Source organism: Cervus elaphus, chromosome 11, assembly GCF_910594005.1.
Source record: "Cervus elaphus chromosome 11, mCerEla1.1, whole genome shotgun sequence".
NCBI classification, from domain to species: domain Eukaryota; kingdom Metazoa; phylum Chordata; class Mammalia; order Artiodactyla; family Cervidae; genus Cervus; species Cervus elaphus.
In genome coordinates, this window is record NC_057825.1 from 82,758,748 (window position 1) to 82,830,836 (window position 72,089).

The window sequence follows — 72,089 nt, forward strand, 5'->3', positions numbered from 1 at the left end:
CCCATCGAATACCTGAACTTTTTTTCAGCTCCCATGATATCTTTTCCCACTCCATTTCCAACTGGTCCTAAGTAGGACTAGTCCTCAGTCACATTGTCTGCCTGTATCCATACTGCCTCCCAAATCTAAATTTTTGACAATTATCACTCCTAACCTTTCAACTCATTTACTCCTGTATTTCCTTTCAAGCAATCCTCTGATCTCATCAAAACCTTATTCTCTGGCCTTACCACTTATTCATACATCTCACACTCATCTCACTTCCTTCCTTACTCAGCTTAGATGCAGTGGTCCAGCACGGCAACCCATTCTTCTCTTTTCTTTAAAAATTTGGCCATGCCAGGTGACATGTGGGATCTTAGTTTCCCCACCAGGGATGGAACCCGTGGCCCTGGCATTGGAAGTGCAGAGTCTTAACCACTGGACCTCCAGGGAAGTCCCAGTTATTCTTATATGTACATTTGTAGTCTCTTTGTGGTGTGTATGTGTGTTAGTCACTCAGTCGTGCCTGACTCTTTGTGACCCCATGGACTGTAGCCCACCAGGCTCCTCTGTCCATGGGGTTTTCCAGGCAAGAATACTGGAATGGGTTCCCATTTCTTTCTCCAGGGGATCTTCCTGACCCAGGGATCAAACCTGCATCTCTTGTGTCTTCTGCATTTGCTACTTAAGTGTTGGGGTCCTTTAATGGACCAGAACCTGGTGGTACGGAGTCGACGATAAGAACGTAAAAGAGAGAAAGAGGCTGATATTCCCTGGTTTACGCAGAGGACCAATAAAGCCCTTGACACAGGACTTCCATCGCTCACGAAGGCACCAGGCGCCCTCTCGAGGGGCTGAAGGCACAAAATGCCTTCTCGAGAGGGTCTTGGAAGCTCGGGCAGGAAAGTGAGCACGAGTCTCCACACTCCAGAGAATCAGCCAGAAAAAGAGAGAGAGAGAGAGAGAAACAAAAAAGGCACGGGGACCTAAGCTCTGATGGAGCAAAGGTGCTTTAGTGATTTTTCTATGAGTATATATGACTGTGGTACAAGAAACATCTTTCGGGAATGATAGAGATCAGAAAACCAAACGTACAGCAACTGTTACCAAGGGAACAAGGGGTAATGTTAGTTCCAAGGTCAGGAGACAATCCATATCTCAAGGAAGGGGAGCAAGACTAAGCAATTTTGTCAAAAAGAGAATGTTTACTAAAGGATACCCAAGCCTGCCTCACACCATGACCTCAGTCCCTGGGAGCAGCATGCTGTTCCCCTTGAAGAGGGACAAAGGACTCATGAGAGACAGCTCGTAGAAATCCTGTCAAACATCCCCTGACACTTAAGTCACCTGAGAAGCCCCAAGCATGTGGTAAGTGCTAGAAAAAAAAAAGATAAAAAGGATCAGGATGAGGAGTGCTGGGGACGGGGAGGTTTAATTAATTAATTAAAACATTGTGGCATAAAATACATAAGATGCACACATCTTGTACAGCTCAGTTTTCACAAATGTACACACCTACATAACCACCACCTAGGTCAAAATATAGACGCTTCCCACTGTCCCAGAAAGTTCCCATGTGCCCCCTTTCCATAGATAGTTACATGTCAATCCTCCTGTTATGGGGGGGGGAGCACTGACCCATTTTCTGTTACTTTGTTTTGCCGGATTTTGAACATTATCTGCATGAATTCACGCATATGTATGCTTGGGTCTGGTTTCCTTCAGCTTCAGCCAACACTGAACGTTTGTACTGCTGAGTTGTTGCCAGGATTCATGCTTTAGTAGGCTCTATTGCATCCCACGGGTAGATATGTATGTATATGTCCAGGGGTGACATTGGAACTGATTCCAGTTTGGGTAGCTGTGACATCCCCATGCGTGTCTCTTGGGTGGGTTGTAGGAGAGGAACTGCCTAGTTGAAGGGTCAACCAAGGAGGGTCCTGTTCACCTCTTTGCCTAGGGGCCTGAGGCATAACCTAGAATACTTTCCTTTTTTCTCTCACTCTATCTTCTCTCTCGCTCTCTCTCTTTTTTTAAAGATTTGCTGTAAATTATGAAAGTACAATAACACATTTACAGGAGACTTGGAAAATACAGAACAAGGTTACCTGTAGTCCCACTGTATATTCAGATTTTTCACTGGAGGACTTCCCTGGTGGCTCAGCAGTAAGGACCATGCCCGCCAATGCACGTGGGCTCTTCAGTAAGCCTGGGCGCCACAGCTACTGAACCTGTGCTCTGGAGCCCATGCACTGCAACAAGAGAAGCCACTGTGATCAGCAGCCTGAGCACCACAACTAGAGAAAAAGCCCACACAGCAGCAAAGACCCAGCACCGCCAATAAATAAATAACTAATTACAAAAAGATTTTTAGTTGGAGAGTTCAATACCAAACTCTCAAAAACTAATAGAATGAATGTACAGAGAAGTAGAAGGATATAGTAGACCTGAAAAGCACTGTGAACCAATTCAACATAATTAATATTTATAAAATTTTCACACAACAGGAGGATACAAATTCTATTCAAGTTCCCATAGACTGTAAATTAGGAGACACTGGAACATATCCAGGGACATAAAACAAGGTGCAAAATTTTCATGGTCTAAAGGTATTAAAATAATATAAAGTCTGTTCTCTTATTACTGTGGAATTATACTAGAAATCAATATCTAAAGATATTCGAAAATAACCCACATATTTTCAAGTGTGGTGTGACATTCACCAAGAGAGATCTTCAACTTAGCCATCGAAAGCCTCAAAGTTAGACTGAAAAAAACACATTGAATGACCGCGCAGAAGAAAGCATTTTAACAAGAAATTAGTATCAAGATGATAAATTAATATTAATGATACTTTAAACAAAATACCATGTATTTGGAAATTAAATGTCTGCTTTTAAATGATGGTTGCATCTAAGAAGCCATAACAAGGAAAATTAGAAAATGTTTGTAATAGAATAAAAATGGAAAGAGAATTTACCAGAATTTGCTGTGTGCAGCTGAAGTTGCTCAATGCCGTTAAATACAATGGGGATCTTGAATAAGGAATGAAAACAAATAATGGACACTAGCATAAAATTTTGTGAAATTTGAACAAAATCTGTACTTTAATGATGCTATAGAGGTTTACTCTTTTAAGTGGGATGATGGGGGTGTGCTTCATCGTGAAGGTGACATTTGAGCGAAGACTTGGAAGAGGTGAGGCAATAAACCATGCAGATATTTCAGGGAATCGTATTCCAGAAAAAAGGAAGTACTGAAGCCTGAGGAATGAGGGTGCATATCCTGTGAAAGGGATCAGTCAAGCTGTTAGGGGTCAGGTCACGTAGGGCTTCTACACAGTTAAAAGAAATTTTTAGTAGAAGGCAAACTGGAAACTATTAAGGCATTTTGAGCAGAAATGACTGGGTCATTTTCGTTGTTGGAATGAGACTAGATTGTACTGGGGTGGGCAGGGCAGAAAAAGAAAAAGAAAGATCAATTAGGAAGTGATGGAAATAGTTCAGGTGAGAGATGATGATTGTGGATCAGATGGTAAGAAATAGATTTGGGATATACTTTGAAAAATGTCAAAAGACCGACAAAGGTTTGTCTAGTCAAAGCTATGGTTTTTCCTGTAGTCATGTATGGATGTGAGAGTTGGACCATAAAGAAAGCTGAGTGAAGAATTGATCCTTATGAACTGTGGCATTGGAGAAGACTCTGGACTGCAACGAGATCCAACCAGTCTATCCTAAAGGAAATCAGTCCTGAATATTCATTGGAAGGACTGATGCTGAAGCTGAAATTCCAATACTTTGGCCATGTGATGCAAAGAGCTGACTCATTGGAAAAGACCCTGATGCTGGGAAAGATTGACGGCAGGAGGAGAAGGGGATGACAGAAGATAAGATGTTTGGATGGCATCACCGACACAATGGACATGGGTTTATCCGGAGCAAGCTCCAGGAGTTGGTGATGGACAGGGAAGCCTGGCATGCTGCAGTCCACGGGGTCACAAAGAGTCAGACATGACCGAACAACTCAACTGAACTGATAGTTTGATGAAATAATAAGCCATAATATAACATTAAAAAAAATAAGACATTTGGTATTATTTCAAATCTTTACAACAGTGCTTGAAAGTTTTCAAGGATGATAAAACTGAGTCTGAGAGAGGCAAAGCAAATTGCTTTAGGCATGTAGCTACTAAGTTTTTCTATACTAATCAGACGTCTTATTTTTCATAACAAAATCCTTTCTAGCTAGTTTACATGGGAAGGGATTCACAAAGGCTCTTCAAAATTTGCAGAATTTTTGGAAAAGCTAGGCTGAGCTGCTAGGAACAACTTCCAGAACCACAGATCAGATTCAACCATGTAATAGAGCTGAAGGCAAAACACAGGGACTCTGCTGTGGACAGAGGAGACAGTTCCATCACCACTGACTTCAGAACCAGCTACCTTTGCTTCCCTGGATGTTTTTTGTTTGTTTGTTTTTTCAGAAAACTTGCTTTCAAAACAAAGTCTTGCATGTGTATTTCTGATTGGTAGACTTTAATACACTTATATTAATTTCAAAATTTCAAATGTATCTTTGGAATGAATTCAAAATGTATTTTGAAATGGATTCAAAATTTCACTGCATTTAAAAAATCTATTTCAAATGAGGGAGGTAGGATTTATATTGGAGGCATTATCCAAGTGAGAGGAAGCTGTTTGAGAGATTCCAGGAAGGGATAAATGTTCACTGCAGTCACTCTGGATGCCCTACATCAGTGTACACCCTTCTCCCATCCTTAAGCCTCCAGGCTGCAGAACACAATGCAGCTGTCTGTTATATGAAATATGCTACTCACTCCCCAAAAGGGGAAGCCCCTAGTTCCAGTTGCTTGCATTCAGCTCTATATTCAGGATTTTGGTTTGCTGTTCATTCTTCTAATTTAAACACATGCTTTTCTTAATGCCTTGCAAAGTGAAAGTGAAGTCTCTTAGTTGTGTCCGACTCTTTGCGACCCCATGACTATAGCCTGCTAGGCTCCTCCATCCATGGGATTTTCCAGGTAAGAATACTGGAGTGGGTTGCCATTTCCTTCTCCAGGGGATCTTCCTGACCCAGCGAACAAATCCGGGTCTCCCACATTGCAGGCAGATTCTTTATGTCTGAGCCACCAGGGAATCGCTACCCTGGATAAATTATAAAATATATCAACAGAGACTGTATACAATATATATTGGGGAAGGGAGAGGAGAAAGATTTAGCACATATATTTATAAAACATAACTCACCACCAAGGGGAAATACAAGAATACAGTTAATATTTATTTATTCCATGTTGCCTTGCCCTCAGCCATAACTTGATTTGCCTTTACCTAGTTCACTTTAGTTCAGTTCAGTCACTTAGTCATATCTGACTCTTTGCAACCCCATGGACTGCAGCATGCCAGGCTTCCCTGTCCATCACCAACTCCTGGAGTTTGCTCAAACTCATGTCCACTGAGTCGCTGATGCCATCTGACCATCTCATCCTCTGTTGGCCCCTTCTCCTCCCGCCTTCAATCTTTCCCCGCATCAGGTTCTTTTCAAAGGAGTCAGCTCTTTGCATCAGGTGTCCAAAGTATTGGAGTTTCAGCTTCAGCATCAGTCCTTCCAATGAATATTCAGAACTGATTTCCTTTAGGACTGACTGGTTGGATCTCCTTGAAGTCCAAGGGACTCTCAAGAGTCTTCTCCAACACCACAGTTCAAAAGCATCAATTCTCTGGTGCTCAGTTTTCTTTATGGGCCAACTCTCATATCCATACATGATTACTAGAAAAACCATAACTTTGATTAGATGGATCTTGGTCAGTAATGTCTTTGCTTTTTAATATGCTGTCTAGGTTGGTCATGACTTCTTCCAAGGAGCAAGGGTCTTTTAAATTTCATGGCTGCAGTCACCATCTGCAATGATTTTGGAGCCCAGGAAAATAAAGTCTCTCACTGTTTCTATTGTTTCTCCATTTATTTGCTATGAAGTTATGGGTCTGAATGCCACAATCTTAGTTTTTTGAATGTTGAGCTTTAAGCCAACTTTTTCACTCTCCTTTCTCACTTTCATCAAGAGGCTCTTTAGTTCCTCTTCACTTTCTGCCATAAGGGTGGTGTCATCTGCATATCTGAGGTTATGGATATTTCTCCTGGCAATCTTGATTCCAGCTTGTGCTTCATTCAGTTCGGCATTTCACATTATGTACTCTACATATAAGTTAAAAAAGCAGGGTGACAATATACAGCCTTGATGTACTCCTTTCCCAATTTGGAACCAATCTGTACCATGTCCCATTCTAACTGTTGCTTCTTGACATACAGATTTCTGTATGTCATACAGAACCTGCATACAGATTTCTCAGGAGGCAGGTAAGGTGATATTCCCATCTCTTGAAGAATTTTCCACAGTTTGTTGTGATCCACACAGTAAAAGGCTTTAGTGTTGTCAGTGAAGCAGAAGTAGATGTTTTTCTGGAATTCTCTTGCTTTTTCTGTGATCCAACAGATTTTGGCAACTTGATCTCTGGTTCTTCGGTCTTTTTAAATCCAAGTTGAACGTCTGAATGTTCTTGGTTCACGTACTGTTGAAGCCTAGCTTGGAGGATTTTGAGCACTACTTTGCTAGCGTCCTTTACCTGGTGGAGTATCTTTATTCCTGAGGATCTGAGTCCTGGGTGACCTTCTGTTTCTCTGGGGTTGCTTTAGTTGCGTTAACTTTCACCATTTCATGGGGAAGTATAAGGAGGACAGTTTATTTTTTAACATTCCTCCAGCCTGTCTCAGGAAGCAGTCCTATTTCCCTAACACCCAGGATCAATGACCTCAGCTGAAATGGTCAACCCTCCCCCTTTCACCCGCTTTGCTTGTTTAGTGGTATGGTGTAAGGAATCTGAAATGACTGAGTGCCAGTCTCCACTGGTAGATGCCCCTGGTGGAAACATTTCTCTTTTGGGCATTTTCTATATCGTGTGCACTGGCACATATTTATATTCCCTTCAGAATTGTTCTGCATACACTGATTGTTTTGACTCATCAGAGAAACCCAAGCTTCCAGGTGGGTACAGAGGTGTATCAAATGTCAAAATCTTTTTCCTAACGTGACTCTCTTCATATTCAATAAAGTCACCTGCAACTAAAGATAATGCCTATAAGAAAAAGAAAGAAAGAAGAAAGGAGAAGAGTTGCATAGTAATGGAAGAGCTGCCTCAAGATTTGATAAGTGTTCTGGAAGAATATGGTGACTTCCCTTTGGGGACATTGTAGAATTCTTTTATTTTAAACTTTAAAAAATATTTATTATTTTATTAATTTATTTTTTGGCTGTATTGGGTCTCAGTTGCAGCATGTGGGATCTAGTTCCCTGACCAGGAATTGAACCTGGCCTCCCTGCATTGGGAGTCAAGAGTCACTGGAACACTAGGGAATCCCAGGACACTGTAGAATTCTTGAGTTGGATGGGTGGGTCAGGGTAAAGCCCTTCTAATTCAAAGGATCTATTTCCATCCTTGCCTTCATTGGTGCTTGAGAGATGAATGGATTGTGACTGTGACCTTAGGACTAGCAGCAGGGATCTCAGAATGGATGAAAGATAACACTGAGAACTTTATATCTTAACCAGCTCTGCCATCTTGAAAACCATCATATTTTTTTTTTTTAAATCTTGTAGCTTTTAGATCATAAGCTCTCAAAGATTTATTTTTTGGCAGCAAGCAACATTCAGAAAATCTGTCTTTATTGTGAAGTCTGAATATTCCAATTTATTAATTTGTTTAACCCAGTGGAATTATTAGAGGACATCAGGCATGTCTAATTGTCACCAATTTATTTCAAATAGTTATAAACAGAATTACAAAACATTTCTTTCCTTGGGCCTATATACTCTCTGTATTATGCCTTTGCAAACAGTGTATGTGAGACTATTTTCTTTTCTGTGTGTGTATGCATTCAGCACATTAATTGAGTGCCTGCTACATTCCAGCTAATTTCATGCTGGGGACACACCGGTAACCTGCAGGCACAGTCTTTTTGCCTTAGCCTTTCCATTCTAGCGAGGGATGCTAGTACACACCAAAATTGGCTCTTATCTCCTGCTGCGAAGTTAAGGATGGCCTGTCATTTACCTAGAATACAGCAGGGGGCAGATGAAGTCCATCTTTCAAAGTCATTTATGGCAACCCAGCATTTTAGACGACAGCAAATTAGAATTACTCCAGTTTTTGAAGGAAGCTGGAATCTGGTTTTGCGTTTTGCTTAGGGCTTACCTGACTTTAGGTACCTCTGGCATCAAATCTGGGAAAAAGTCAAACTACAGGAACATTTTCTCTTCATATTCAATGAACATCTGCATGCATACTTCAGAGTAAGTATTTTTGGGGAATAGTTGTGAGGGATGCTTGCTAAGTAAAGGGATTTTATTCTCAATGCTTTAAAAAATAACTATTAAGTAGATTTAATATTAACTTATATAATATTGTCTACAAATCTGATTTTTTTATTTAGATGTTTGCTTAAACTGAGTTGTAGCCGCGCTTTGATTTTTGATGAGAGGATGAGTAAAGAGACCATCGTTTTCTTTAGCTAAACTTACTCCCATTTCAGAAATAGTAGCCACTCCCACATCCCTTCGGAGTGAATAAGAGGAAATGTTAGAAATGTAGAGAAAGAAACTTCACATGCGTGTATGTGTATGTTTGTGTGTGTGTCATATTGTTATGGCCATGAGAATGCATCAGAGGAGCAGAAGAGAGGAAAGGCCCAGGGATGTGGGGTGTTGCATTTTGGCCAAAGACCTTGAGAAAATATTCTAATTTTGGACTTTTTAGTGGTACATTAGGTTTGCTGGGTACTCTAAAGTAGTCAATTGAGTATGAAGCTAGGCATTGGGCTTTTCTACACAAAAGAAGATCTGAGCTAGAGAGGAGAATTACCTGAGCAGATGCCTTTTATCAACCAGCACCTTGCCGGGCTTGTTCCTTAATCTACGGCTTCCCTGGCCCTCCTGTTCTGTTACTCTCCATGGGTCAAATAAAGGAAAGTTGCACCAACTCTCTTTGGCAATGACTTCCTAGATAGTAAGTGGGTGAGTGGAAAGGGAGGGAGCTAAATCAATCTCTAGTGAATCTGAGAGTCAGTCACATCTTCTTATTCTGTTGAATTATTTCTCTTCCCCAATAGATAGTAAGTTCTGTGGACCAAGGTCATGTTTATCTTGTTCACCATGACTTTCCTGTGCCTATACATTTTTCACACACCAGTGTTTAGGAGCATAAAAAACAGCCCTCCCACTGATCTCATTAAGAAAAGCCTAAAGAGATTAAAAAATGTGGATAATCCCAGCCATGAGTTATTTGGAATTGTATGTGTGCATGTATGTGACTGATTTCCAATCACCTGTCACTGGTTCACCTATGAGTATGATGAAGTAGAGAGGTAATGAGCAGGAATAGCTAAGGAATTCTGAATTGGCTCAATGTTAAAGAATCCATCTGTAAGGAAGGAGATGAGAGAGACCTGGGTTCAATCCCTGGGTCAGGAAGATCCCTTGAAGAAGGAAGTGGCAACCCAGTCCCATATTCTTGCCTGGAGAATCCCATGGACAGAGGGGCCTGGTGGGCTACAGTCCATGGGGTCACAAAGAGTCAGACATGACTTAGTGACTAAACACACACACACACAATATAAGAGTCCTGAAATATCTTCAAAGTTGACCATCTAGGAGGCTTCCCTGGAGGTCTAGTGGTTAAGAATCCACCTTGCAATGCAAGTTTGACCCCTGGTCAGGGAACTAAGATCCCACATATCACAGAGCAACTAAGCCCACATGCCACAACTAGAAAATCCATGTGCTGCAAGGAAAGATCCTTCATTAGGCAACAAAGATCCAGCAAGCCGCAACTAAGACCTGACACAGCCAAGTACATTTTTGTTGACCATCCAATATTGTGAAATGAAGTGAAGTGAGAGTCGCTCAGTTGTGTCCAACTCTTTGTGACCTCAGGGACTAGACAGTCCATGGAATTCTCCAGGCTAGAATACTGGAGTGGGTAGCCTTTCCCTTTTCCAGGGGATCTCTCCAACCCAGGGATCTAACCCAGGTCTCTTGCATTGTAGGAGGATTCTTTACCAACTGAACTATCAGGGAAGACCTATCCAATATTGTAGACTCTTTGAATTAGAGGGGTCTTACCCTGCCACCCATCCAAGTCAGGAATTCTACAGTGTCTCCAAAGGAAGTCACCATCATCTGCTGAAACACTCACCAAATCTTGAGGCAGTTATTCCAGTACTACAAAGCTTTCCTTCCTTCTTTCTTTCTTTTTGACAGGAGGATGTTTAAAAAATATAGAAAAGGGCATTCATATGCCCACTGCCTAGGATGGACAAGTACTAATGTTATGTTGTTTGACCTCAGTCATCCATCACTGGGAAATAGTTCTCCATGGATCTCTCACCTTTTTGCACATATAGGAGTGAACTACTGGACCATCTTTTCAAGGATGTTTGGATGGTAAACAAGTGTGGAAGGTAGAAATAGTGGTTGCCTTCAGAATAAAGGGCAGATTTCTTAAAATCTTGGAAGACAGAGTGTGTCTTGCACTGGAGCAACAAAATGCTGATTTCTCACTACTGCTAGTGCTGTGAGTAACAATCTGCCTTTTGTTTCTGGCCTAAGAGTTTTGTGCCCGCATCTGGGAAACTGTGGCACATTACTATTTAAACTGTCCTAGGCCAGAGAAAACAGGTGGAAATAGCTCCCAAGTAATATTAATATTAAAACTTGATAAGGATAGAAAAAGAAGAAAACCAGACAATTTTACTTATGAATGTAGAAGCTAAACTACTAAACAAAAATTAGTAAGCACAATCCAGTAGAAAGTTACACAAAGAATGAAAGGAAATTAAGCCCACATTTATTTCAGAATTGTAAAGATAGTCTAAAAGTTGAAAATTCATAAAAAAATTACTGTGTTCAGATGAAAAGAGAAAAAACCTATATTATTACAGCAGTAGAAAGTAAAGCATTGATAACATGTAGTGACAATTACTAATAGAAATTCCACATAAATTAAAGATAAAATAAGACTTTAAACATGCTGATAACTACTGAATTATGAAATAGAGAAGCCATTTTAAAATCGGGAACAAATAGCATTGACCACTTTTATTATTACTAACTGTTGTTTTGGAAGTTTCAAATAATTCAGTGAGACAGTAAAATATGTAAAATGTTAGAGAAAAACCAGTCACAGAGAGTCAGGATGAGCCACAAAAAAATTAGGAACTTGAAATGCACAGACATGGATAGAAATCTTACTTTGTCTCCATTTCATCTATGGAACTTTGGGCAAGCTATTTAATTTTTTTTTACAGTTCAGTTTTCTCTTCAGTGAAATGGATATAATAATAATTTTTGGAGATTTTGCACATATTAAATTCCCTCCACTCTTGTCAAAGGGCCCAGCTCAGTGGCCTGACACACACTCGGTTCCACAACTGTTCATTCTTTCCAACACTTTCAACCTCTGAGAATGTGAAAAACAGTAAGATTCTGGATGTTTGTGAAGGCTATGTATCACTATATGTGAAGTCTATAATGTCACTATACCATTCTCTGTAATTAAGAATGACACCAATATAGAAATGCCTAATTCTTTTCACTCAAGCTTCTTCCAGAAACCTGAGAACTTTCAATACTTGAAACCTAAATTGATGATTCTGCCTCTTCCAGAAGAAAATCAATAAACATTAGTGCCTCTTTGGCAGACAAATTATAGGAACCACAAGTTCCACAATGTTTCATAATCTTATGAAATGTCATAATCTTATGACAAATCCCATCTGAGTTCCTGGGGAAAGAATCTTTTCTTACCAGGATCCCACTGGTCAGGCCCAGAGTCGGTGGTGCCTCCCTCCCTTGGTTTTGCCACTTTGCTCATATGATTTGTCTGCACTTCCACCTTCTGTGAGCTTGGCCATTTCCTGGCTTGGTGGGTTCCCAGCCCTGCAGAGCCAGCCCTTCGCCATGGAGAGTCCTGGGAAGGCTCCTGCTTTGGCCGTGGACTATTGGGCCTCAGCTCCAGCAATAACATGTCAGGCTGAAGGTTTACTTCTCTGGAACTTTTTAAAATAAGATTTATTTATTTATTTTTGGCTGTCCCGAGTCTCTGTGGCTGTGTGGGCTCTCTTTAGTTGTGGCGAGTGGGGGCTGCTCTTGTTGTGGAGCACAGGAGCGTGTGAGCTTCAGTAGTTGCAGCTCACGGGCTTAGTTGCTCCAGGGCCTGTGGGAATCTTCCTGGACCAAGGATCGAAACCATTCCCCCTGCATTGGCAGGTGGGTTCTTATCTACTGGACCATCAGGGAAGTGGTCTCTGGAACATTTTTTAGAGCTTATGGCTCAGCCTTCTCTGCTCATCTGTGTGAAGTAATCTTTGAGTTGCTTCACTTCTGGATCTTCTTCCTCAAAACCCATAATTTTAGTCAATTCGAAGAAAACATCAGACAACTCGGAGGGAGGGACAATGTATGATCAGGAATCTTCACAATGGTCAAAGTCATGATAAACAAGGAAAGACAGAAAAATGGCCACAGATTGGAGGAGACAAAGGAGACAGGATGACTAAACACAATGTAGGATCCTGGAATGTTAATGGAGAAGTGGGTGAAATCTGAATAATATCTGGAGTGTAGCTTATGGCATGATACCAATGTTAATTTCTTATTAATAATTTTGCCAAATGCGGCATGGTCAGAAAAGATGTTACCATTAGCAGACACTGGGCACAGGATATATGGGAATCCTCAGAGCTACATTTGTAACTTTTCTGTAAATATAAATTTATTTCAAAATCAAAAGTTTATTAAAAAGAAAAAGTCCCTTCGAAGCCTGAGATAACCTCTGGTTGTTATGGTTCAGAAAATGAAGCCAGGTTTCCAATGTCACAACAAATGCTGTCCCACTGGTGGTGTTCTCTCTTCCACTCAGTGATGTGTACAGAGTACAGTGTCAAGTTCAACTGTCATTTTCTTTTAGCTCAAACGGGACTAGGGACCCCTCAGATGTGCCTGTGAGTGAGCCCAGAAACATGCAGGGGGGTCAGGCAACTTTACAAAATGGTGCCTCTCTTTCTACTAGAAAGAGAAGCTCTGTTTAATGACCACACACACAGCCGTGTCCCTATTCCAACTGCCCTACAATGACTGGAGTCAGAGTTTGAAACTCATTGCTAGAGTTTCAGATGTGCTCCCAGGACTATATTTGCCTCAGGATACTGTGGTTGGACCTGCCAGCCAGGTTGTGTGGCTGGGTGATTTTCTAAATGGCTTCTGGCATTGTGTAGCAGGATCCATGAAGGACCCCCTTCTCTCTAAAGAAAACAGAACCAGTATCAGAAACACTGGGGAGGCAGAGGGGGCTGACGTGAGCTGTCAGAGTGAGGAAGGGGCCAGCAGGAGAGTTAGAAACCTTGACAAGTTTTTCATCTCTCCAGAGGAGTCAAGCTTCTCCAAATTTGTGGTTCCTCCGACTCCACAGGAATTGTATCATTCTGCAGTGTTCCCAGGCAATTATTTCTCCTCGCAAAGCTGAGCCTCCCCTTTCAGGATCCAATCAAGCGACCACAAATCAAAGATAGCTTGGACTCATTCCACTAATAGCATGGAAAGCCATTAGCTGAAGTTGTTTGAAAAGGGAAGTGGCTCAGATATCTCTGGTCTCACCAGAAAAGCTTCTGTAATGTCAGATTATGGTTACCAAATGGCTTAGGGGCTGAGGCATCATGTTTCTCATAAGGAGAGGTTATTTATTGCACCACTGAACCGACACACTCTCCCTTACTCACTTGCACAAGATAAGATGAAGAGTCCTTTCAAGTTGAATTAAGTTTAAAAGGAAAAGCAACACATATGCTCCCAGCTAATGCTTGGGTTTAGCTCTGGTTGTGTAGGAAGAAAGAGTAGATGGCGCCCTCTGTGGGTGGTCTGGGGGGCTCTGCAAGGTCTCTTTGCCCCAGTGAACTTGTGGGGATCATTCCTTTTGATTAGGGCACTCTTTCCAAGAATGTCGTTGTCAAAATGTTAAAAGTCAGGGCTGTTCATCACCATTAACTTACCAGGGACCCATGTTTCTTTGGGGAATTATTTCTCCCAGTCTCCCTTCCCTGCGGTTCTGAGGGCCTGCCAAGTTCAGAACTTCATGCCCTTGTCCAGGGCTTAGATGGGTATCCTTCCCTCAGATCACAGTCATTGGTTCAGGGATGGGCACGTGACAGATTCTGGGGTGATCAGAGGCCTTTCCTCAGACTGATCTAAGAAGAGCTAGTGGTGAAGTCATCTAAACTTGGGGTGGTTGGAGGGGTGGATGAGAATCTAGATTCCAGAGGCTATGTTTTCAGTCACACAGAATGGAGGGAATAAAGCGAAGTGGGGGTAAGGAAAAAGGAGTTTTCATCGAGACCCAGTTCTAAGCATTGAGAGCACAGACATGTGTTTGGATGCTCCAGGTTCTTTCCAATGAAGCCCCTTTTTAACTGAGCATGTTTCTACTGGTTTCCATCACTCTCAAGAAAGAATATTCTAACACTCTCATCAATGTGCCTAACTTCTAGAGCTTTCCACAAATACCAATCCAGCATGGACAAGAAAAGGCTGCTTGCTGGCCTGACTTTGTTGGGGTTAGAGTCCCTGAGTGTACACCCTAGGTGGGCTCCCAACTATCAGGGGCCTCTTCTGGTCAGGATGGAAGACTGAGAAAAAAACATTTTGACTGGACAGCCATGACAGTGGAGGGCCCAAGTGTGGCCTGCTCTTCCTGGGGTTTTCTCCCTTTTGCTCACTGGATTTTCTGGAAGTTTCTTTTGAAGAAAGGGCTTTGTAGCTAGAACTGTTTTCTGTTTACCAGCTGAGAAGATCTTTACCAGTCTCTCCAAGGCTAATGTTCTTTAAGGTTTCGGTTTCTTAATCATCTGGCCTGGGCATGATTAGAGACCTAAGAGATTGCTGTGTTCACAGGCCGGGCAGCCCCGGGGAAGGGGCGGGAGGCGGTCCCCTGGGTGGAGACAGGCCTGAGCTCCCATCCAGGCCTTCCCCGCGCGGCCTCCATTTCTGCCAGCCTCTGTAGGCCCCCGCTGAGGTAAGCCTGGAGTATGTCAGTCTCGAGGAGTTTCCGCCTCAGCTGGCCTTTCCCATCCTTGGATGCTCCGTCCCAGTCAGAAGGGTACGTGTGGGCGTGTGGGGTGGTCTGCGATTCCTGACTCCTGGGAAGGCGGCCGCCTGCCCAGCCCAGGTGCTTGGAGGCCCGCGGGAGCCCGAGAGCCTGCTGAGAGTGAGGCCGGATGTGAGGCGGAGGGGGAGGCGGAGCACGTGGGGTGGAGAATAATAAACTCCTTCATGGCTCTGAAGGCTCGCCGAGTCTGATTTTCAATTATAAATAATCCCTGGATTTGTTCAAAGCTCAACAACAGCCCCGACTGCCCTGCAGCTGGGCAGAGCAGCCCATGTGACTTTTAAGATCTCAGGGGTGTCCCACCCCCCTTCTGGCCTTTGCAGTGATGGGGGCGGGGGTCTGAGAACGCAGCTGAGACACATGTATCGAACTGAAATCGAAGTTTTCCGCGTATGTTAACCGAGTTTCTGTGCAGCAGAACTCCGGAAACAAAGAAACTTGTGCTTGCAGTGGGGAACCGTTCATTTGTACAGCTAACCTTTACTGAACACCTACTGTGTGCCTATACGTCCATCCTGCGCTAGGGACTGGGGGGAAAGGTGGGACGGGGGCAGAGAAAAATATGACCTTGTTCCTGAGTGGAGGAAGCAGAGACGAGGGGGAGATAACAGGCTGGGATCCTGGTCTTGTTCGGATGCGCTAGGACGGGCCTCGGAGCCCTGAGGAAGGCCTGGAGGGGCTGTTACCCTATAAGGGAAACTGGTCAGGAGGCCTGAGCTCTGAGTCCTGTCAAGGAAGCTCTAGGAAGCGCCTGCAAATCCCGAAGTCCAGCTCACAGGAGCTGGTGCACAGAAAGAACCCGACCCAAGGGAAGGGGCTGATGGGAGGGCTGGGGGTGAGGGGTGCGTGGAGCCTGAAGCTGTGGGCTCAACACAGAGGCTGTGGGCTTGTTTGGAAACCCCGTGGCTGGTGGTGGCTGGATAAGACGTTATGCAGAAAAGCTGTGAGCAGCCTGAAAGCTGGGAGAGGTTGTGGTGGTCCCTGGGTGCGTGGCTTCGGGGGAGTGGGGTGGGGTGGGAGATAGGTCCTTCTTCCTCCTTTTCTGCAACCCCAGCCCCAATCTGCTTTGCCCCTGCACGTAGCCATGGCCTAGGCCAAAATGTTTTGATTCAGTAAATACTTTTTAGGGAAAACCAAGGAATCCCAGAAAACATCACTTGAAGAAAATGTCCTTCTAGGGTTTTAATGAAGGTGGAGGGAAGGGAGGGTGGAGTTCAAATCACATTTTCACCCAAAGGAATGAAATGGTGCATGGTGTCCTTTCAAACGGTGCTGTGTTTCAGGAATGGCTTGGGCTCTAGGGATGGAGGGGAGGGTAAAATTATCTCACTGTAATTTGAGAAAATGTGTCCTTTTTTTTTCTTATTCCCTATAGAAGTGAAAGCAGAATGTGTGTGTGTGTGGTGCTGGCTGGAATATCAGATGACATGACATCTGTTAAACGACTTATGTTATATATGTTACTGAATCAGTTGCCTCTGAAAGAAATTGTTAAATTTTTCAAAATCAGCATTATCAAGCCTCCCAGAAGATTTTATGAGAACAACAGGAAAAGATGTCACATCTTTCCTAATTCAGTCCTCCTAGTACTCTCTTCTTTTCCCTACTGCTTTTTCTTCAAAGAACACATTTCCAAGGGAGGAAGATTCAGGACACTGCATCAGGGCTGCCCATTTCCCCTAAAGGGCATCTTGAACAACTCATTTCCTGAACTTCTTTTAAAGTATCTATTTTATTTATCAAAAGTTTTTATAATATCTAAAGCAATTATCCTTCAATAAATAAATTAACATTATAGCTCCTTAGTAAGTATAAGAAAATCTGAACAGTATCAGAAATAATGTCTGTAATATATATGTTTGATTCTACTTATGATTACATAATTTTTATTCATACCAGTATAATTGTAATTTAAATAAAATGTGTTTAAAGCTTAAAAAAAGTTTTTATTGTAGTATAATTGATTTACAATGTTGTTTTAGTTCCTGTTGTACAGCAAAGTGAATCAGTTATACATGTACATATCTCTACTCTTTTTAAAGATTCTTCTCCTATATAGGTAACTACAGAGTTTTGAGAAGAGTTCCCTGAGCTATACAGCATTTCCCAAACTTTTGAAGGCCTAATGGCCTTCCTAGAAACCGAGCCTTCCCAAGAATAGAACACATGTCTGTTGAAAGTCCGCAGGTGCCCAGAGCTGGCGGGACTTGTTGTTGGTTAAGATCTTGTCTGGCTGTTGAATGTGTGGGAGTGATCCCTAGCTGGGGTGGGTGGGGGGGTGGAATCCAGGATGGTGGGAATGTGGCCAAGATACGCAGAGCTGCAAAGAAACTAACAGCTTGGTTCCTTGCCCTTGAACGGTGGGATCATCATGGGAAGGGGTGGGCGTGAGAGAACCTGGACAAAGGCAGATCCGAGAGTTGTGAGTCCCTCTGGATTTAGAGTGTTTCAGTAAACCCCAGCTCACTCCTCAAGGTCTGAAGATGAATGAAGGTCCTCCCCTCCCACACTTCTCTTTTCATTTCCTGAGCAAGACGTCATTTTACCTCTCTGGACCTCATCTTCCCTGTCTGATGAAGGGACTGAGCTAGATAATCTCCAGGGTCTTTTCAGCTCTAACCTCCTGTGCAGGGCTGAATCAAAGTGGAAATGCAAGACCCTTGTTCAAAAATCAGGGGAAAATCGCCCTTAAATTTCCTAAAATATAAAGCTCTTTTCTTTCTCCTGTGTTATCTCACTTTTGACTTACGATATTTTAAAAATCTAGATTGATGGTCTCTTAAAAATATTTTAATTTCTTTTTGGTTGTGCTGGGTCTTCATTGCTGCACTGGGTTTTTGCTACTTGCAGTGAGTGGTCGTTACTCTCTAGTTGTGGTGTGCAGGCTGCTTATTGCAGTGGCTTCTCTTGTTGTGGAGCACAGGCTGTAGGGTGCGTGGGCTTCAGTAGTTGCAGCAGGTGGTCAGTAGTTGAGCTCACAGGCTCCAGAGCACAGGCTCAGTAGTTGTGGTGTAGAGGCCTAGCTGCTCTGCTGCATGTGGGATCTTCCTGGACCAGAAATTGAACCTGTATCCCTTGCATTGGCACACGCATCTTCATCACTGAGCCACTAGGGAAATCCTAACTTAGGATGTTTTTAATTTACTAATGTTTTTCCAAGAAAAGAAAAATTAAAATTTAGTATTAGCATGAATGTTACCATTCATCCTTAAATCATGCACTGAAATTACCCAGTTCACATTTTATAGCTTGCACATGCAGATGTATTTTGTCTTTAAATATAAAGAACAGCAGAAACACTGCACACAATGAACTTAGTTCTTTTCACTTGTTGATCTGTGCACATTCTGTCTACATTCTCAGCTTCCTGATGGGTAAGGAAGGACTGAAAGGAAAAGAATTATGAAAGTGCCTTATCTCTCCCCTTCCTTCCACGTCATAATTTTCAGCATAAGTGGTGGACTAATACAGGCAAATAACATGAGTAAGAAAGCAAAAAGCTGCTACAGGAAAATATCACCTGCTTCTATAAAAAGAAATAAAAAATGAACCACCGTAGGGTCTTGTACAAAGATATTAGAAGAAGAAAGAAGGAAAGTACAGGAAAAACAAATGTTAAATGAAATACACGCTCCAGAAAACCACCACAGTCCTGCTGATAAAATCATGACATTAAAACAACGTTATACTAGAGTGGCCCAAATTCAGAACACCGTCAGCACAGGATGATGACCAGGATGTGGAGCCGCAGAAACTGTCATTCATTGGTGGTGAGAATGCAAAATGGTACGGCCACTTTTTCTTTCTTAATTGAAGTATGGTTGATTTACAACGTTGTGCTAATTTCTGCTGTATGGCAGTGACTCAGGTCCAGCCACTTTGGAAGACAGTTGGATAGTTTCACACAATTCAGCAATTGTCCTCCTTAGCATTTGCCCAAATGCTTTGAAAATTTATGTCCACACAAAAACCTGCACACTGATGTTTATAGAAGAGTTTTCACAATTGCCGAAACTATTGAGCAACGAAGACATCCTTTGATAGGTGAATGGACAAATAAACTGTGGTACATTCTGACAATGGAATGTTATTCAGTGCTACAAGGAAATGGACTTAAGCTATGAAAAGATTTGGAGGAACCTTAAATGCATATTATTACTAATGAAAGAAGCCAATCTGAAAAGTCTACATACCATTTGATTCCAACTCTGTGACGAATTGTGGTGCTGGAGGACTCTTGAGAATCTCTTGGACTGCAAGGACAACCAACCAGTCAATCCTAAAGGAAGTCAACCCTGAATATTCATTGGAAGGGCTGATGCTGAACCTAAAGCTCCAATATTTTGGCTACCTGATGTGAAGAGCTGACTTATTGGACAAGACCCTGATGCTGGGAAAGATTGAGGGTAGGAGGAGAAGGAGGTGACAGAGGAGGAGATGGTTGGGTAGCATCGCTGGCTGAACAGACATAAGTCTGAGCAAACTCCGGGAGATAGTGAAGGACAGGGAAGCCTGGTGTGCTGCAGTCCATGGGGTCACAAAGAGTTGGACACAACTTAGCGACTGAACAACAACAGCAACAAGTATGACATTCTGGAAAAGGCAGAACTGTGATGACAGTGAAAAAGACCTGTGGTTGCCAGAGGCTTATGTGGGTGCAGGGATGGATAGATGGAGCACAGAGGATTTCAAGGGTTGTGGAACTATTCTATATGATACTATTATGGTGGCTACAAGCCATCATTCATTTGTCAAAACACATAGAATGTACAACACCATCAGGGAACCTTAATGTAAACTAAGGACTTTGAGTGATAATGGTATGTCAGTGTAGATTCATGAACTGTAACCAATGTGCCACACTGTGGGGGATATTGATAGTGGAGGAGGCTAAGCATGTGTCAGGGCAAGGGTGTATGGGAACTCTGTTCTTTTCACTCGATTTTGCTATGGACCTAAAAATTCTCTAAATAGTAAAGTCTATTGGAAAAAATTATGACAAAATGTTTTGGAATTAACTTCAAAAGTAATCAAATCAAGAACCCAAGGTAGAGATACAAAAAGCAGGGGAGATATGTTGCAATGACAAAAGCTGCTGAAATGTAAACAGGTATAACATGAATGGCCAAGTAAGATTCATGGGAAGTTAGAGTTAGAGAGGGAGGCTGGCTGCCCAGGTCGTCACAGACGAGGTCCCTGCCTCAGCCTTCTCGTGATAGGGAGGGTCTGGAAAAACTAGGGGAGGAAGAATAATGATACTTGACTTGGGCTGATTTGCTTTTCGATTCTGGCACCCACAGTGAGAACAAGGCCAAGTCAGTCTACAGAAGATAGGAGACTTCATGGAGGAGATCTGAGGGGCTCCAGTCACCCGCCAGTCAATCATTTGACTTCTTGCCTAATCAACCCAGAACTGACCACCATGTATGACATAACTTAGCCAAGACTGTGAAACCATCCTAAATTGTTTATTTTTTATTTCATTGAAATACAATTGCTTTACAATGTTGTGGTAGTTTCTGCTATGCAGTGAAGTGAATCAGCTCTGTGTACACATATATCCGCGCACTCTTGGACCTCCCTTCCACCCCACCCTCACCCTGCCCCTCTGGGTCATCACAGAGCATTCAAATGAGCTCCGTGTGCTATATAGCAGCTTCCCACCAGCTCTCTGGTTTACACATGGTAGTGTATATATGTGAATCCTAATCTCCCAGTTCGTCCCACGCTCCCCTTTCCCTTCCGTGTCCACAGGTCTGTTCCTTATGTCTGTGACTCTGTGGTTGCTCTGCAGATAGATTCTAAATTGTTGCTGCACAGAATTTTAAGCTTGATGTGTTATTATAGTCTATGTTTCGGGGTGGTCTATTCCATAGCCATAATAACTGATTCAACTCTGCCACCGTGGACTTATCAAAACTCACATGGCTTCACTCTTTTCATCTGTAATTTGAGGATAAGATCAACTTGAAGTTGTCATCATATTAACAAATGAACATTTAAAACATATAGAACATAATAGGGTTCCAACAAAATATTTTAACTGAATGAATAAATGGTTAGTATTCAATAAATCTCCCCCACAGAACAACTCCTATAATGATGATACCTAAGAGACTTTGGGGACTGGGGAAACCCGAGGTTCAGGGAAGCCATCAGCGAAGTAAGATGGAAACTGCTCGCCTTGCCAGGAGCTTACTCACACGACTGGGATCAGCCAGGCTGTTATTGCACATGTAATGGAAGAGAAAGTGCTTCCACTGCTCATTCCACAGCCAAACCACAGACCCTGGCAACTCCTCGCCTCGGAGGCAACAAAGACACATTCACAGGGCTTGGCTCCTTTCTTCTGAATCCTACACCTCAAGCTAAAGAAGTCTGTCACGCGAGGCTGGCCTGCTGGGAGCAGCTGGGAAGTCCGTCCTTGGCTGTGCCCAGCCGCCCTTCCCTCAGTCGCCTTCTCCTGAGGGCCCTCACATGTGAGTTCTGGGAATGCCCGGGAATGGCAGGACTGGTAGCTTCTTCTGTTTTGCTTCCAGGAATCTTGTTTTTTATTTTTATTTTTTGAAGCTCTTGAACCAGGAGAGAGGGTTCCCTTTTATCACTTGAGAGACACCTTGTGGACAGACCATTGAGAATTTCATAATATCCGGTTAACAGATATTTTGAGAGCCAGCATATTGTCAGGCTTTGTACCAGGTTTTGGAGAGGCAGAGACAGAGAAGATTAGAGTTGCCTTTTCTTTTTATTATCCATCAGACATGAGGGCATGGTCTGGAGACAGGGCACAGGGCAGGAAGTGTCAGGAGACTGGGCTTTGGCTCCTGGCTCAGCCAGGGGATCACGGAACAGTCGCCTGGGCTTTCTGAGCCTCAGGTTCCTCCTCTGTAACGTTAGTGATGGGCCTCGATGACCTCGCTGCTCCATCCACCTCTAACATTAGGTGCTGGAGAGCCTGTGGGCACCAGCAAAATCATGGAAGAATCTTGTTTCCATGTGCTCAGAAAAGCCTGGCCACCTAGTTTTTCCTTTTATTATTATTATGTCATATTTGATATTGGAAGCAGAATGTGACTATCACACAGGTAATGAAGCAGAGGAACAGCAGGAGAATCTGTGTGCCTTGGAGGTCATGGTCAATACCATTGCATCAGCTGGTGGGCTTCTTTCCTATACCACACCCTGCCTACCCCAAGAAGTAACCACCATTCTGAATTTTATTGCTATGAACTCTTGGTTTTGAAAAATAAGTTAGCACATATGTATGCAACATCAAATAATATATTTAATTTTGCTTTATAAAAATTTTATTATACTATACTATACCCACTCTTTTCACTTGCTTTTTTCACTCAGTATTATGTTTCTGAGATTTATTCATGTGGCAAGAAGTTCATTATTTTCACTATGATATGTAACATTTTATTGCAGGAATATGAATATATAGTTGTTCTCATTCTCCAGCTACTTTGGGACAAGAGTTGTCCAGTTACTATTACAGTGTTACTGTGAACATTCCTATATATAAATGCTGTGCAAAACTCTATAAACTTCTAGAGTTTATACTGAGAAAGAAGTAGAATCACTTGAATCTTAGACATGCGTGCAAGAGTTTCTTCAAGGTAGAGTAATTAGGCTATAAAATACTTGAACATTCAACTAATTTTTTCCAAAGGAGTTGTACTAATTTAGACTTCTACCAGCAGAATATAAAAATTCCTGTTGACTCACACCCTCTCTAAGACTATGACAGTGTCTGACTTCTTAATTTTTGCCAATCCAGTGGGCGAAAAGTGGTATCTTGCAGCTGTCTTAATTAGTCGCAGAGGTTGAGTGCTCTTTGATGGGTTTATAGATGACTCAAGTTTACTACTCTGTCAATTGACTGTTCCTGTCCTTTGAATATTTTTCTACTGGGCTGTTGGCTTTGTATTTATTCATCTAATCACTGGACTTTGGGAAATCCTCTTTATGTATGTTTTATTGGTTATATATATTGCACATATCTTCTCCTGGTTTGTGGCTTTCTGATCACTTTCATCATGGGATCTATTGTGAAACAGAAGTTTTTAATTTGAAAGTAGTCAAATTTATTATTTTTTTCTTTCATAATTTGTTTTAAGAAGTCTTTACCACTCTGAGGTCCTAAAGATGTTCTCCAACATTTTCTTCAAAAATTTGATTTTTGCCTTTTATATCTTCAACTCTCCAGGATTTGATTTTTCTGTGTAGTGTGATCTGATTATAGTTTTTTTTTTTTTTTCTCCGTATAGGTAACCAGTTGATCTGTACTATTTATTGAAGAATTTTGTTGTTTCCTTAGTGATCTACAGTGTCTTCTTCATCATATCTCAGGCACCTACCCCTTTCTCCTTCTCTTTCTGTTTCTACAGAGTTCTCTAGTCTGTTCCATCGGGCAGTTTATCTATATCTGTGCCAGTAAATACTGTGTTCATTACATCAGCTTTGTAATAAGTCTTGATATTCCTCTTCAGGAGTGCCTTGTTTATTCTGAGATCTTGGCTTCTCCACATAAATTTGAGAATTATTGGTTAAGTTCCTCAGCAATTCTGTTTGTCTTTTTGTCGGAGTTGTATCCAATCTTTAAATCAGTTTGGAGAGAAGCACCTGTGTGTGATTTTCCAAAAGATTATATTATGGTCTTTGAGTAGCTGATGGTGTAGTGGGGAAGACAGACCCAGACACATTGGGGCAATACCATGTGGTAAATATTATATGAAAATGAAACACAGAGGAGGAGTTAGGGAAAGAGTTATAGAGAAGATAACATGTGTGAAGAGTCTCCATGAACAAACATTCTGTATTCTGGCTTCAGATGTAAAAAGTCTGTCTCTACCATTTTGTCAGACCCCTCCTCAGGAGATAACCACCAACTTACCCTCACTGAAGCCCTAGAATTATTGTGATGGTAGCACAGTGGGATCAGTTTGTCCAGGACCTAAACTTAAACCAGTGTGCCCCATGCACTCTTTTCTCTGCATCCAAACGTGGTATCTCTTTCATATTATGTTCACCCCACACCCTACTCATTTTGGTTACCTTCGTAGGTCTGACTCATCTTTCCCAGAGAGACCTACTTAGGGTCTCTGCTGTCTTTTTATGAAGCCAATTCATTTGGTGACTCAGTTTTACAAGTCCAACTTTCGATAGCTTTGCCTCCACGTTTTATTCAATTCAGGACCAAGTTTTCTAGTTGTACTTCAACAATCAATTAGTACAGGACACTGAATATCTATTCTGGGGCTATGAACTTTCAGAGGATGCAGAGTCCAGGGATATAGAGTCAGGTAGACTTGGGTTCAAATCTTGGCTCTTTCCTTATTAGCTGGGCAACACTGGACCAACTACTTAATTTTTCTAATTATATGGGTCTTCATGAATAGTTCTTCACTTAGTCACTCAGTCATGTCTGATTCTTTGTGACCCCATGGACTGTAGCCCTCCAGGCTTCTCTATACATGGGAATTTTCCAGGCAAGAATACTGGAGTGGGTTGCCATGCCCTTCTCCAGGGGATCTTTCCAACCTAGGGACCGAACCCAGGTCCCCCACATTGCAAGCAGATTCTTTACCATCTGAGCCACCAGGGAAGCCCTCATGAATAACAAGCTATGATAATTCTGGGTTCAGATAATATATATAAAGGCATCTTGGACATATAATATTTTAATCAAAAGAAGAACAGAAAATGTTAATTTCAAAAACTAGAACAGAAGATGGTAACTTGCTTCTGAAATATTTTTTCCTTTGAGGAGCATATGAGGTAGTGGGAGGTAAGACCCTCAGAGAGGATGTGTACTAAAGGAAAAGCACAGTCCATAAAGGTTCATAAATCTGTATGCAGGTCAAGAAGCAACAGTTAGAACTGGACATGGAACAACAGACTGAGGTTCCAAATCAGGAAAGGAGTACATCAAGGCTGCACATTGTCACCTTGCTTATTTAACTTCTATGCAGAGTACATCATGCAAAATGCTGGGCTGAATGAAGCACAAGCTGGAATCAAGACTGCCAGGAGAAATATCAATACCCTCAGATATGCAGATGACACCACCCTTATGGCAGAAAGCGAAGAACTGTAGAGCCTCTTGATGAAAGTGAAAGAGGAGAGTGAAAAAGTTGGCTTAAAACTCAACATTCAGAAAACTAAGATGATGGCATCTGGTCCCATCACTTCATGGCAAACAGATGGGGAAACAATGGAAATGGTGAGAGATTATTTTTGGGGGGCTCCAAAATCACTGCAGATGGTGAATGCAAACATGAAATTAAAAGACACTTGCTCCTTGGAAGGAAAGCTATGATCAACCTAGACAGCATATTAAAAAGCAGAGACGTTACTTTGCCAGCAAAGGTCTGTCTAGGTGAAGATATAGTTTTTCCAGTAGTCATGTATGGATGTGAGAGTTGGACTACAAAGAAAACTGAGAGTTGAAGAATTGATGCTTTTGAATTGTGATGTTGGAGAAGACTCTTGAGAGTTCCCTGGACTGCACGGAGATCCAAGCAGTCAGTCCCAAAGGAAATCAGTCCTGAATATTCATTGGAAGGATTGATGTTGAAGCTGAAACTCCAGTACTTGGGCCACCCGATCCGAAGAACTGACTCACTGGAAAAGACCCTGATGCTGGGAAAGATTAAGGCAGGAGGAGAAGGGGCCGACAGAAGATGAGATGGCTGGATGGCATCACCGACTCGATGGACGTGAGTTTGAGTAAACTCCGGGAGTTGGTGATGGACAGGGAGGCCTGGTGTGCTGCAGTCCATGGGGTCACCAAGAGTCAGACACGGCTGAGTGACGGAACTGAACTGAACTGAATAAGGTCCCCAAAATCATGTTGACACTCTGCTTTGATACAGAAAAGATTTAAGATATCACATAAAATAGTTAAATTAGAGCAAGGTAACAACTTAGAAGTGACGAAAAGCAAAGCAATAATCAAGGGTGACCCTCACAGTGAAGGTAGGAAGAAGGAAGTGCAGAAAATGCACACCAAGGAGCCTTTTCCATACACTTGTTTTACGGGGTACTCATATTTGATGCTAAGCTTTCCAGCGCCCCCCACCCCCCAATAGAAACAGTGACAACTTACAGACAACTACAGGGAATGCCAAATATAGGAGAAGGATCAGCACGGAGGGAGTGGGGCTGGATAGGGAAGGTGACTTGACAATAATGAGGTTTGAGCCAGATTTTGATGGACATTGGAGCTATGGATTCCAGAGGGAGGCACTCATGCAAAGTATAGAGGAGGAAAATAAAGAGTTTGTCCTGGAGTGTAGGGATCCTTTTGGCTTGTCTCAAGGTAGGACAGGCAGATGACTGAGGTCCTTAACACTGGTCTTTAGATTTCACACAATAGAGCCCTAGTTCTCCCTGACAGAAAATAACCTGATGGAAGGGGTATTTGGAGGAAATTACCCTGGCACCACACAGCTGCAATTGTCTCCTCTGCGGGTTGTGATTCATCATAGGCATTTAGGAAGACGCTGTCACGCATGTCTCTCCTGATATAGTTCACATCTGGTTCTGCCATTGGCAGTCCAGAGTATTTAGAAAATCTGCACAGCATTGGCGTCTAATAACCTTTGCTTTACACACAGTGAAGCCAACCACAAACTTAGAAATGGCACACATCCCTCTGGACTAATTTAGTCCAGGTTCTCTATGTGACTGAGGAAATCCCTTGAGTAGTCTGGACACTGGCATGAGTGTTGAAAACCAGGGAGGTTGCAACTAATCTTAGAAATAAGAGGAAAGGGAGCGACTTTCGCTTTCAGTTTGCTTGCCTTGCATGTATAAAGTTTTGAGAGTTTGAAATAGCTCTAGACCGAACAGCCTTCTGCACAAAATTGTACAATCACCAGGAATTTTTTTTTTTTTAAAGAAAGTTATATTTTTGTAACACGTGGACATCATGACCCATTTGGGCTTGAATTCTGGCTGAGCACAGTTTTTTTTTTTTCCTTTGTTATACTTTGAGGGGCTCATGAACTCCTTCACCCCCCTAGAAGAAATGAAATTAATAGTTTCTTAGTTGTTCAATGACACAGGTCCATAGAGGGTAGGGACAAGTTCCATAGGGGACAGGAAAACATCTGCGGGAACACACACTTTCTCAGCCCAAGAAGAGCTCTTGGCAAAACTATAGGCGATCTCTTCTTGACCCCAATTAGTTGTAATCCATGTGCAATCTGTCCTCTGGGACAGCTGTTATCAGACTATGTGGGGAAAGCATGTCCTTGCTAAACTTTTGAAGGAGTAGGGCAAAGGGCAAGGCTTTATTGCTCTGACAGTCACGCATTCACTTCCTATCATCCAACTGGTTGTTTGCTTTGGAGGCCATTCTCAACTGACTCTTGGGAAGCAAGCTGAATTTGTTGGAGGGGAAGTGGTAAGATTAACCACCAGCACATCTTCCTTGATTTGTTCCTGACTCTTAGCTGGGAAGAGAATTTCATTTGCAAGTGTCAGAAACCCTTGGGAGAGAGAGTCCTGTTGAAAGGATCTAGATTTTTTAATCCTTCCACACCTACATGGATTGATCAAGTGGGATGGTCTCTGTAAGGAAGTGTAAATAAAATCTGGAAGAGATACACAAGATGTAGAGCTTTGCTAAGTCAGTTTTTCTTAATGAAGTTCATTCACTCAATTAGCAAATATTTGAGAGACTTTTTTATACTAGCTGTTGTGTGTGGTGCTGGAGATACTAGGGGATAAATGAAAAAGATAAATCATGGCCCATGAATCACTGATGTGACATATGGCAGAGTAACACTTCTCAAACTGTGTATCAAATGATGACACCAATTCCATACAACTCTTTTGCTTCCACCCAAACAAAGTAGAGATGGTGATTTTTTTTTTCTCAAATACATTTGGGAAATATTGTATACTCTGTTTTGGGGGTCATGTATTATATCATAGAATAAAAAAGTTTTTGATAGGTTCTGCTATCAATAATTGTGGTATTCTTTCTTTGTTCAATGTAGCATTTATCCAAAGCATCAATAGGAAATCCACCTACCGATACTTAGTTTTCTGTGAAATACATTTGAAACACATTGGTGGAGGAAACTCAGTGGAAATGAACAAGTATTAAAAACTCTCAGGGTCACAAAGCTGGATTTGGTTAGCTGTGGTCAAGAATTGCTGCCATTGAATGAAATCCACCACGGAAGCCCCATTCCTGCCCTCTGGGACCACGAAACCTACTCCTGTGCAGTACCCGGGGCTCTTACTTATCTACTTTCCCTGCCGAAAATGACCTTACCCCACTCATTCTCTCACTCCTGTCCAATTCCTGTACTTTCACAATCCTGGCTCCAAATTCACCTTTGCCTTGGTGTATTCTGTAAAGTAGCATCTTTAGAATAAAAGAAAAAGTACTTTTATTATTTTATTTTCTTATTACAATAAAGTGTGTATATCATAGAAACACTGTGAAATGATATGAACCAGTAAAAGGAAATAAAGCCCATCCAGAGATAACTACTGTTAATGCTTGAGTGACAATCCTCTCAAAGTTTTCCTCCATCCCCGAAACATATACACACATAGGTATCAAAAGTGGGAGTTTTGACTTTGTTCACTTAGTACTGTATTGTGAGGGGACCATCTTGTTTTCTTTTTTTTTTCCATTTATTTTTATTAGTTGGAGGCTAATTACTTTACAATACTGTAGTGGTTTTTGTCATACATTGACATGAATCAGCCATGGATTTACATGTGTTCCCCATCCCGATCCCCCCTCCCACCTCCCTCTCCACCCAATTCCTCTGGGTCTTCCCAGTGCACCAGGCCCGAGCACTTGTCTCATGCATCCAGCCTGGGCTGGTGATCTGTTTCACCATAGATAATATACATGTTTCGATGCTGTTCTCTCAAAACATCCCACCCTCGCCTTCTCCCACAGAGTCCCAAAGTCTGTTCTGTACATCTGTGTCTCTTTTTCTGTTTTGCATATAGGGTTATCGTTACCATCTTTCTAAATTCCATATATATGTGTTAGTATACTGTATTGGTCTTTATCTTTCTGGCTTACTTATCTCTGTATAATGGGCTCCAGTTTAATCCATCTCATTAGAACTGATTCAAATGAATTCTTTTTAATGGCTGAGTAATATTCCATGGTGTATATGTACCACAGCTTCCTTATCCATTCGTCTGCTGATGGGCATCTGGGTTGCTTCCATGTCCTGGCTATTATAAACAGTGCTGTGATGAACATTGGGGTGCACGTGTCTCTTTCAGATCTGGTTTCCCCATCTTGTTTTCATTGTACTTGCCATGTCTCACACAGAGAGTGACACTCTGTAAGTACCCAATAATTATGTAATGAATGAATGACCAATCCTGAGGTCTTTTCTAGCTCTAAACCCATTTGATCTTTATCATGTTTTTATTCCGTGAATCTTCCATGTGTTTCCACTTTACACTGATTTTTTTTTTTTTAATTAGGAGACTTCATTTTTTTAGAGCAGTTTTATATTTACACAAAAATTGAGCAGATCATACAGAGAGTCTCCATAGGCAATCCCTCTCCACCAGCGCAGTTTCCCTGTTATTAACATCTTGCATTAATGTGGAACATTTGGTACTGTGAGTTTTTTTGTTTTGTTTTTTTAACCATTTTAGTAGGTGTGTAGTAGTAGCTCACTGTTTGTTTTAATTCACAATTCCCTAATGATAGATGATGTCATCTTTTCACGTAGTTATTTGAAGTCTGTATTTTCTATTTAGTGAGAGGTGTGTTCAGGTATTTTGCCTATTTTTTAAATTGGGTTGTTTGTTTCTTATTGTTGAGTTTTAAGCATTCTTTGTATATCCAGTGATAATTTCACCAGATACAAAAGTCTAGGTTGATGGCTTTCCCTTTAGTACTTTAAACATTTCACTCCATTCTCTTCTGGCTTGTGTGGATTCTGAAGAGTAGTCCAATGGTAATTTTTATCTTTCATCTTCTACAAATCAGATTTCTTATTTTTTTTAACTTTTTAAATCTTTATCTTTGGCTTTCTATAGTTTGGTATGTCTGGGTATAGATTTTTTGGGTATTTATCCTACTTGGTGTTCTCTGAATTTCTCTGGATCTGTGGTTTGGTGTCTGTCATTAATTTTGAGAATTTCTCAGCCATTATTACCTCAAATATATCTTCTTTTCATTTCTCTATTTCTTTCCATTTTTCTTTGCCTCCTCCTTCTAGTGTTTCTGCTTCACATTTGTTTTGCCTTTTGCAGTTGTTCCACAGTTCCTTGATATTCTGTTTCATTAAAAAAATCATTCTTTCTCTTTGCATTTCTGTTTGAGGATGGCCTATCTTCAAACTGACTAATTCTTTTTAGAGTTTCCATTGCTCTGTTTACATTACCCATCTGTTCTTGCTTGTTTTCTCCTTTTCCTTGAGAGCCCTTAACATATTAATCACAGCTATTTTAAACTCTCTATCTGGTAATTCTGAAAGCTACGTTATGCCCGAGTCTATCTCTTATGCTTACTTTGTCTCTTCAGACTGTGTTTTTCCTTGCTTTCTAGCATATCATTTACTTTTTTGTTGAAATCCAGACATGATATGTTGGGTAAAGAAACTGAGATAATTAGGCTCTTGGTGTGAGCTGTGCTATGTCTAATGTCTTTTGCAGCTGTAGTGCCGGAGGCTTCATGTTCTTCTAGTTTCCTTACTTGTTTTCCTTCTCATGTTGTTTTTATGTCTCCCTAAACTCTTCTTAAGTAGAATCTGTGTCTTATAGCTCTCGGTTGTATGCCACTGTAATTGTGGTGGAACTCTGCTGATGTAGTGGTTGGCTGTGGGTTGGGGGAGGTGATTTATAATCTTATGATTAGAACTTAGTTTTTTAGTGAGCCTGAGTCCCCAGTCTGTGACCTTCAGAAAGGTTCCTTAGCCTTTTCCCTCACCTTATGTAATACAAGAAGACTAGGGGGGATTGGAGTTGATTAATTTCCCTTTTACTAGGTCAGATAAGGCTCTGGTAAAAACAACTTCCCTTAGAGTACAGGCCTTTCTTGTTGGAAAATGCTCTGGGCCATGTCACAAAGGTACTTTTCCCCTGGCATATTTAAAAGTAGTTACTTCCCTCCTCCCTCTGCTAGAAACAGGAGGGGATTGTTCTCCAGCCCTCACTGTGAGAACCTGGTAGGGATTTTTGAGGTAAAATCCACGAAAATGTAGCCTCTTCCTCCTACTCCCAAAACCTGCCTTCTCCCACCAAAGTTTTTAAATCTCAAGGTGTCCACACTCATCCTCCATTAATTCTTCAAAATTACCATTAAAGTGTTCCAAATAGCCACTGCCTCTAGTGGCTTCTGCTTCAGGTAAGCTGATCGAAGCTTTGATTTTCCATATGTACCTGTCTCTCCAGATTTCAAGATGGTGAGTTGCCCTGTGATTTGAATTCTCTGATGTTTCCAAGAAAAGTTGCTGGTTTTCAATTTACTTGGTTTTTTTTTTTTTTTTTTCTTGTGAGTGCAATGCTTAGGGCTGCCAAGCTCTTTAAATGTCAACATTTGAACTAGAAGGTCTTCTATTGATTTTCACTTGATCCATTTAATGGTCATTTATTGAGCATGATCTGTTGCTAGGACCTTATACTTAATCTAGTTGGAACACAGGCATAGCCAGTCCAAGCCTCTGTCCTTAAGGACCATCTGAGGTCATTTTCGTGGTGTATACTTTGTCTCTCAAACTGAGCCAAGGTTCCCCATTCCTGGTCTGTGTGTTTATATTCTGACTTCCTCAGGCAACTTTTTCTCAAACAAGTCCATCGATCCACATTCTCAAGAGTTCAAGAGTTCTCCAAGAACACTTTAAAGTTTTATGTTTGCATTTTAATTATAACATAAAATTTAGGATAGCTTAAGGATATTATAGAACAGGGGTTGGCAAATTATGGCCCATGGACTAAATCCAGCCCACCACCTGTTTATTTGTATAACAAGTTTTATTGAAACACAGCTATGCTCATGTGTTTATGTAGTGTTTATGACTTTTCATGCTACAATGGTGGAGCTGAAAATGGTCGAGAAAGTGTATGGCCCACGATGCCTAAAATACTTACTATCTGGCACATGCCAGAAAGAGTTCACTATCTTTGCTTTAGAAGATCTTTAGATGATTATGATCACATGATTTCAGCATCAGTGTTTGTGTTTATGATCATGAGGCCAAATGAAGATTACAAATTAGGCTTCTTGGGAATTTAAAATTAAGAACATGGAGAGTGAATTGAGTAAATACATGAGAAATTTGAGAACGAATCATGCAATGTGCAGAAGAACTTGCCCTGAAATAGACAGAACCAGATTCATGTTGGGGGCCCACACCATGTGGGGGTATCTTATCTGTATATGTGCTGACTTGCTGCAACTCAATAACAACCGTAGTGACCATGGCAATGACCACATTCAAAACCCTTTTTAATTTCATTTCTAATTTCTGTCCCAGAAATAATAAAGTTAGATATCCATTTCATGCTGCTTCCAGTAAATATCACAATGCTAATCTGTCTTCAGTGGAAGATAATCATTTTTACTTAATTAGCAGGTAACACCTTACTAAAATTAGCATTGGAGAATTTGCCTGCTGGCAGAATTTTCCTTAAGGAAGAAATTTCAATATCCTAAACCAGCAAACAAAGCTCTGCCTTAGTCGTACCATTCTGTATGATATAGTTATGTGTATTCTGGGCAGGAATTTCAGACTCTCTCTCTCAAGAAAGAGTCCCTCTACCTATAGGCCCATGACCCTGGATGTTCCTTTTTTTTTTTTTTTACTTTTTATTTTATTCTGAATAAAAAATAACCAGCTACTGTATAGCTAGTTAACAATGTTGTGATAGTTTCGGTGCACAGCAAAGTGACTCAGCCATATATCACACATATCCATCCTTCTCCAAACTCCCCTCCCGGACTGGATGTTCAGTACTCTTTATCATTCTGCCTGTTCCTGTCTTGGAGCATGAGGGACAACCCCACCCCAACCAAGAGCCTGCTCTTGAGGCAATCTCTCTTCTAGACCAGTCTCTGTTTTAGTCTCCTTCCTTCCTTTTTAGATTCTTTTTGGTGTCCTTTCTTGCCTGAGAACCTCTGTAAGAACTCACAGGATCTAATAACATTGATCTTGAGGGAAAAGGTATAAGTCTTGGTCAATTTCCTCCTCAGAAGTGTTTTGAGCCCCATTAACATTTCCCATCTCCTTCCCCACAGAGTTCTGTACTAAGTGGCGGGTGTTAGGAACAGCAGGCTTTGTTATGCCACAAAAATACACCATTACATTTTTCACCCAGAACAACAGGGACTCCCAGGAAATCCACTGTGTATGACGGATAAACCCTGAGTAGAAGTCTGGGCATTGAAGGCAGAGATAGTGCAAACATTCTGCTCTCCCCTTTGATGGGTACAGGAACCTGGAGAAATCAGTTGTGCACGTCCATCCTGTGGAATGAAGGGTGTCTAATGTACAATTTAGCTAAATGCAATTTGAGGCCATATTTTAAAAAGAGTGTAAAGTGCTCTAAGGCAATGTTCATGTCTCGATTTTTTTGTTACAGTTTTATTGAGATATAATTCACAGACTCAAAGTATACAATTCAATGGTTTTAATATATTCAGACTTGTGCAACTATCACCATAATCAATTTTAGGGCTTTTCATCAACTCAAATGGAAATTCCATACTCACTAGCTGTCATCCTTCACTGTACCCATTCCTCTTGACACTAAGCTCATCTACTTTTGTTTCTCTATGGGTGTGCATGCTAAGCTGCTTCAGCTGTGTCCTACTCTTTTGTGACCCTATGGACTGTAGCCCACCAGGCTCCTCTGTCCATGGGATTCACCAGGCAAGAATACTGGAGTGGGTTGCCATTTCCTTCTCCATTTGCCTCTCTGTATATACTTATTCTGGACAGTTCATATAATGGAATTGTATAATATGTATATTATTATATGTGACTACTCTCTTTTATTTTAACATACTGTTTTCAAGGTTCATCTATGTTACAGTATGTATCAGTCCTCCATTCTTCTGTATGGCCAAATAAAATTCCATTCTATGGATATAACACATTTTTGCTTATCCATTCATCAATTGGTGGACATTTGGATTGCTTCCATCTTTAGGCTATTATAAATAATGCCCTGTAAACATTCATGTACAAGTTTTTGTATAGATACATGGGTTTAGATCTGGATTCTTGATTTTATTTCATTGTTCCATTTAGCTATCCTGCCAGTAACACATTTTATTGATTACTGTAGATCATGAATTTTAAAATCAGGATGTACAAGTCCTCCAAATTTGTTTTTCACTTTTAAGGTTTTTTTGGCATTCCTGGTTTTCTTGAGTTTCCATGTGAATTTAGTATTCAGCTGGGATTCCAATAGAGATTGCACTGAATCTGTAGATCATTTGGGGAGTTCTGCTGTCTTAACCATATTAAATCTTCCAGCCCATCAACACGGATATTTTCTCATTGATTTAAATTTTATAAATTCTTTCAACAATGTTTTGTCATTTTCAAAATATAAGTTCCCCTGCTGAGTACTTAACATGCATGAGACACATCAATGGTGTAATTCGTCAACCACATCACCTCCCCCCCCAACATGTTGTCTGGAGAACACAGACCATAACTTAATTCCAGTTTTCTTCTCTACTTTGCACAGAGGAGGTGCTCAATATGAATTTGTTGAAAAGATAACCAAGGAACAATTAAATTCCTCACTTTGCTTCCTGTGCCCTGGAAATCAGAGTGGCAGGATCCTTTTCAGTTCATTAACAATCATGTTACACAAGCAGGTGCTGGCTCACAGCAGCTGTGCTGCCAATGCATGTGCTGCGTCTGGAGTCCTTCATTTTGCCAAAAAAATTTAAAAGAGTCCTTATTCACAGCAACAGTCTTTCCCTAGGAAGAGCCACCTCTACGAGAATCTCCAGAGAAGGAAGGGAGTTTGTCCCCTGAGCCCCAGGCTTGTACAATTCCATGCAATTTTGCATGCAGAGTCCTGCCTGCTGAGCAGGGCTGGGACAGCACAGAGAAGGTCCTAGGATGCTACGGCATGCAGACCCACAAGTGTGCAGTTGTCCAGACCACAAAGCCTCTCAGGAAATGGGTGTGGGGTTTGCAGGGTCGGTTTCCTGCCAAACCTTCGCCTCCCTCTAGCCAGTCTACCCCATCTTTCACCCCTGGGCACCCATCCCTGACCCCAGCCCCTTTCTAACCCTACCTGAGCTGTCTTACCTGAGAAAGGGCCCCAGAGAGGATTTGCTCCATCTCCTTCTAAACATTCAAAATCAGTTAAACGAATGGAATAGATTTTAGTAAGTAACTGAGTGTTTTTGTAATAAAGGGTAAGGGGGAAAATGTGGTCTTTGAGCCTATAACGTGGTTCCTGTTTCCAGTAGTAACTGAAATGAGCTCTGTGGATCACTGGGAATTAGATCTTAAAGAAGACAGGGAGAATCTCTGTGGGGATAGTGCAGGGAGCACTATCAGGATGCCAATCCCAGCCTGGTACCCGTGGGACCTTAGGCAAGTTAAGGGGAGTTAATTAAGTTAATTAACCTCCCATGCCAACAGTTCCTCATCCTTAGAGCAAGGAATACCTGCCCCACATAGTCTTCTGTTGGGCATTATATGAACTGACATATGGACAGTACTGGCCCAGGGTGAACTCAATCAATATTGGCTTCTTTTCCTCCCGTGGAGATATTGAGGATGGTGAAGAGACCATAACTCAGATTCAGATGCAGGCAGGAATTGAACAAATATTTATGAAGTTCCCACTGAGAGCAGGAGCCCAGGGTCTGGTGGAGGATGCACACAAGCACACAGGCAATTGGAGGCAGGGTAACAGTGACCATAATAAGAGTAAGATTGGGTGCTTGTGAGGTCCTGGCAGGGGCACCCACTCTTGGGGGTACAGTGAAGGGAATGTTCCTGGAGGCAACTTCCTATAAACCTAGATCAGAGGAATTAATAAGAATTACTTGGACAAAGCATATGGGGCAGTATATTGGACAGAAGAAATAGTAAGTACCTGGAAGCGAAATTCCTTATGCATTAATGGACTGTTGGTAATAAAAATAACAACAATAACAACATTGTTGTGGACCTACTATGTCCTAAGCATGCTGCAAAATGCTGTAAATACATTGTTTTATTGATTCTCACAGCTCTTTGAGCAATGTATTATTAGTTGTACAGATAAGGAAACTGAGACTTGGAGTGATGAAGGAATCTGTAAGATCACAGAGCTGGTGGGTGGTGGGAGATACTTTCCTTAGGACTTGGGTACCAGAGCCAGCACTGGCTCCTGACCCCTGTACAGGGCTGCCTTTAGTAACAGACTGTGACTGAGTAGGACTTCTCAGGCGGCACTAGTGGTAAAGAACCCGCCTGCCAATGCAGCAGACCCAAGAGATGTGGGTTTGATCCCTAGGACAGGAAGATCCCCTGGAGGAGGGCATGGCAGCCCACTCCAGTATTCCTGCCTGCAGAATCCCATGGACAGAGGAGCCTAGCTGGTTACAGTCCATGGGGTCGCAAAGAGTTGGACATGACTGAAGCGACTGAGCATGCACGCATGTGGCTGAGAAAGAGCTTTCTGAAGATGCTGGGGGTGGGGGGCATTGCTTCAGGCAAGGCTGTTAAATCAACAGTTAGATGAACAGAAGAGATCTTCATGGCCACGCTCACACTGCCCTTCCCCTGACTTGGCCATCTTGCAGATGCAGAGCCTTGAGGTCAGTGCAGATCTCTCCAGGCTGACTAAACAGCAACTCTCTGGGATGCTTCCTGTTAGAAGTGTGCCGGGAAGGACTGCCTCACAAAGTAAGCTCTGCCCAGCTTCCGGGGGCTCCAGACACGTAGCTGACATTGTGAAGAGCACCTCTAGGACTCTGCAGAGTGGCAGCCTTGTCAAATTCAGATGCTCTGGCATGCTAGGATTTATTGGGAAAGTGAATTATTGGCAAGGTTTTGGCGCTCATCTGTTTTTCAGAGTTTTGTAGAAATAATCTGTCTCATAGTAGAGTTTGGCTCAATTCAGGGTAGAGTAATGGAGTTAGGTGAATTTGGTGGAGGAGGAGGTCCTGGGGGAGAGAGAGAATTCCCATAACTTAAGTAAAAATGTTTTCAAGTCTTGAAATGAGAAGCACACTTAGACATAGAAAACAATGGATGCTTACAGAGTTTTGTCTATCTTGACATCTTTCACTATTAAATTTCCTGCCAGTATCTTACTAATAAAGACCCGTTGAGAGCATGTGAAAAGTTACTCACAGCACTAGCCATCAGGAAAATGCAAGTCACAATCACAATGAGGTAGTACTTTGTATCACTAGGACTGCTGTGATGAGAAAGACAAACAATAGCAAGTGTTGGCAAAGGTGGGGAGAGGTTGGCACTACTGGTGGGAATGTGAAATGGTGTAGCTGTTTTGGAAATCTGGCAGCTCCCCAAAAGGTTAAATATAGAGTTACCATAGGTTAAACATAGAACTAATCCCAGGTCTATATCCAGGAGAAATGGAAATACATGTCCATAAAAAAAATTGTATGTTTTTAATGTTCAGTTATGTTCATAGCAGTACTATTCAAAATAGCTGAAACATGGAAACAGTCCAAGTGTCCTTCAACTGAAACATGGATAAACAAAACAGATACATCTATCTATGCAATAGAATATTATTCTGAAGTGTGATGAACCTTGAAAACATGCTGAGTGGAAAAACTAGTTGCAAAGAATTCTATATTATATGATTCTGTTTTTATGAAATGTCCAGAATAGGTAAATCTATACAGGCAGAAAGTAGATTTGTGGTTGCGTAAGGCTGCATGTGGGGTGGGGAGAGACGGGGATTGACTGCTAATAAGAACAGGGTTTCTTTTGGGGGTGATGAAAATGTTCTAATATTGACTCTATGGACATATTAAAGTCATTGGGTTGTATTCTTTCAGTGAGTGACGTCTATGGTATGTAAATTATATCTCAATAGAGTTATGTTTAGGAGAAGGAAATGGCAACCCACTCCAGTTTTCTTGCCTGGAGACTCCCAGGGACGGAGGAGCCTGGTGGGCTGCTGTCTATGGGGTCACAGAGAGTCGGACATGACTGAAGTGACTTAGCAGTAGCAGCAGAGTTATGTTTAAGAAACAACCATTAGGGGAAATTCTTGTTTGGCCTGGTAGTTAGAATGCTATGCTTCCACTGTAAGCAGCACATGTTTGAGCCCTGTGGCGAAAAAAAAGAAACAACCATTATGGGCAGTGGTGGGGTGCCGTGAGCTTATGGGCAGATTTTCCTCTCTGTTCCAAATTGATTCCAGGCCCATTGGGCCCATGGAATGAGGGGTTCATATTTACCTGATGAGAAAGCCAGACTCAGGGAGACCATGGGGCTTCCCTGGGCTCACTCACGTTTACAGGTCTATTCAGCAGAAAGTTCTCCTAGCAACCAGTCCAGGCACATTTGACAGACCTGTGGTTTTCAAGCTCTGCTGTACTGAGTCTCTTTGGGGACACCCATGGGTATGGGCGGTGGGTCGGGATACACATGAGAAGTAGGGCTGCTGATCAGGCGAGCTCTAGTCTCCTACTTCAGTTCAGTCCAGTCGCTCAGTTGTGTCTGCCTCTTTGTGACCCCAGGGACTGCAGCATGCCAGGCCTCCCTGTCCATCACCAACTCCCAGAGTTTACTCAAACTCATGTCCTTTGAGTCTGTGATGCCATCCAACCATCTCATCCTCTATCGGCCCCTTCTCCCGCCTTCAATCTTTCCAGGCATCAGGGTCTTTTCCAATGAGTTGGTTCTTTGCATCAGGTGACCAAAGTATTGGGAGCTTCAGCATCAGTCCTTCCAATGCATATTCAGGACTGATTTCCTTTAGGATTGACTGGTTGGATCTCCTTGCAGCCCAAGGGACTCTCGAGTATTTTCCAGTACCACAGTTCAAAAGCATCAATTCTTTGGCGCTCAGCTTTCTTTATAGTCCAACTCTCACATCCATACATGACTACTAGAAAAACCATAGCTTTGACAAGATGGACTTTTGTTGGTAAAGTAATGTCTCTGCTTTTTAATATGCTGTCTAGGTTGGTCATAGCTTTCCTTCCAAAGAGCAAGTGTCTTTTAATTTCATGGCTGCAATCACCATCTGCAGTGATTTTGGAGCTCAGAAAAATAAAGTCTCTCACCATTTCCATTATTTCCCCATCTATTTGCCATGAAGTGATGGGACCAGATGCCATGATCTTAGTTTTCTGAATGTTGAGCTTTAAGCCAACTTTTTCACTCTTCTCTTTCACTTTCATCAAGAGGTTCTTTAGCTCCTCTTCACATTCTGCCATAAGGGTGGTGTCATCTGCATATCTGAGGTTATTGATATTTCTCCCAGCAATCTTAATTCCAGCTTGTGCTTCATCCAGCCCAGCATTTCTCTTGATGTACTCTGCATATAAATTAAATAAGCAGGGGGATAATATACAGCCTTGACATACTCCTTTCCAGATTTGGAACCAGTCTCTTGTTCCACGTCTAGTTCTAACTGTTGCTTCTTGACCCGCACACAGATTTCTCAGGAGGCATGTCAGGTGGTCTGGTATTCCCATCTCTTTCAGAATTTCCCACAGTTTGTTGTTATCCACACTGTCAAAGACTTTGGCGTAGTCAATAAAGCAAAAGTAGATGTTTTTCTGGAACTCTCTTGCTTTTTCAATGATCCAGCAGATGTTGGCAATTTGATCTCTGCCTTTTCTAAATCCAGTTTGGACATCTGGAAGTTCATGGTTCACATACTGTTGAAGCCTGGCTTGGAAAATTTTGAACATTACTTTGCTAGTGTGTGAGATGAGTGCAATTGTGTGGTAGTTTGAACATTCTTTGGCATTGCCTTTCTTAGGGATTGGAATGAAAACTGACCTTTTCCAGTCCTGTGGCCACTGCTGAGTTTTCCAGATTTGCTGGCATATTGAGTGAGCACTTTCACAGCATCATCTTTTAGGATTTGAAATAGCTCAGCTGGAATTCCATCACCTCCATTAGCTTTGTTCGTAGTGATGCTTCCTAAGGCCCACTTGACTTCACATTCCAGAATGTCTGGCTTTAGATGAATGATCACACCATCGTGGTTTTCTGGGTCATTAAGGTCTTTTTTGTATAGTTCTTCTGTTTATTCTTGCCACCTCTTCTTAATATCTTCTGCTTCTGTTAGGTCCATACCATTTCTGTCCTTTATTGAGCCCATCTTTGCATGAAATGTTCCCTTGGTATCTCTAATTTTCTTGAAGAGATCTCTAGTCTTTCCCATTCTATAGTTTTCCTCTATTTCTTTGCACTGATCCCTAAGGAAGGCTTTCTTATCTCTCCTTGCTAGTCTTTGGAACCCTGCATTCAAATGCATATATCTTTCCTTTTCTCCTTTGCCTTTAGCCTCTCTTCTTTTCTCAGCTATTTGTAAGGCCTCCTCAGACCTTTTTGCCTTTTTCAACCATTTTGCCTTTTTCCATTTCTTTTTCTTGGGGATGGTCTTGATCACTGCCTCCTGTACAATGTCATGAATGTCCGTCTATAGTTCTTCAGGCACTCTGTCTATCAGATCTCCTACGTAGTTTGAATCAAAGCACTTAAGTTGATATACTGGGCTCACAGTAATGCCTTCTTTGAAAAAAATTTTTTTTCTCTGCTAAAATCCATTGCCCTTAATCCCAGGTTTCTCCGATTGCAAAGACAGTGTACCAAGACTTCCCTCAATCTCAGCACCCAGCGTGCTAATGTAGCTATAGAAAGATGCTCACAATTCAAGATGCTCACAATTCAAACCAAAAGCAGTAACTCAGGCTGCCAAGCTCTTGCTGCTTTGTTGTTGGCCCTCTGCTGAGGAATGCACCCGCAAGGTATCTGTTTACAATAGGAATTGCCAACGAACGAGGGAGAAATATTGCCCTTGGCCAAAAATATAGCCTGTTGCTAGAAAACAATACAGCTAAACCATTTATAAAATTATCAGAAAATATTGTCACTTAATAATAATATTGCACAAGTTGTCCTTGTCCCCAGAAATCCTCCCATCCTCATCCAAGACTGTCTTTAGAGGCAAAAGCTGCTTCCCAACAAAATCTAGGTTTGTCTCAATTTGTCTTAACAAGGAATGACATAAGTTTACCGGACAAAAGAGCCCCATTTTTTATTGCCTGTGTTTAATCTGCACGGACAGAAAGCTGTAAATATCCTAAGTGGTTGTTGCCGGCTGGCCTTGGAGGGGCCGTTCGTTAAAGACCATGGTTCGCTGGTTTCTTGTGTGCCTTCCAGGGACCCAGGGATTCCTTGCCCATCATCACCATGAGGTCTGGCAAACAAAAGCCGGAGGCCCAGGAGCCTGTGTGGAAGGATAATGTGACCTTTGACCCCCACCAGCAAGGCCCGGAGGGAAAGAGGCAAAGTCAGGCTCCAGCAACGTTTAATGACAGATCTTGTTAAGGTTAAAAAAACAGCTCTGGCGTCCAGCTGGGACTTCATCTGGGGAGGCACTCAGAGGGCCTTTAGCAACAGCCGCGGGGCCCCTTGCGCAGCTGCGCCGGGGCCGCCAAGCTGTCTTTCTGAGCCGCCACTGCCCAGACCCCCGCCCCTCAGGAGGACCCCCGCCGCTGTCGAGGACCCTCGACCCGAGTCAGTCTGAGTCAGGAGGGAGAGTCATTCATTTTTTCCCTATTGCCACCAGCAAGCCTCACCCCTCAGAGGCTATGATGAGCTTCTGACAGCAGCGATCCTGGTTTTTCTCTTAGAAAAAAATAATCAAGAAAAGCACTGAGATTAGTGCCCTTATAAATGAGATCCCGCATAGTGTCTAGCCCCTTCTGCATGTGCCGGGATGGTGAGGAGACAGCTATTTATAAGCCAGAACTCTCACCGGAATCAAACCATGCTCACACAGGGATCTCCGAATTCCAGTCTCTAGGACTGTAGAAGGAAATTTCTCTTGTGGCTAAGCCGCCTCGTCTATGTATTTTTGTTCTAGCAGCCAGAGGTGACTAAGGCAACATCTTGGAGCACGTCCATTTCCTGAAATTTGGGGATTCCTGAAGGTTTGGATGGGCTTCCCAGGTGGCACTAGTGGTAAAGAAGCCACCTGCCAATGCAGGAGATGTAAGAGATGTGGGTTCGATCTCTGGGTCAGAAAGATCCCCTAGAGGAGGGCATGGCAACTCACTCCAGTATTCTCGCATGGAGAATTCCATGGACAGGCCAGGCTGTGGCCTGGCCAGCTACAGTCCTTGGGGTGGCAAAGAGTAGGCACGACCAAAGCGACTTAGCACAAAGCACAAAGGTTTGGATACGTTATTCTCAATATCAAAGGGTTTGTTACAAAGAAAGAGTGTGACATAGGAGACATTATTTTATTTGAAGACAATGATTGATTCATATGCACTTGTAGGAAATAATACTGGAACTTTGCTGGTGGTTCAGTGGTTAACAATCCCCCTTCTAATGCAGGGGACACAGGTTTGATCCCCAGTTGGGGAACTAAGATCCCACAGGCTGCAGGGACAACTAAGCCCCTACATTGCAACTACTGAGCCTGCCTGCCATAACTAGAGAGGAGCCCATGCTCCACAACAAAGGTGCTGAGTGCCGAAGCCAAGACCCGACACAGCCGAATAAATAAATATTAAAAAGGAAAGAAAAGAAACTTGAGACGGAACTGTTGAGTTAGCCTATTTGCGGATAGTTGTCTAGGATTCCTTTTCCTGGATGGGTTTTGTTCGAGAGGCTTCTTAATGTTAGTTATGGCTGCTTTCAGACTTCTCAGACAACTGAGAAAACCAGTGGTTCTTTCAGAGCCACATGCCGGGAGGTCTCTGCCTGCTGGAGGCTCTGGCCAACCTGTGGCCTCCACCCTCCTGGCTGGAGCGTGAGTGAATAAATACTTGGAAACTGAAGAAGTTGACAGTGGTGTCACGCTAGAAAGCTGGAGGATCCACTTGTAGCATTTTGGACACTGTTTGCGCAACATTGATTCACTCTTTTTAAAATCTATTTTCTCACCATACATTGCAGTCTGGCTTTTGTCTCTCTTCCCATTACTCTCCTAACTACTAAATCTAGCAGTCTTTCCTCACACTTTTCTCATCCTCCTGGAGCTGTTTAGATTACCGCTGTTAGCCACTGTTCAGATAAATTAACATAATAAGGTGATGTCCATTTGTCACCCAATTTACAGACAAGGAAATGGAGGATTTGAATCCAGAAACTCTGACTCCAAAGCCCATGCATTTATCCACTGCACTGCGTTTGTAGTTGCTGATCACCTGCTCTTCTCCTCTCTGTGAAACATTCTTCTGGGTTGGCTTATGTGCATGCATTTTTTGATCATTTTCTCCTCTATTTTTCTTCTTCCAACACCTATGGGTAAATGTTCCCCAAGGTTCTTTCTTTAGCTTTTTCTCTTCTTTCTCTTTATCACTATCTTTGACTGTTGTAGTGAATGACAAATGTATTATCTCCAGTAACATCCTGTCATCTCCTAACATAGACTCACACATTTCTTGCTTAACATCTGTATTTCTATAAAAATCATCATTTCTAATTCTGACTGCATCATCTAACCCCCAAACTTGCTTTTTAAAGAAATACAATTTTTTATTAATGTATAACAGAAATTTATAATGTATAACACCTGATGTGAAGAACTGACTCCTTGGAAAAGACCCTGATGCTGGGAAAGATTGAAGGCAGGAGGAGAAAGGGATGGCAGAGGACGAGATGGTTGGATGGCATCACCAACTCGATGGACATGAGTTTGAGCAAGCTCTGGGAGTTGGTGATGGACAGGGAGGCCTGGTGTGCTGCAGTCCATGGGGTTGCAAACAGTTGGACATGTATGAGTGACTGAACTGAACTGAACAGAAATTTATTCATGTTCAAGAGATTTTCACAAAGGGAACACACCCTTGTAACCAAAACCAAGATCAAGAAACAGAACATTATGAGCACCCCATTTATCCCACTTTTGCTCCCTTCTGGTCATTACTGCCAAGTAACCACCCCGAAATAACCAATATTCTGATTTTAATGCAATAGTTTAGTTTTTCTGTTTTGAAATTAGATGGAATCATATTTATGTTTTGTGACTGTCTTTTTTCATTCAGCATCATGTTTATAGTATCATTCCAAGTTGTTACATGTAGAGATAGTTTATTCATTCTCATTAATATATAACAGTCCATTTTGCAAATATACCATATTTCTTAAAATTCTTTCTGTTTTTCATAGACATCTGGGTAGTTTCCAGTTTTAGGTTGTTATGAATAATGCTGCTTTAAACATTCTCATCAGTTTTTCTTGGTGGACATATGCTTTTCTCTCATGTTCATGCTTAAAAATGGAATTGCTAGGTCTCTAGATGCAAGTTCATTTTTAATAGATATTGCTGAATGCCTTTCCAAAGTGGCTCTTCCAATATCAACTAAGTTTTCTACCAGAAATATATGAAAATCCATTTGGTCCATACTTTTGCCAACGTTTAGTATTGCCTATTTTTTAAAAAAAATTTTATTTATTTCTTGTATATATGCAATGTTATCTCATTATGGTTTATAATTTACATCGCCCCAGTGACTATGAAGGTAGGCAACTTTTCATGTGTATTGTGCATTTGCAAAGCATCCTGTTAAGTACCTGTTCTTATCTTTCTGTCCAGTTTTCTTTTGAGTTATTTTCTTCATATTGATTTATACTAGTACTTTGTATATTCCAGAGGTGATTCCTTTGTTAGGTATTTCAACCACTCTGTGGTTTGCTTTCCATTCCCTTAATGGTGTTTTTTGTGTGAAAAAGAGCTGTTAATTTTAATGTAATCCAAATATTCATTTTTTCCCCTTTCTTGTTAGCACTCCTTTAATCCTGTTCAAATATCTTTTTATTCTTGACTTCTGTACTTCTAATGATGGTCTTCCCATCTTTCCAGTCAAGCAAGTTTGCCATTTTAGAGTCCCTTTGATTTGTTTCTCTCCTCTGGTCCAATTTATTTAGTCACTATATCAATTTGATGCTACTTTAGAATCAATTCTTACATACCTATCATTCTTTCAGCCACCATATCCCTGTTCAGGCTCCACTTAGCTCATCACAAACACTTCTAAGTCTCTCTTCCCACCTCTCATCTCTCCTTTGGCCATATCCCTGCTGTAGTCATCCTGCTAAAACACAACATGATATCACTTCTTGACTCCAAACACCCAAAAGTACCCGATGTATTCAGAATGAAGCCTACTCCTTGCCAACTCTCCCAGACCTTCCAGGATCTGGCCCTCCTTGCTCACACATGCTTCCACACAACCTGTGCTCCACTAAGGCTGCATTGTTTGCTGTTTTTCTCAATGTTCCTGCTTGCTTTCTCCATGCTACGATATCCAAAGTTTCTTCATCCCTAGCAGCTTTTCCTAGTGAGATGCCGCCTTCCTTCTAGGCTCAGTTTAAACACCGTATTTCTCTATGAGATTTTTCCATGACCCTCTCTCATAATACAGTGTTTGTCTCTATTTAATGCTATCATGTGGTATAGTTTATGTGTATATGTTTTGTTTCCAAGTCTAGGTTGTAAGATTCTGGAGGATGGGATTGTAAGATTCTGTCTCATTCATCTTTCTGTCTCTCTACAGGACATTCCACTAGGTCTTTCTCTTAACTAAGTCTCAACATATATTGATTCGTTTATTTGTTGGCTTCCCTGATATCTTAGTTGGTAAAGAATCCGCCTGTAATGCAGGAGACGCTGGTTTGATTCCTGGGTCGGGAAGATCCGCTGGAGAAGGGATAGGCTACCCACTCCAGTATTCTTGGGCTTCCCTCGTGGCTCAGCTGGTAAAGAATCTGCCTGCATTGTGGGAGACCTGGGTTTGATCCCTGGGTCGGGAAGATCCCCTGGAGAAGGGAAAAGCTACCCACTCCAGTATTCTGGCCTAGAGAATTATGTGGACTACAGTCCATGGGGTCACAAAGAGTCAGACATGACTGAGCAACTTTCACTTTCACTTTTCACTAAGAAATTAGTAAGAAAGTAATAACAATAACTACAATTTATTGAGCATAATGGTAAGTGCTAAACATATATTATATCAAATATAATGGGGTTTTGAGGATTACATGGGACATTGAAAGTAAAGACCTTGAAACATAGTAAAGACTCAATAAGTGGCAGCAATATTATTATTCCTATTTAACAGGTGAGACGACTAAAGCAGGTGCATAATAAGTCACTTGCTTGATGTTGCATAGCCAGGTGGAGGTGATTCTTGAGCTCACATGTCTATTTTTGCCTAGTTTCTTTCATTTAGCTCAGTGATTTTGAGATTCAGTCATGTCATTGTGTTTACTGATAATTCATGGTTTTAATTGATGAATAAATAGTACATACAGTATCCACTGCATGGATAGATGATAATTTATTAATCCATTCACCAATTGATAGATATTTGGATTGTTTCCAACTTTTGGCTTTTACAAATAAAGTTGCCAAGAGCATTCATGCACAATCTTTGTGTGAATATATAATTTCGTTTCTTTTGGTTAAATACGTAGGGGTGAAATGACTTTGTTGCATTAAGAAACTGCCAAATTGTTTGGCAGTGTTTGTACCATTTTATATTCTTATCATCAGGGTATGAGTTTCAATTCTTCCACATATTCACAAATATTTGGTGATACATTAGTCTTTTTAATCTTAGTCAAGCTAATGGGTGTGTAGTGGTATCTCATTGTGGTTTAATTTGCATTGTTATACCTATGTCACAACTGATGACTAATGATGTTGAATATGTTTTCATGTATTTGTTGGCTATTTATATATAGTCTTTAGTGAGGAGTCTGTTCATATCATTTCAAGTTTCTAAGAGCCCTTTATATTTTGGATGCAAATCTTTATCAGATAAATGTGTTGTGTGAATATTTTGTACTAGTATTTTATTTACCATTTTGTTTCCTTATTGGCACATTTCAAAGAGCAAAAGTTTTGAATTTTGATAAAGTTTAATTATTAATATCTTTTCTTTTATCGTTAGTGTTTTTGGTGTCATATCTTAGAAATCCTTGCCTGCCCTAAGGTCTCAATTTTTTTCCTTCCCTTTCCTACAAGTTTCATAGTTTCAGGTTTCACATTAAGCTGTGGGATACACTTTGAGTTGATTTTTTGTATGATAGGGAGTAAGGATTGATGTTTATTTTTTTTAACATGGATAATTAGTGCATGTATTGAAAAGACTTTCCATTCACCATAGAATTGCCTTGGCATCTTTGTCAAAAATTGGAAACAATCCAAATATTAAATGGATCAGTCTATTTCTTGACTCTATTTCGTTCCATTGATCTAAACGTCCATCCCTAAATGATAATCTAGCAGTCTGAATCGGTGTAACTTTATAGTTAGTATTGGAATCAAGTAGAATAAATCTTCCAACTATGCTCTTTGTTAAAATTGCTTTGGTTACTCTCTCTAGGTTCTTTGAATTTCCATATAACTCTTAGAATTGGCTTGTAAATTTCTGCAAAAATTTTTGTAGGAATTTTGATTGAAATTATATTCAGTGGTGGGGAGAATTGGGACAGCATTGTCATTTTAACACTATAGAGTTTTCTAATCTATTAACCTTTCATGGTGACTTGAAAGTCTCATGTCAAAGGGGTGACAGCCCACGAATGGAAGGGGCTTGGATCTCCAAGTCACATTTGAAGAATAGGAAAGCTACTCCACCAGGGGTGTTCACAGTGAACTTTGTGTGATACAAAATTAAATATTAATATGTAAATCACTGAGATTTTGGAGTTGTTTGTCCTAGAATAGTCCTAGTTTCATAAATAACCACTTTTGTTTTTTATGATAAAGCCCTTAGAGCCAAAGAAACAGTAATAGCTTAGGCTTGTTTACTTCATAACCAAAGAGAAATAGACTAAAATTAAATACGTGGCCTATGACCTTGAAGGTGACTTAATCGAGTGAGCCATACAAACTTTCTTGGATTTTATTCCAAAGAGTGGAAAAATACACACTTTGGTATTTAGTAAATCTGGGCTTAGATTCTGGCTCTTGGAAGTTCTTGCTGGGTCCTAATCTCTTTGTGCACTGGCCAGTGACTTTCATTTTAGTTTTTCTACTACCCTCCTTCCCAGTATATGATTATTTTCATGCTCAGCCCATCAACTGAGCTAGTGCTGGGTTCATATTGATACCTTCTCATTGGGCCTCTCTCTCTTTTCATATACAAGTATCTCAAGCCTAAATGACTAATACTAACCTTATTACTTTATGTAAATATGCCTTTTTCTTGACTTCTTGATTTCCATTAATTGTGCTGAGAACATTCTATTACTATTAAAACTACATCACTAATTAGATAATCTTGACTAAATATTTAAATGAAAGGAGAGATCTAATATATATTGATGGTTACTTGGATCTAGATTTTAGCTCTGTATAATATATGTGGATCTATTAAATGAGCAATTTTAATAGTATTTAAATTATTACTTGTAAATAAATAACTCTTTTATTACTTTTATTTAAAAGATATATGTTAGATAGTAGACTCTTGGTGTCTGTGAATTTAACATTTGTGACTTTAATTCTTCACTTGTGATCCTGAAGACACACAACATAGAGTCATTTTCCAGGAATTTGAGTCTTGAATTTGTGGGTGAGACCAGCTGACTACCTACCTATTAAATCTATCTTAGGGTTCTCTACTCATTAGTGTGCATTTAATAACTCTTACAAGGTAATGAAAATTCCATTTTTCTCCTTCTTTAAAAAAAAATTGTTTTACTGAAGTATAGGCTTCACCAATGGCTCAGCAGGTAAAGAATCCACCTGCAGTGTAGGAAACACAGGAGATGCGGGCTTGATCCCTGGGTTGGGAAGATCCCCTGGAGGAGGAAATGGTAACCCACTCCAATATTCTTGCCCCAAAAAATTCTCATGGATAGAGAAGCCTGGAGGGCTACAGTCCAAAGGGTTGCAAAGAGTCAGGCATGACTGAGCGGCTGAGCTCACACCATAGTTGATTTACCATATTGTATTAGTTTCTGATGTACAGCAGAGTGATTCAATTATACATATATATTTATATTCTTTTTCATATTATTTTCCATTATGATTTATTACAGGATTTTGAATATACTTCTCTGTGGTATACAGTAGAACTTTGTTGTATACCCACTCTATATATAATAGTCTGCATTTGCTAATCCCAAACTCTCAATCCATCTCTCTCCCACCCTCCTTCAGCCTTGGCAACCACAAGACTGTTCTCTATGTCTGCAAGTCTGTTTTTGTTTTGTAGGTAAGTTCATTTGTATCTTAGAAAATTCTATTTTTTTTTTTTTGATGAAACATAGCCTAGAAAAGAAAACTAGCTTCTAGTGTTGATGATAGAAGTGAAATGAAACAAAAGCAGTCTGAGAAAATTCTGATTCTTATTCAGAAAATAGGAATTAAATATAAATGAAAGAATGAAATATCTAATTTTGTGATAATACCAAATTAGGTTAAGCTGATTCATTTAAACTGGTTCATCAAGTGTTTAAGAATTTCTTTCATGAAATAAAATATTGATAAATTTTATAACTGAGTTTAGTTCTAATAAATACAGAACATATATGAACTTTGGTCACATTCATACTTACAAGGACTCACTTTTCCTAAATAAGTTTATCAAGTCCATTTCTCTAAAGAGTTGGGTCTGTCCCTAAAATGGATTCTAGAATTAGCCAGTTTAGATTTTCTCTACTACACTACTCCTGAATTCTCTGTACATGACAAATTGGTGAATGATTGTAGACTATTCCGTAGATATATACTGAAAAAAGGCAGCTCTGAAATTTTCTAGATACTTTAGGTCAAAAATCCTGCTCTTAAGATAAAAGTAAGTTGTTTTGCAAAAATCTTAAAAAAAAAAAATCTCCTAAAATCAGCTTCTCTTGAATAATCTCTTAATTCATCTCTTCATTTTGGCTTTACAGGAATAATATATAGACTTATTTAAATTAGTATGAGAAAAAAAATTTTAGTCAAATGGAGTATATTTTCTTCAGAAAATTTGCTGTGGATTTCTTTGTTTTTGTTTCTTTTGTAGAATTCTGGTTGAGTAGATCAACAGCCATATTGTTTATATCTTGTAATCAAACTGGTATACTTTTAATATTCTAAATATCAAGACAAGATATTACCCAAAGATTCTTGCTTCTGATAGTCACACTTGTAAATAATCCCCTCCCACACTGAATTGGACTGACCTGTACAACCACTTGGGTACTGGATATGATGGTGCTTGACTTCTGAGGCTATGTTATGAAAGTTCCCTGTTTCTTTCTCTTGGATTATTGCTCTGAGGGAAGCTACTGCCATGTCCCATGGACACTCAGCCAGCTCTACAGAGAAGCTGGTTGGCAAGGAACTGAGGCTTCTGAGATATACTAGGCACTAATTTGGCAGACACGTGCGTGAGGCAGCTTGGAAGTGAATATTCCAGCCCCAGACAAGCCATCACATGATATCACAGCCCTGGTCATCATCTTGACTACAACTTTGTGAAGTTGCCCACAGAGACTTTGTGAAATAGTAAAAGTGAATTGTTATTTGAGCCACTGTGTTTTGTGATAATTTGTTATGAAGCAATTGATAACTAGTACAACTAGTTAGGAAAACTTGAGAAAAATTTTCCTAAGTATTCTTATAAAAACCCTTGTATCATCTTATTTAATACAGTAATAAGCTATTTTTATGAGGTGATAAAGGAAGGAAATGGTATGGATCTAACAGAAGCAGAAGATATTAAGAAGAGGTGGTAAGAATAAACAGAAGAACTATACAAAAAAAAAAAAAAATCTTCATGACCCAGATAACCACGATGGTGTGATCACTCACCTAGAGCCAGACATCCTGGAATGTGAAGTCAAGTGTGCCTTAGGAAGCATCACTACAAACAAATCTAGTGGAGGTGATGGAGTTCCAGTTGAGCTATTTCAAATCCAAAAAAACGGTGCTGTGAAAGTGCTGCACTCAATATGCCAGCAAATCTGGAAAACTCAGCAGTGGCCACAGGACTGGAAAAGGTCAGTTTTCATTCCAGTCCCTAAGAAAGACAATGCCAGAGAATGTTCAAACTAAAACACAGTTGTACTCATCTCACACACTAGCAAAATAATGCTCAAAATTCTCCAAGCCAGGCTTCAACAGTATGTGAACGTGAAAGTCCACATGTTCAAGCTGGATTTAGAAAAGGCAGAGGAATCAGAGATCAAATTGCCAACATCTGCTGGATCATCAGAAAAGCAAGAGAGTTCCAGAAATACATCTACTTTTGCTTTATTGACTACGCCAAAGCCTTTGACAGTGTGGATCACAACAAACTGTGGAAAATTCTTAAAGAGATGGGAATACCAGACCACCTGACCTGCCTCCTCAGAAATCTGTTTGCAGGTCAAGAAGCAACAGTTAGAATTAGACATGGAACAGCAGACTGGTTCCAAATCTGGAAAGGAGTACGTCAAGGCTGTGTATTGTCACCCTGCTTATTTAACTTATACACAGAGTGCATCATGCGAAATGCCAGGCTGGATGAAGCACAGGCTGGAATCAAGATTGCCAGGAGAAATATCAATAACCTCAGATATGCAGATGACACCACCCTTATGGCAGAAAGTGAAGAGGAACTAAAGAGCCTCTTGAAAGTGAAAGAGGAGAGTGAAAAAGTTGGCTTAAAGCTCAACATTCAGAAAACTAAGATCATGGCATCTGGTTCTGTCACTTCATGGCAAATAGATGGTGAAACAATGGAAATGTTGAGACTTTATTTGGAGGGGCTCCAAAAATCACTGCAGATGGTGATTGCAGCCATGAAATTAAAAGACACTTGCTCCTTGGAAGGAAAGCTATGACCAACCCAGACAGCATATTAAAAAGCAGAGACATTACTTGGTCAACAAAGGTCAGTCTAGTCAAGGCTTTGGTTTTTCTAGTAGTCATGTATGGATGTGAGAGTTGGACTATAAAGAAAGCTGAGTGCAGAAGAATTGATGCTTTTGAACTGTGGTGTTGGAGAAGACTCTTGAGAGTCCCTTGGACAGCAAGGAGATCCAACCAGTCAATCCCAAAGGAAATCAGTCCTGAATATTCATTGGAAGGATTGATGCTGAAGCTGAAACTCCAATACTTTGGCCACCTGATGCGAAGAACTGACTCCTTGGAAAAGACCCTGATGCTGGGAAAGATTGAAGGTGGGAGGAGAAGGGCCCGATAGAGGATGAGATGATTGGATGGCATCACCAACATGATGGACATAAATTTGAATAGGCTCCGGGAGTTGGTGATAGACAGGGAAGCCTGGCATGTTGCAGTCCATGGGGTCGCAAAGAGTCAGACAAAACTGAGCGACTGAACTGAACTGAACTGATGAGGCGATATTACTATATTTGCAAGACATGGGTGATTCTTGTAATTTTAAATGAGGTGGCAAATGGACAGGTATTACTTCAGTTTTGCTGGAGAAGGAGTTGAGGTTGACTGTAAGAGTTTTGATCTTATCTTCATTTCTAGTACAAGATAGCAGGGCAGGGCATCCATAAAGGTGGTCTTTTTTCAAAGGTGGGTCTTTTCCCCAGACATTAAATGAAGACTTAGAGAACTTCAGGGTTTCTTCTGTGAAATGTCTCTGTCTCAGTAAATGTTGGACACAGCAAACAAAAATCTGGTTCCATTTCTCCATTGTTTCATGGATGCATTCTGATGTGGCAAAAATCCTTCCTTTGTGCCATGTATCAGCACTGAGAATGATTAAGGTGTAGACCCTTGTGAGGCTTTCATTTAATTGCTCATGAAGCCCCATATAATTTTGCCCACAGAACAGTAGGGTTGTTTTGTCAAGTGTTCAAGACCTAAATTTGCCGTTGGCTCACCCCCAGCGCAGTCATGCGATTAGTCACGCAAGGAGTCACAAACCCCCTTGCCATGAAGAAATCCTAGCTGACGGCCCCACCAGTGCTTTTTTCCCAAAACATGTCTCTGGAAACTAAACTCAAACATGCATGTCAGTTTGGACTTATTTTTCGTGTTTGTTTTGCCCAAAGCATGGACCATGTCAGAGAAGATGGAGACACCTTCACGGCCTGTTAGTCACATCTCACCAAAGCTTCTCAATGGGCTGTCAGACAAAAAAGGAGCCTCATGTAGCTACCTTAATCAGCATCCCCCATCTGTGAGGTCATTGGGATGTTTCAAACAATTTTCAGCTCTCATTAGTTGAGCGCGTTCCACGGGCAAGTCCTTATCTTTTGTAACTTTTGCTGCCACATCCTGAGAAAGCCTCTGCTGAATGACACTTTCCCCATGGGTCAGCCCCCAGTAATGAGTCACCAATTGATGTGGCCTTTGCACTCACTAGCAGTATATGTTGATATTAACCTTTCGTGTTGTGAGATGTCGCTTTTACCCTTGGCTTCTGCCATGTAAGTCTCATTATTTCTAATAGGCTGTGGCAATTAGGGTCTTGGGGCTGTTGGTCACAGCCATTCGGAGCGGGGAAAGGGCGCTCGGGGAGAACAGTCGCTTTTTCTTTACATGAACAATGTGATGCATAACTCAGCCCGAAGCTGCACACAGCGAGGCCGTGGTGGACCTCCGGCCATGGGTGGGAAACTCCTCAGTCAGTCCTTTCACATGTTCTTCCCTCAAACCAGCTCTTGGCTATTTTCAGCCCCCTTTTGTGCAGCATGACGTGCTTGGCAGATATTTCAGGGCATTGGATTTGGCCTAATAGGGAATTCATTAAATAGAATTATTTGGGAAAGAAATGGGTGCGTTCAAAGAGGCCCTTTTTGTTATTGTTGTTCAAAGATAGTTGGCTGGAAAAGGAGGAGGATGACACTGATGACCACCCATCTTGGGTAGTTTGTGGTGGAAGAAGAGGCAGCCATGAGCCCAAAGCACCGGAAGGCCCCTTGGACTTGTAACTGGGAAATCTTGACTTCTGTTGCAAACTATTTACTTATTTATTTTTGGCTGTGCTGTGTGTCCGTTGCCGCGCACGGGCTTTCTCTAGTTCTGGCGAGCGGAGGCTACTCTCTAGTTCTGGTGCAAGGCCTTCTCATCACGGTGGCTTCTCTTGTTGAGGATCACGTGGGCTTAGCCTAGCATGCGTGGGCTTAAGCGGTTGTGGCACAAGGCTTCGTTGCCCCCTGGCATGTGGAATCTTAGTTCCCGGACCAGGGATCAAACTCGTGTCTCCAGCATTGGCAGGCAGAGTCTTAACCACTGGACCACCAGGGAAATCCAGAAATCTTGACTCCTGATGGAACTCTATGGCTGTGAGAATCTGGTGGGCCACTCATGACTATAGGTAAGTTATAAGCTATTTCTTCAAGGTCAGAACAACATTTGAAAGTAAAGGGATGAAGGGTGCGGTGAGTCCACAAGAAAGTAAGAACAGAAGGAAACCAAAAGTGACTCAAAGTGTAATACAGTCAGCATTCACATCCTCTCTAGTTCTTTGACCTGAAGTGCTTTCTATATTTTAAGGAAAGCAAAACAAAATTAGGCCTGCTTTTTGTGCTTCAGACAAGAGGAGATTGAAGTCTTGGGAGTAACAACTCAGAAGAAAGATTTTTGCTTCTTTGTGGGCAGTGGAGCTTGAATGTACTACATCAGGACAAGATTTTTCCAAATGAATGCAAGAAAAAGCCCCTATATTAATCTGACTGTTTATGAAAATAACACTTGGGAAAGCCCCTCTGATAAATCAAGGACATGCAGTGTCCAGAGACCCTAGTGTCTGCTGCTGAAGTAATCGCTCTTGGTGGTGTAGCAGTATGGTCTGTTTCTGGGAGCCTATTGCTGATTTATTCTTTGCTCTGAAAAATGACACAGTTAACATGTAAGTTCATTTCAGTCGGATTGGTTCACAGTATAAATGTATGGCCGTTGTGAGGTGGAGAGTTCAAAATGTATGACCAATAATCACTGAAATTTAATTCTTCCTGGAATAAGTAAGAAGTCTCCAGAAGAAAGCCATATGAAGCTCTTTTCCTCTTTTTTCCTTCCCTCTTTCCTTCCATAAATGTTTAACTGGCTTGTTCTATGAGTAGGTGTTGGGCTGGGAGCTGTTGACCATCCGCTTAGCTAATGTAGCACAGTCTTATTCCCAGAGGACTTCAAATGGGAAAGAAGGAGAGGACGCTAATCCAAGGCAACACAAAAAGAATGATTAAAAGAGTGAATAGTAAGATATCAGAAGTTAAGAGAAAGTATTATTGCCAGGCTCTGAGGTCTTATACTTTATTATTATACTCCTTATCAGAGCTAGAACGTAAGAAGGAGTACCTAGAATAGTGGTGGCCCAGAGAAGCTCTCAGTATTTATTAATGAAAAAGCACTGACATCCTGGTACTGAAGCCTATGACTTTTTAAAATAAGTATTTTATTTTATTTATTAAAATTTATTATTATTTATTTGTTTATTTTTGGCTGTGCTGCACGAGGTACTGTCTCTAGTTGCAGTGAGCATGGACTATTCCTTAATTGCAGTGCTTGAGCTTCCATTGAAGTGGCTTTTCTTGTTGCAGAGCATAGGCTGTAGGGTGAGTGGGCTTCATTTGTTGTGGCGCATGGGCTTCATTGCCTCATGGCATGTGGGATCTTCACAGACCAGGATCAAACCAGTGTCCCCTGCATTGGCAGGTAGATTTCCAACCACTGGACCACCAGGGAAGCCTGCCTATGACTTCTTATTTGCATTCATAAAGTGCTTTTCCCAGGTTACTTTCTCTGTTCCCCATTCCCCCACCACAACTCCATTGCTAGGAAAGTGGAGTGTGACCCATATCCAGGGACAGGGTACTATTAGGGGAGTTTAAAGGCGCTTACATATTTATAATGTTGACTCTTTGGTTTTTCTTTCTTGCATTGTTTTCCTCCCATTTGGAATCCTACTTTCCAGGCTCTGGAGCAGGACAAAGGGCACGGAGCTGCCTCCCATTTGGGAGTGTCTGATTCTGGGAAGGCCAGACAAGAACAGGACAGGGCACATGGGGTGATGCTTTGGAGCAGTTGCTGTCAGCCTCCCGGAGAAGAGCTCTTGTTCCTGGGTTCACCCGTCCTGTTTTTTCAAGTTGTTAAGACCTTAGCACCACCTTCCCCCACCCCCCGCCCGGTGACAGTGGGGGCCATAGGGAAGAGGCCAAGGTAGCAACTGTGCTGCTCTTGGTCTGAGCCGTTAAAGCCGCCTGGGCCACTGAAGTCCTCCCTGTTTACATGTCTGGTCCACATCAGCTAGGGCTCAGGCCCCGGATCCAGTGGCAACAAGGCATTTACATCATTTTGGAGTTTCCTGTTTTCATAATTCCCTTGTGAGCCTTTGGAAACAGATGATGGACTGAAAAAAATAGGGATTTGGAGTCCTCGTGTGACTCTCCAGCTCTTTACATTTTGAAAATGCAACCCAAGCCTTTGTAATATTTAACACAGTCACATAGAGACTATGGACTCTGCCAGGACAGCATTACCAAAAGGGATGCTCCTTACCTGGGTTTGCTCACTTTGAGCACCAGCATCTTTAAAAAAAAGCAGGTCTATCTGGGCCAGGTTATCCATCTATCTATCTGTCTATCTATTTATCTATCTATCGTCAATCATCATCTATCATCTATCCTAGTTTGCTAGGGCTTCCATAGCAAATTACTGTAGACTGAGTGGCTTAAATAATAGAAATTTATCTTCTCACATTTCTGGAGGCCAGAAACCTGAGATTGAAGTTGGTTTTGTCTTAGGACTCTCTTCTTGCCTTGTGAACATCCACTTTCTCTCTGTGTGTATCTGTGTACCAACCTCTTATTCTTATAAAGACACTAGTCATGTTAGATCAGGGCCCACCAAATGACCTCCTTGTAACCTAATTAGCCAAATGCAGGCGTATTCAAAGGTACTGGGGGTTAAGATTCCAACATATGTATTTGGGCGGGGGAACACCACTCAGTTTATCATGCTTTCTCTCCCCCCATCTACCTTCCCGTCTCTTTCATCCGTTGTCTGTCTGTCTGTCTATCTATCATCTGTCTGTCTATTATCTACTCACTCAATCTATCACAATACCTAAAGGGAACTTGAATAGATGATAAAAATGATTGTGAATGACTGGACACATTGAACAATTCACAGATGAGAAAACTAAAGCTCAATGAAAGCAAACAACTTTCCAAGAGACACAAACCCAGTATCTGGTGGAAGCTGTATTCAGTCCTAAATTTTTAGTCTTTAAATCTAGCATTTGTTACCCATAATGTTGTAAGTCCTGGAATAGCTATTAAAATTTCCCCTCTTTATCTCCAATTAGGATCCCATAAGTGACACTTATTAAGAAAAGTTTTCTAAGTTCAAGAAGAGAGGACACGTGGGTGGTGGTGAATTATGGAGCTGGATCTGGAAAGAATTCAGTGGCGTGACTGTGCTGCTTATACTATTGTCAGCTATAATTTAACAACAGTTCTTACAGAGAAGTTTCTTAAATTATGAGACAGAGAATTTAAAGTTCTCTCCCAGGTACTGTGTCCATAAATGGCTGGATTATATGGGACCTTTTCTTTGGTATGTTAATAGTTAGCTTATGTCAATATGTGAAGTTGGAGTATTTTCTTTTTTTCCAGAAAATTAAGTTATGCATGTTTTGGTAAATTACTATTTGCTGCTATAGCAAATTATTATAGACTGAGTGACTTAAATAACAGACATTTATTTCCTCACAGAGCGATGGTGAATGAGCTTTTCCAGCCACAAGGGTACTACAGATGGCAGCAGGAAGGTCACCAACCCTCTGACCTTGGAAGAACTCTGAGGAAGAATGCTGGAACTTTATAGGAGGATGTCATTTTATCTGTAGCTCTTCCCACAATTAACATCTGTTCTTTAGAGACCATAAGACGTTTTTCAGTTTAATTTCAAGCTTCTGACAACTGTGAGAAAATTTCACCGTTTTACAACCTAATCAGTGGTCTGAGCTTTTGATTATTTGATGACTAGAATGTTTCATGAAGAAGGATTTTAGATAGAAGGTTCACATTCACTTGTATTTCAACTGAGTGGTTGGAAATTCAGCAAAATTCAGTGCTGTCACATCTCACAATGAATAGATTCAATTTGACAGTTGGTAAACATTTGTTCCCTGGATTTCAAGTCTTAAACTTTCAAAGTGAAAAATAAGCCTTGTGTTGAAATGACTGACTGTTATTTCATGGAATCTAAAGGACCCATGAAAATGCAGAGGTGAGAGAAAGGAGGGTGTTTGGTGTGAGGAGGGAGGGTGTTCTGGGATAAAGAAGGTAACTTCTAAGAGGCAGGCAGAGGAAGGCAGGATGCTAAGGGGTCCAGGTCAGATTTCATCCTGAGTCAGTGCTTGTTGGCCTGGTCTGAGTCCTGGGGCATAGGTGCACTCAGGGTTTCGTGGAAGTTTGTTGATTCCAGTCTTGGGACAGGAAAAGCAGTCAGGCTGACTTGAAACATTTTGTTGCTGTGGCCGAAAAACAAGGATCTTTCAAGAATGTCAAAGCAATGCTTAAAGGAGTTTCTATTAGCAAAGATGTGAACATCAAACAATAAAACCAGTTATGGAGAATTGGTATGGGGTGAGTCTGTGAAGGCTATGAGTTCATAATAATACTCTAAAGCAATCTATGTATAAAATGTAGTTATAAAAGAAAAGTGAATATATTTTTGCTGTTCAGTTGCTAAGTCATGTCCAACTCTTTGAGACCGCATAGACTGCAGCATACGAGGCTTCCCTATCTTCACTATCTCCCTGAGTTTGCTCAAACTCATGTTCACTGAGTTGGTGATGCCATCCAACCTCCTCATCCTCTGTTGCCCCCTTTCTCTCCTACTCTCAATCTTTCCCAGCATCAGGGTCTTTTCCAAGGAGTCAGCTCTTCATATCAGGTGGCCAAAGTATTGGGAGTTTCAGCTTCAGCATCAGTCCTTCCAATGAATATTTAGGACTGATTTCCTTTAGGATTGACTGGTTTGATCCCCTTGTAGTCCAAGGGACTCTCTAGAGTCTTCTCCAGCACCACAGTTTGAAAGCATCAATTCTTTGGTGCTCTGCCTTCCTTATGAAAGAAAGGTGAATATAGTAGAAGAGTATATTAGAATATGTAGGTGTTATTTTAAAAAATATTAAGCATATATTTGTTTTAAAGTATTGACTTGTATTTCTTCCTCTCTGCCCAAGCGGGAGAGAATAAACAGGGTCCTGGGAGACAGCAAGGTGTCTCTGACAAAGTAGAATTTGTTCCGAGAACAGAAAGACTCACCAGCATCTGTGATCACGTTTAATGATGAAGGAGGAAGGGGTTAGTGAACAGAAGGAGGGCTCCAGGACGTGATACACACTGATGAATTATCTAATATCCTAGAGGGGAGGCAATCTTTCATTTCTTCAGAGATGGAGTCTCAAGGTGACCCCATCAGTGAGAATAAACTACTAATAAAGAAGACATTCATTTTTTAATGAAGCTAACAGACCAGGGTGGTATACCACAATCATAGAGCAACACACTAATACAGCCAGTCATGCAAATTTAATGACCACTTTACTTCCGAAAAACAAGTCACACAAAAAATGAAGATCTATCTCAAAATCAGGGACATAACAGTGCCATGTTGTGATAAGGGAAGTATATTAGTTATCCACAGGCATACACCTTATCTGCCTCCTGAGAAGCCTGTATGCAGGTCAAGAAGCAACAGTTAGAACCAGACATGGGACAATGGACTGGTTCAAAATTGGGAAAGGAGTACATCAAGGCTGTATATTGTCACCCTGTTTATTTAACTTATGTGTGGAGTACGTCATGTGAAATGCTGAACTGAATGAAGCACAAGCTGGAATCGAGTTTGCCGGGTGAAACATCAGTAACCTCAGGTATGCAGATGATACCACCCTTATGGCAGAAAGTGAAGAGGAACTAAAGAGCTTCTTGATGAAGGTGAAAGAGGAGAGTGAAAAAGCTGGCTTAAAACTCAACATTCAAAATACTAAAATCGTGGCATCTGGTCTCATCACTTTATGGCAAATAGACGGGGAAACAATGGAAACAGTGAGAGACTTTATTTTCTTGGGCTCCAAAATCACTTCTGATGGTGACTGTGCTGTGAAATTAAAAGATGCTTCATCCTTGGAAGAAAAGCTATGACAAACCTCAACAGTATATTAAAAAACAGAGACATTACATTACCAACAAAGGTCCGTCTAGTCAAAGCTATGGTTTTCCCAGTAATCATATATGGATGTGAGAGTTGGGCCATAAAGAAGGTTGAGTGCTGAAGAATGAATGCTTTTGAACTGTGGTGCTGGAGAAGACTCTTGAGAGTCCCATGGACTGCAAGGAAATCCAACTAGTCAATCCTAAAGGAAATCAATTCTGAATATTCACTGGAAGGACTAATGCTGAAGTTGAAACTCCAATACTTTGGCTCCTTGCTGTGAAGAGTTTACTCATTAGAAAAGACCCTGATACTGGGCAAGATTGAAGGCAGGAGAAGAAGGGGATGACAGAGGAGGAGATGGTTGGATGAGCAAGCTTCAGGAGGTGGTGAAGGACAGGGAAGCCTGGTGTGCTGTAGTCCATGATGTTGCAAACAGTCAACATCTGAGCAACAACAACAGACACACATTGCTTTATTGCACTTTGCATTTCAAAGATATTGCATTTTTTAACACATCAAAAGTTTGTGGCAAGCTGGTGTCGAGCAAGTCTATGGGTGCCGTTTTCCCAACAGCATTTGTTCACGCCATGATCTCTGTGTCACATTTTGGCAATTCCCATATTATTTCAAACCCTTCACCAGCAAAACCAGTATGACTCATTGAAGGCTCAGACGGTGGTTAGCATTTTTTAGCAATAAATTAAGGCATGTCCATTGTTGTCTTAGACATAATGCTATTGTATACTTAATAGACTATAATATAGAGTAAGCAGAACTTTTCCACACACTGAGAAACCAAAACCCTCGTGAGACTCATTTTATTGTGATTGTCTGGAACCAAACCCACTGTATCTCCAAGGCATATGTCTCCTGCTGTGTAACAAATTTCCTGAAAACTTAGTGAAAAAAGAAGAATGAGAGGAGCCAGAGGGAGAAAATCACATGCTTGGTCTGGAGACAGGAATATTACTTAAGATCAAGATAAAAAATAAGGTCAACTACTTTGGATATTTAAAACTGGGAAAGGATTAGTGGTGGCCCTCAGACATGAGTACTTTTAGTTTTTTTTTTAAAACTTTTAATTTTGTGTTGGATTGTAGCCTATTAACGATGTTGTGAGTTTCAGCTGAACAGCGAAGGGACTCAGCCATACCCAAACATATCCATTCTCACCCAAACTCCCCTCCCATCCAGGCTGCCATATAACATTGAGCAGAGTTCCCTGTGCTATACACTAGGTCCTTGCTGATTATGTATTTTAATATAGCAGTGCAGACATGACTACTTTTAAACTCCCCAGGTGATGGGATTGTGCACCAGGGGTTGGGAAGCACTGTTGTGGTGTATGACTTGGCACTCTGAATCTACTTGCGTTGCAGTAAACGTGGTTAGTGGTGCTGGTAGCAGGCATTGTTAACATTTATTGAGTCCCAGTTATGAATCAGTTTCCAAGTGAGGAATTTCACATCTAATTTATCTTATCCTCACGGCAGCTCCAGGGAGCAGACAGTGAGTCATTTTTATCGCTATTTCACAGAGGAGGAAATAGAGAAAGATTGGGTAAATCAGACTGTCATAAACAAGGTTTGTCTCTTATGCCATATTGTTACCGAAAGTGGTAAAGTAGTGAGTCCAGATGCTTGGCAAAGGGGCCGGGTTGGTGGAAAGGAAAGTTTGCTTTATTTTGGATGCCGTCTACCAGCAGGGAGGGTGGATGCCTGTCCAAAGCCTGGCTCACCTCCGCTGATAATGGGTAGGCAAAAACTTTAATAGACGGAGGGACCTCCACACAGAAACAGCATAGTCAGCTCTGACAGTTATCTTGAAATTGGTCATTGGTGATCTGACCAGCATCATCTTGATTGTTTTAAATACAGTTAATGTTCAGTTCCAGAGTTGGTTTGTTTCCTTTTCTTTGAGGCCAATTCTCGGAACTGTGGCAGCTCATGTCATGGCTACAGTCTATTCATCATGTAGTTAATTGGCGGGGGTTTCCCTGTCTATAAAACAGCTCACAGGTTATGGCTCAGAATATTATCGATAGCCCTTGGGAAGGAACTAAAGGTCCCTGACTATGCTTAACGACTACATTATCTTTATGTGGTCTCTTTCAACTGTTTGCCTTTGTTTCTGCATGTTCTCATTTCTCTGATTAAACTTATTCATTGGCTAAACTTTTTTCACAGTCAAAAGGTAGGCTGAGGACATGGGGTGGGGGGGCAAGGACCATAGAGTCCTGCTGCATTTCAATACCAAACTGTATTAGCAAAGGCCCCAGTGAGAAAAGGATCCTAATGACAAAGCAGATAGAAGATAAAAGAGTTGGCTTGGTAAATTTAAACCTGAGCTTGAAGGGGGTTGAGGGCTTCTCAGGTGATGCAGTTAGTAAAGAATCCATCTGCCAATGCAGGAGATACAAGAGATGTGGGTTCAATCCCTGGGTCAGGTAAATCACCTGGAGCAGGACATGGCAACCCACTCCAGTATTCTTGCCTGGGAAATCTCAAGGACAGAGGAGCCTGGCGGGCTACAGTCTATGGGGTTGCTCAAGTCGGATACGACTGACGGACTGAGCATGCACTCGTGGGATTGAAAACATGAAACATTACTGCTGATGTTTCTAAACTGTGTAGAGTCTGTATTTGGCTACGGAAGAAAATGGCACGTGCTGGGCTGCAGAGAGCCAGGTGTGGAGAAGGGGTTCAACCAAGGCCAGCAAGGGCTGGTGCGGGTAGGGGATGGGCAAGGTTTGGCTCCCTTTCCCCTTCTTCACTCCCTGGTGGCAGTGCAGAGGGAGCCAGACAAACAAAGGGAACATGGTGGGAACAACCCCTGCTGGGCACTGAATAGCTTTGTATGACAGAGGCAGAGAGGCTGGAAAAGTCAGGCTGGTAAAGAAGGCTCAGGACATCCAGACTTCAGAGACGGGGGAGGCCAGGCCAGTGAGGGCAGGGATGAGCCCATGGGATACCTCGACCGCTGCTTCGGGGCAAACAGGCCATTTCAAGGTGGGGAGAAACAGGGGGTCTGGTTTCTTAGGATTATCTATTGTCAGCAATTACTAAAAAAGATGTTAATTTAAAAATGATTTTATACCGATTTAAATATTTATACTGATTTAAATATTTATACTGATTTAAATATTTTTAAATATTTCAAAGCAAATGACAAACTTATGGTTAATGAAGAGGAAAGTGAGGAAGGGATAAGTTAGGAGCTTGGGATTAGCAGATATCAACTACTATACACAAAATAGGTAAACAACAGGTCTTACTGTACAGCACAGGGAACTACATTGCATATCCTATAATAAACATTAATGTACATAAATATACATGTTGTTTGTTGTTTTAGTTGCTAAATCATGTGTGCCTCTTTGCAACCCCATGGACTGTAGCCTGCCAGCCTCCTCTGTCCCTGAGATTTCCCAGGCAAGAATACTGGAGTGGGTTGCCATTTCCTTCTCCAGATGATCTTCCTAACCCAGGGATGAACCCGCATCTCCTTTGTTGGCAGGCAGATTCTTTACCACTGAGCCACCAGAGAAGCCATATATGTATATGTGTGTGTGTCTTAGTCACTCAGTCGTGTCTGACCCTTTGCGACCCCACGGACTGTAGCCCGCCAGGCTCCTCCGTCCACGGGATTTTTCCAGGCAAGAATACTGGAGCGGATTGCCATTTCCTTCTCCAGGTGATCTTTCCAACCCAGGGATTGAACCTGGGTCTCCCCCATTTCAGGCAGGCTCTTTACTGTCTGAGCCACCATATATATATGGCAGCTCTCCAGGGCTTGGGGCACAGTTGGTTCCCAAGCTATATATATGGACTTCCCTGTAGTTCAAACAGTAAAGAATGTGCCTGCAACGCAGGAGACCAGGGTTTGATCCCTGGTTCAGGAAGATCCTCTGGAGAAGAGAATGGCAAGCCACTCCAGTATTCTTGCCTAGAGAATCCCATGGACAGAGGAGCCTGTCAGGCTACAGTCTGTGGGACTGCAAAGAGACGGACATGACTGAGTGACTAACACACACATATATATGCATATACGGAATCACTTTGCTGTACACCAGAAACTAACACAGCATTGTAAATAAACTGCACTTCAATAAAAAAAATAAAACAAATATGTGTGTGGCCACACATCCATGCACACATGTTCATCCTAAATACACACTGAACTTTTTTCCTGCAAAGGCAAAATACCTACAGATGGGCCTCTGCACTTTATTCACTCCGAGAATAACATGGGAGGATTCCTTCCTTGAAAGAGCTGCGTGTTTGCCTTGAAATACAAGCAGTTGATCATGCTAGATCCACACTAGCTTTCCCTTTTCTGAGCATATGGCCTCATTCAAGCTTCACTTTCAGACAATCTTGTGGCTGTGTCTCTCCTCATGGGGCTTTAAGACCATGTCCTTTGGGGGCATGTCTTCACTCTGCTAATTCATGAGGCAGTTGGAGCCACACTGGGAAACATGAGAAAGACTTCAGAAACCACTCATGCCCAAAGCATGGTTGGAGTCAGGAACCAAGACAAACATGGAATGATGACCATGGTACCTGGTACCAGATGAAATAAATGAAAGCAAACCAACCGCAGAATCAGACTCCCATCCCTGAACAGTGCCTCAGAGGCCATGGAATAGTGGCTCTGCTTCCAGAATCAGAAACCCTTCACCCCATAAGAACTGCCCATGTCAGGGGCTGCAATATGCCCTTCCCCAAGTGGGATCATTATCAGGAGTCTGAGCCTGGGCCCAGAGCACCTCCTACCTTTGTGATACTGGGCTTGGGAACCAATTGTGCCCCAAGCCCTGGAGAGCTCCACTTGGCCAGATCTTGTGGTCTCTTATTGCCCAAGCTGTTCCCAAGCACCATAGGCCCCTTGGGGAAATTAATGGAGGTTAGAGAGAAACCCAGCTCTGCAGTCAAGCTGGGGATATTCTTGGAGCCAAAGATGAGGAAACAGGGGAGGGTATGAATTAGAGACAGAAGATTGAGAACTTCCTTGGTGGTCCTGTGGTTAAGACACTGCCTGCTGAGGCAGGGGACGTGGGTTTGATCCCTAGTCCAGGCAGATCCCACATGCCATGGAACAACTAAGCCCATGTGTCAACCACTGAGTCCACGCTCTAGAGCCCCCAAGCCACAACAACTGAAGCCTTTGAGCCATAGATACGTGCTCTGCAGCAAAAGAAGCCACTGCATTGAGAAGCTGTTGCAACGCAACTGGAGGGTGGCCCTCGATCACTGCAACTAGAGAAAGCCCAACAAAGCAACGATGACCCGGCACAGTAAAAAATAAATTAAGAAAAGAGAGACTTATTGGGAGTTATTGGGGTTCTGGTGACTGGGGCAGGACTTGGCCAGATCTAAACTCTGTGGAACCATTATCTACTGAATGGAGAACCCTGTCGCAATCTGAAAGCTTTAACAGTTAGTACTGAAGGTAGCTTTGAACCAGCCATCTGGAGGTTCTCGCCTGTGTACATTTTCATAGTATCCATTTAGGAGAGAGCCCAGAGGGGTGGCATACATGTCTATCTCTTAAGATGACCATTAGTGAAAAGCCTTTCCTAAGTGTCTGCCTTTGCCTATGCTGACCTGGGCTGTGCTGTGCTGAGAACACCTACCTGTCCACTGACTTCATCTATCCCAGAATGAGATATTCCCTCCTTCCCTCAGTCCATGGTCTACCCACTGGGGAGCAAATGGCTAATCAAGCAGCAGGTAGGTTGAACCATAGGAAACTTCCATTTTGTAATAAAAAAAAACCATTGAAAATTATTGCTCTTTTGACCATCTTCAGACCTATAAAATGGCTCTTCCATTTGTTCTAATATTTTCTAGTATTGTGTCCAAGGTCTGTGCTTGGCACTGTAGGGGTACCAGAAGTATCAAAACACCTTTTTCTGTGGAGGGGTTTATGTTGCACCAGGAGTCAGCAACTGTGACCCAGGGACCAGATCCAGTCCATTACAAGCTTTTGTATGGATCTATTGGAACACGGCCACAACCATTTGTTTACTTGTTGTCTGAGATGACTTTCCTGCTACCAGAGTTGAGTAATTAAACAAAGACTATACCATCCACAGGGCTGACGCATTTACTGTCTGGCCCTTTACAGTAAAGTGTGCTGACTCCCAGGTCACACGATAGAGAGAGACTGTGATCACGCATTCACACCACCGTTTTTCTTATTGCTGTCCAACACCTCTCCCCGTTCTGCCTTACCTTTCCTATTATTATTTTTTCTTCTCTTTGAATGGCCCAAATCTCTTCTTTCTTCAGACTCCTTCACTATTCTTGCTTGTTCCTGATCTGTTATTTCACATCCCCATTATTCCCTATTTCCTTCTTTTTAAAAATAATTTTATTGATTTATTTTTGGTTGTAACTTGGTCTTGGTGGCTGCATGGGCTTTTCTCTAGTTGTGGTGAGCAGGGGCTACTCTCTGGTTGGTGGTGTGCAGGCTTCTCACTGCAGTGGCTTCTCTTGTTGAGGAGCACAGGCTCTGGGGTGTGTGGGTTTCAGTAGTCGTGGCGCGTGGCTCTAGAACCTGGGCTTAATAATTGTGATACACAGGCTTAGCTGCTCCATGGCATATGGGGTCTTCCCAGGTCAGGGATCGAACCCGTGTCTCCTGCGTTGACAGGCGGATTCTTTACCACTGAGCCATCAGGAAAGCCCCCCTATTTTCTTCTGTTCATTTTTCTTTCTTCCCTTCAGCTGCTTCTGCTCTGCTGTCCCAGTCTACTTCCTCCTACCTCTCACCTGTGCTTCTTCTTTCATGTCTTTCCGTTCTTGGCTTCATCGTGCCTCCTCCTTGGGATTGGTTGTCCCTGTTGACTTAGGATGAGTGGGCTGACTCCCCTTCTCACCATTCAGAGCTGCCTTTCTCTTGCTCCAACACCATCTTGTGTTGGTTTCCCTCTTTATTTTTAAATTTTTATTCACTTATTATTGGAGTGTAATTGCTTTACAGTGTTTTCCTAGTTTCTGCTATACAAAAACGTGAATCAGCTGTATGTGTATAGATGTCCCCTCCCTCTTCAGCCTCCCTCCCACCCTCCCCCTGATTTCCCTCTTTAGATCTCAGTCCACTGGGCTGGTATTTCACTGGTAAGGAAAGGCAGCCTGTAAAGACCCGTGTATACTTGGGTTGGTTGTCCATCTGCCCTAACTGGTCAGTGTCGAATATTTTGAAAATCATTCCTGCCACGAGATCATCTTCCTCATCTTCCAGACATCTCAAAATTTAGAAATGTGATCCAGACACCTATCTTTCTCTTAGGAACTCCATTAGTCCATGTTTGTGGGCTCAGCCTCAGAAGTTTAAATGAGGCTCTTACTATTTTTAATAGCATTGTGAGGCAGTGTCTAGAATTTAGAAATTAAGTCCATTTAACATTAGGATGGGTGTGTGTGCTGGGTGGTGCCTTTCTTCCCACATAGTAATATGTTTTGAATCTAAGACATTTGTGGTCAAATGTTTCTCAGAAGCATGTACCAGTGGTTGCTAAAGACTTCCCCAGGCAATGGTGTAGGAAAAAAAAAATAGATGGGTAGTTTAGAGTCATTCTAAAGTAATTATCAGAGCTATACTAAACCTTGCCACACCACTCACCATTGATGTCAGAGTGACAAGAGTCTTCATAATGTAGGGTCACCAGTCACCAAGCCGGCCCACAGCTGAAGTGAGGGGAAAAGGCCCCAGCACACAGCAACTTCAGACATTACGTGACTTTAGAGAACACTGCCTAAGATGTTTTTCAGGGGCAAAGACTTGGTTTTATTTGCCTACAGTCTGAGTCTACTCATGCTAATTACTTTTCTCCCCCTTTAAAACATGTTTGTTAAACCTGATTCTCTTTTCTCAATATTGTGGTGAGTATGGAGACTCTGATTTCTATATGATGTATCTTTGAAACTTCTGGGCAAACCATTTAATCATTGTACCTAACACAAAGGCTATAAACTTGATATTGAAATAAAGAGATTTAGTCAAATAACGTGTAATAGACATTTTTGGTTGGCCCTGCAGCTTCTGTTGTCTTTTTTCCTAATAGCCCTCATTTCAGTTTGGGGATCCATTTGATTCTAAGAAACCTGATTCTAGGCATGCAGCATGTGACCCAGATCAATATAGTTGACCCCCTGGTCATTGTGATTGCTTCTGGGTGGATGTGTGAGTAATTAGATCCAATTAGTAAATCTTAAGACTTTTATTTGGAATTCTATAACAAAGATTTTCTCTCCTTCCTGCTAAATATGAATGAATAAACATACAGACCAGGGACATGTTCACACTCATCTTGGAAACACTAATGATGTTGAGCAGAAACTAGACAAAAAGAAACTAGGTACTTAGTGACGTTGTTGAGTTGCTGAACCAAGCTTCACTTGAAGTCTCTGGACTTTAAAGATATATGAACCCATTAATTTCTTCATTTGTTCAAGCAAAATTGGATTGGGTTTTCTATCACCTGCAACCAAAAGGTTTCTAGTTTTTGCACAGGACAATTGAACAATGATCACAAGGCAGAAAGAACCAAGGGACCAAAGAGTGGGTAATAGTGTATGCTTCATGTTAACTAGCTGTCAGACCTTCAACCAGTCTTTCAACCAGACCTTCATCTCTAGGTCTCAGTTTTGTCTCTGAAATACATAGAGGAAGTAGAAAGTTGGGTTTTGTGTTTTCTTTAAGACCTGTTCCAGCTTTAAGATTCTCTGGGTTCGACCCTTTACTTGATTCATTGCCACCTGGCTCCTACAACTGGTTTGCTACTTCTGTCAATGGTCTCATTATACTCCCAGATCTCTGGGTAGAAACCTTGCTATCAATCCTGTATCCCATTCACCTCTCTTCTTTATCTATATCTGCTCAATTATCATGGCTTCTCAATTCTTTTTTCTAAGCATCCCTTCTTCCTTAATCTGCTCCCTACAGCTCTCTAGAGTGCCCACTCCCTTGAATCCATCGTCCTACTCTTGCTGGATTAATATCTTCAAGTAGACTTTTAGAACTTTACTGAATACACCATTAATAGAAAAAATAAAGCCTACATTGCAATTTCCCAGGCAGTGCTAGTGGTAAACAACCCACCTGCCAATGCAGGAGACATGAGTCATGGGTTTGATCCCTGGGTCAGGAAGATCCCAGGGAGGAGGAAATGGCAACCCACTCCAATATTCTTGCCTGGAGAATTCCATGGACAGAGGGGTCTGGCGGGCTACAAGTCCATGGGGCCACGAAGAGTTGGACATGACTGAGCAACTGAACATAAAGTCTACATCACTCAGCATGGCATTCTGTGTGGTCTTTTCACTGCAGCCATTCTAGTTCCGTAACATAGATTATCTACAGGTCCAACTGAAACAGAAGAATAGAAAGTCTTTTTTGAGGATGAAAACTTTATGCATGAATAGTATTGATATTCCCTTCCAAGGACTTTTTCAAGAAGGGTTAAAATAAGAGCATGAATCTGTGGCTGGACCCAAGTTATGTGGCATCTATCCTGGTGAATAAAAAACCTATGAGCCTTAGAAATAACAACTCAGGGCCTTTATAGACTCATGCACAACAGTGTGTCCTGGGAAAATGTGAATTGCTTTCAGATGTTAAAATTATTTATTAAAGCAATACACATCTTGCATGCAGTTCACTCTGAAATGGTGACCATTTTAAACACATATGACTTTAGCATAACCCAAACAGGTATTGGTTAATATCTACCAGATCTACTCCTTAAAACATAATATACAATGAACATATATTAATACAAAGTTTTATACTTCATTGGGATACTCTGTAGGAGGAAGCCATGGGAAAAGAGACTGTAGACTTATTGTAACCTTGGAATTAGTTGTGGATTGAGAGGAGAGAGTGGCTCTTTGCCTTTTTTTTTTTTTTTTCTCAAATAACAGAAACCCTGGCCCACAAAGGCCTGGGAATGTGCTGAGGCGGCCTTGTTTTTCTCCTGTTTCCCGTGACAGGGCACTCCTCCTGATGAGTTCTTGCCAAGCCCTTATACATGTTGAGTCAAAACATTTTGAATATGAGCTCATTGCATGTGAGAAGAGTTTAAACAACAGTTCAACATGTAAATGTATTATGGGCTTTCTCAGTCCATGTTTCAGTTCAAATTTCCTGCAGCTTGGAAAACTGCATGTAGTTTATGCAACATCTCAGCATTCCCCCTCTGGACTGAAGTGAGGCAGTTGGCTTTCTGTTATAGACTAAACAAATGAATAAAGATTCATTTGAAGGAGTCATGTTGATAGTGTATATACAGCTCCAGGCATTGTCTATTTAACTGACTGACTTTGGGTGGACTCAGATATACAATATCCCATGGTGCTGATTTGGTGGTCAAAATAAGAAGGAACCATTCCTTAAAACCACCTCATTTGGCCAGTTTTAATTTCAGCTAGAAATCAAGTCAATTTGAACATCTAAAAGAAGAACTAAATATGCTTACAGTCTTATCCTTTATTTTCATGGAGAGAAGGGGGAACTGGAGGTGAATTATGATTCTTCTAGGATGGCTTAGGGTTAAGGGAAAGCAGATGAGAGTGTATGAAGAAGACAAGAATGGCTTGGGAAGGCTCAGTGGGGAGCTGGGTCCTGAGTGGGTGAAAATGGAACTTAACTGCTTTGTTCATGTTGTAGACTGGATATCAACACCTGCTTGGGATTTTCTCTTACTGTTCTCCCTGAAGGGCATTTAGCCTAGAACCTAGTGACCACCCCAGTTAGGTCATCTTGTGGTCATGTAGTTGATTCTCAAATAACTGAATTTGATTTTCTTCTTTTTTATTATTTATTTTGGCTGTACTGGGTCTTTGTTGCAGCACACGGGCTTCTCTAGTTGTGGCACAAGAGCTCTAGGGCATGTGGGCTGGGTAGTTGTGGTGTATGGGCTTAACTGCCCCATGGCATGTAGGATCTTAGTTCCCCGGCCAGGGATCGAACCTGGACCCCCTGTATTGGGAGCTCAGTCTTATCCACTGGACCACCAGGGAAGTCCTTGAATTTGATTTCCTTTTGAGCGGCTCTAACTGAAATTGTGGTGATGTTGATGGTGGGATTGTGGAGTAGTATCCTTGGGGGTGGGGGCTTCCCCAGTGGCTTGGTGGTAAAGAATCTGCCTGCAATTCGGGACACCTTGGTTCCATCCTGGGTCAGGAAGATCCCCTGGAGGAGGGCTTGGCAATCCACTCCAGTATTCTTGCCTGGAGAATCCAATGGACAGAGGAGTCTGGCAAGTTATAGTTCATAGGGTTGAAAAGAGTCAGGCACAACTGAAGCTACTTAGCATGCATGCACACTTCCTTGAAAGTGACCCTTACTCCCAAGAGTCGTGAAAAGGAAAGGAAGAGGATGGCTAAGGTGATTCAATGACCAAGGACTTATAAACTGTATTAATTTTTCTCAACTAAATTCAATTTAATTTGATGACTATTTATTCAATATATGCTCTGTGATAAGGCATGTAACTGAGTACATTTACCAGCACATAGTATATATGCAAGAAATAATTGTTATTGTTAGTTTCCCAGTGCAGAAAATTAAGAGAGAGGAATAGAGATGGGGAGGAAA

General features: G+C 41.6%; 1 protein-coding gene across 1 annotated transcript; it reads left to right on the top strand.

The window, feature by feature from the left end:
• Positions 1-3,128: 3,128 nt before the first annotated feature.
• LOC122703137 lies at positions 3,129-59,078 on the top strand. Its single transcript, XM_043917197.1, has 7 exons — positions 3,129-3,180; positions 14,999-15,119; positions 15,536-15,602; positions 15,856-16,054; positions 21,329-21,691; positions 49,527-49,581; positions 58,031-59,078. The coding sequence occupies exons 1-7, from the start codon at positions 3,129-3,131 to the stop codon at positions 58,140-58,142; spliced, it is 969 nt and encodes a 322-aa protein (XP_043773132.1). The 3' UTR covers positions 58,143-59,078.
• Positions 59,079-72,089: the final 13,011 nt, after the last annotated feature.

What these genes read in the sequence shown, in the direction of transcription:
- LOC122703137 (XM_043917197.1), top strand. Translation starts at nt 3,129, where the DNA reads ATGGGGGTGTGCTTCATCGTGAAGGTGACATTTGAGCGAAGACTTGGA. An exon ending in TGAGCGAAGACTTGGAAGAG is followed by an intron (nt 3,181 to 14,998) that starts GTGAGGCAATAA and finishes CTGTGTTCACAG; the next exon opens with GCCGGGCAGCCCCGGGGAAG. An exon ending in AGTCTGTTTTTGTTTTGTAG is followed by an intron (nt 49,582 to 58,030) that starts GTAAGTTCATTT and finishes ATTTCCTCACAG; the next exon opens with AGCGATGGTGAATGAGCTTT.